Source organism: Enhydra lutris, unplaced genomic scaffold (genome assembly GCF_002288905.1).
Source record: "Enhydra lutris kenyoni isolate GAN:26980312 unplaced genomic scaffold, ASM228890v2 scaffoldscaffold49, whole genome shotgun sequence".
Classification (NCBI taxonomy): domain Eukaryota; kingdom Metazoa; phylum Chordata; class Mammalia; order Carnivora; family Mustelidae; genus Enhydra; species Enhydra lutris.
The window spans coordinates 6843727-6915815 of NW_019154133.1; the positions used below are offsets into that span (position 1 = coordinate 6843727).

The 72089-nt window shown below is 37.3% G+C and overlaps 1 protein-coding gene across 4 annotated transcripts; it reads left to right on the plus strand.

Moving 5' to 3' along the window:
• The first annotated feature begins 11130 nt into the window (after window positions 1–11130).
• On the plus strand, window positions 11131–27971 carry LOC111156806 (peroxisomal biogenesis factor 2). Of its 4 annotated transcripts, XM_022517876.1 has the most exons (3): window positions 11131–11287; window positions 13695–13725; window positions 26123–27971. In XM_022517876.1, exon 3 carries the CDS (start codon window positions 26140–26142, stop codon window positions 27055–27057), a length of 918 nt encoding a protein of 305 aa, XP_022373584.1. In that variant the 5' UTR covers window positions 11131–11287; window positions 13695–13725; window positions 26123–26139; the 3' UTR covers window positions 27058–27971. The 4 variants fall into 4 exon arrangements, with proteins under 4 accessions (XP_022373584.1, XP_022373585.1, XP_022373586.1 ...); XM_022517877.1 differs by lacking the exon at window positions 13695–13725; XM_022517878.1 differs by lacking the exons at window positions 11131–11287; window positions 13695–13725 and adding an exon at window positions 18447–18961.
• Window positions 27972–72089: the final 44118 nt, after the last annotated feature.

Genomic DNA, 72089 nt, shown 5'->3' on the forward strand with positions numbered 1-72089 from the left:
ATCTTTAATTTGACAAAGTACTCACAAAAAATATTTTATTAAAGAAACCAAAGCATGCCTTTTCCCTTTTAGGTTAATCCCATTCTCCTGCAAAATGTCCTGGGCATTTGATTCTTTTATTGTCATTCACGTGTTCATTTCTTAGTGCTTTTCTCCTCTCCTAGTATATAAGCACTTTCACATAAGTGTTTATATCCTTCCATAGTGATTTAGTGTCATACAAGCAGTAAAAATCTCATTTCATTGACTGTCATTGGATTAGTTAAACTTAGTAAGATTTTATAACAAAGATAATTTTTAAATGATAGAATTTGAAAGGAATATAGAAATCAGAGATTTTATACTATCTTTCTATAATAATGGCTAAAAAGAACACTTTGAAGTAATTAAACCTCCATAAGTTGAATATTATAAAACAAAACACTTAGAGATGGTATAGCAATTTCAGGTCTCACTTGTTTGCCAATTCTCAGTGCTACTTTTCTCCTAAGTTTCTGGAATCAAAATGGATTAAGGCTGTGCCTCTACAACTCTGGATAATGTCAAAGCCTCGCTAAGCACACCACCCTTTGACATTCACTCACCTCAGGATCTGGGTCTAATCCAAAGTATCTATAGGCAAGTGGCAACTTACTCTTAGAATGTTGTAAATTTAGAACTGGAAAGGTTCTCAAAACTTACCCAGTCCATACTCTTCATTTTCACATGCAGTACAAAGGCCCTCAGGAGTTCTGTCATTTTCCCAAGGGCACTCAGCTCAGCAAAGAATGGGAACGCAAGCGATCAAGTCTCCTTAACTCCAGGCCCCTTCTTTTAACCTGACAGCGTTTACCTTATCCAACTTTCAGGGGAATCTATGACCCAGAGATAATCAGGAGAAATGTTTAGTTATTAGATCCTTCTAAAATGAGTTACAGGAGAAACAATGCACTAATTCATAAACTCAAGAGAATCAAGACTTCTGGATGCTTCCCAGGCTGTTTAGAAATCATGTGAAATCCCCCATACACCTATATAAATCTTTATTCTACTTCCTACATTTTGGAGGCACACAGAATATTGACTGCAGACTAGTCCTGAACCTCTGATGTAATGAGCCAACAGCTCTTGTTTGAAACACCTTATCATGGTTTCCAAGGCTTCTTTTCGAAGAAATTCCCTGCCCCGAGGAGTCACTGCAATCCTCCAGGGTTGGGAGCTGGGTTGGGGATGAAGCGATGCATTGAATGTTGAGGTTGCAAAGTTTAATGGTGTCAGGTTGAATAATTGCCATATTTTTTTTTCTTCTCCTCTCTAATTTTCTCTGTTATAGCAGTAAGATATACAGTACAAACGCTTACATACATGTAGAAAAGGGAGAAATTTTATAAGGAAATGACTTCAGGCTTATTCCTCTAGGGCTGCTGCAGAATTTGTCTGCCTGAGAGGTGGAGGGAGTATCCTCCCCTAAATTATGAGATCAAAAATAACAAGAAGAGGAGCCAAATTGGGGTGAGGCTAAGAATTTAGGACTTAGCCTCTCTTATGGATGTAATTATGTTATTGTGGAAAACTTGCAGACATAGAAAAGATAGCTTCAAAAAATACATGGAGAGAGCATAGAGGCCCACATATTTAAGTGTAGAATTGACATGAAACTGCAATCATACAGAATTGTCCTTTAGAATCCTAATCCATTAAAACAAAAAGAAATCTTAGAGGACATGTCAAACAGATGAGAGATTAAGAAACTGAGGTTCGTGACAGTTAACAGACTATCCAAAGGTCACACAACTGTCAGACACAAATCAAAGTCAGGCCTTTCTATATATTTCATATTTGCAATCACCTGCTTAATACTGTTGTGAAACAAAAGTTCAGCCCCAAAATTTAAGAATCAAAATGTAATCTTCTTGAATCTATGGACTGGAGAATTGTGAGACATGTCAAGGACACAGAGAGACTATGGGAAAAGAGAACACATATTTTCCTTTTGTCATTATTTAATGAGCAGTCCATTCCTCCATGGCCACTGCTTTTGGCTAGGTATGAGCTATGGAAACATTTTTCCTGGATTCATCTATTCCCTGGAAAGGAAACTCAATCTGGCTTAAGAGAAAAAGTTTCTCTCCAAGTAATGATAAATTGTCTAAATTGAAAGCTCACACCATAAACAAATTTGAACAGTACAGACATCTCACAAAATTAAATTTCCATCTAGTGAATTTGAATGATGTTTTGAGAAAAAGAAAGGATAATGTTTTCAGCCCTGCTTTATATGACTTTCCTCTGTAGTAGTGTTTTTAAGGTCCACTCCCAGGTAATTGAGAATACAATCATAATGACTTTTTTTATTTCTACATGCCCTACTTTTAGTGAAATACTTAATGTGGTTTGAATGTAACCACTAATAGTATTGTTTTTACAAGGAAATAAAAAGGTTTGCAAATTTTGATATTCATGCTGTTTTAGTTTAAATACAAACTGAACACATCCAAGAAATTTAATCACACAAAATGTTCCATGTGCGTTCCTATTTTTCTTTTGCCTTTCACTGGAACTAAATTTCATATTTTAATACAATCCGTATAATCAGTTTCTCCATATTTTGAACTCACTAGTATATTATCTCTATAATAGTTCTGTTGTATAGTTTAGTTTAAACTAAAATGTAGTTGATTTAAATTACTAGTCAAAAAACTCCAGGATCAACTTTTTATAAAAATTACTCTTAATCTTTTACATAACCAGGCTCCAAATTACCTTTCTAATTTTATCTCTCACTATTCCTCATCCTGCCCCAGCTCTAGACAGAATGAGGTTGTGTTTTCTCATGTCTCATGCTTTTCCACCTGTTTTGCTCATCTAATATATTCCTTCCTCTAACAGCCACAAGCCTAAATCCTACCTAGCCTTCAGGAGTGAGATCAGATGGCTCCCTAGCACTTGAGCATTTCCTAATACTCTGATCAGGATTAACCTCACTGCTGGTAAACTCTTGGAGCTCTTGCTTTCTTCCTGCTACACCCATATCCTTTTCCCTTACAACACAGATCTTGAAGGAACAATTTACAAACAGTTCCTGACTTATGACAGTCCAACTTGTGATTTTTTGACTTTATGATGATGCAAAAGCAATAAACATTCAGTAGAAACTGTACTTTGAATTTTGAATTTGGATCTTTTCCTGGCCTAGCAATAAAAAGTACAATCCTTTCTCATGATGCTGGGCAGTGACAGCAAGCCACAGCTACCAGTCAGCCAAGCAATCGTGACGGTAAAGGGTCAACATGTTTGTGACCATTCTATGCCCACCCAACCATTCTGCTATTCACTTCTAGTACAGTATTCAACAAATTATATGAGATATCCACACTTCATTATAAAATAGGCTTTGTGTTGGATGATTTTGCCCAACTATGAATGTAAATGTTCTGAACACATTTAAGGCAGGCTAGGAGAAACTATGATGTTTGGTAGATTAAGTGTATTAAATGCATCTCTGACTTAGGATAATTTCAACTTACAATGGTTTTATGAGGATAGAACTGTACTGTTTTAAGCTGAGGAAGATCTATATTATGGTGGTTAAGAGTGAAAACTGGAGACTCATACAACCTGGGTTCACATCCTACCAATATGTTGACTAACTGGGGATCTTGGGAATGTCCTTTAACCTCTCCATGCTCTAATCTCATTATTTATAAGATGAGATAATTATATTACCTATCTCATAGAGTTGATGCAATAACTCTAGATGATATACATAGAATGATTTGAAAGGTACCTAACATAACACCTAACCTAGTAGGTACTCAATAAATGTAAGTTACTATCAAATCTAATTTTATTACTATCATCATCATTATTTCACTAACACCTGGAGACCTGCAAAGTTGCCTTATCGTGTCTTTTTTTCCCCTCATCTATAACTAAAACAGTATTAATATCTTAGTATTAGTTATCTATTGATGCATAACAAATTACCCTAATACTTAATGGCTTAAAAATATTTATTGTCTCATGAGTTCTATAGGTCAGGAATCTGAGGGGTGGCTTAGCAGTGTTCTCTGGCTCTGGATCTCTCACAAAGCTGCAATCAAGGTGTTCACTGGGACTGTTCTGATCTCAAGGCTCTATTAGAGAAGGTCCACTTCTAATCTCATGCTCTGGTTGTTGGTTGGATTCAGTTACCCACAAGCTATTGGACCAAGGGCTTTGGTTACTACCTGGCTGTTGGCTGGAGGTTAACCTCAGTTCCTTAAGATGTTGGCCTCTCTATATAGCAACATAACTCATTGTAGCTTGACTCATCAAAACAAGCTAGTAAAAGGGAAACAGAGATAGTATAAGCAAGAGGGGTCACTGTCTTCTGTAACCTAATCCCAGAAATAATATCCTATTGCTATTGTCCTGCTCTGTTTTATTGGGATAGTCCACAGGTCCAGTGCACACCGAAAGGGACAAGATTACACAAGGTCATAGAATATTGGTTATGGGATCATTGAGGATCATCTTTAGGCTGCCTACCACATGTTATAAAGTTATTGTGAAAACTGAATAGGACTGATGTATCTGAAATTCACTGTAGAGTCCTTAGCTCCTAACAGATATTCAACTATATGAGTTTATTCTCTTGTCCTTAATAAAAGTCCTTCAAAACAGACACTGATCAGTGAGCCCTGTAGTACCTTAACACTATGCTAGGCAGATACCATTCTCTCCAACCACCAGAGGAATAAATGATAAATGATACTGACACAATTGTTCACATTTTAGTTAATATTGTTTCCATTTTCAGAAAGCACAACCTATGTACCTTTTAGCCATAATTCATTTAACAGTACAAGTGTACGGTAGGGAGAATAATGGTCCCCTAAAAATGCCCTTATCTGAACCCCACCCCCCAGGACCCATGAATAAATTACATGGCAAATAGGACTTTGCAGATGCAATTAAGAACCTTGAGATGGGACACTGCCCTAGATTATCTATGTGAACCTAATTCTTACCATAGAAATCTTTAAAAACAGGGACCCTTCCCTGTCTGTAGTCAGAGAAAGAGGTGTGACTACAGATTGGTCAGAGATACAACATTGCTGTCTTTGAAGATGGAGAAAAAGGACCATTAGCCAAGGAATGTGGACACCTCCTAGAAGCTGGAAGAGACAAGAAAATGGATTCAAGACAAGAAAATGGATTCTACCCAAGAGTCTCAAGAGAGGAATGCAACTCTGCTGACAACTTGATCTTAGCCTGGTGAGATTAGTGTTGGACTTTTGGTCCACAGAACCATAAGATAATAAATGTATCTTATTTCTAAGCCATAAGTTTGTTAAACCATTTGTTAAACCATGGCAGATCATAGAAAAATAATACAAAGAGAAAATATGTAACTTACTCATGAGAGGAAACATACACAGCACTCTCTAAATGTCTATGAATATACATGTTCATTGTATAATGTAAGATATTAAAAATCACTGAAAGTTAAAAATCTCTAAACATCACAATCACAAAACTCTGGGCTATTTTTTTTTTAATCACTGTGTTATAAAGACATTAGCTATCATTAAAAGCAATGAGAATATAAATTATTGTGTTTTCATGCAGCAAGCACCTCTAGAATATATAGTATGTGGTAGACACTATTATAGATACTTTAGAAACATTAACTCATTTGATCTGTTAACCTTGAGAGATGGTTACTATTGCCATCCCTGTTTTACAAAGAAGATATAGGCTTCATTAGCTTGCCCAAGAGTGCATATGCAGTAAGTGACAGAGCCAGAATTCAAAGCTAGGTACTCTGGCTCCAGAGTCCATGATTTTAACTACCAGTTATGATTCTTCTAAAATCATAACCTTATATACTCCCAGTAAGTTGCTTTATATACTGTTTTAGGCTTAAGCAGAATTTTTTTCAATTGTATGTTTTCTGAGTTATTTTTCCTTTTTATCCATTCAACAATTACTAAGCACCTCCTCTGACTTGGGCAAAGAGGTAAAAAGAAATGAATAAAACAATGAGCCTCCCCTTCAATAAATCAGTTTAAGTAACAGGAGACATCCATGTAAATAGATAATGACAAAATAATATAATAAATTCATTCAGGCAAAAACCATCTCTCTTTTAGGAGCATGGTGGGGAGCAAAGGGGGAGGGAGACAAGCAGACTCTGCACTGAATGTGGAGCCCCACACAGGGCTCAATCCCAGGACCCTGAGATCATGACCTGAGCCGAAGCCAAGAGTCACATGCCCAACCTACTGAGCTATTCAGGCTCCCCCCAAACCATCTCTTAATCCCTATCATTGAGTTCATGATTTAGAAGGAAAGACTAGTGCTTAAACAAATAATTGTGATACTTTAAATGCTACAGTAGAAGCACCTAACTGGTGTTTAGAGACTCTAAAGGAATAATGTTTGTAGGAACTGGGGTGTGGGGCAGACACTGAAGGGTTTAAAGAAAGAGAGTAACAGAATAACATGAGTGTAGTACTTTAGAAAGATCACTCTGGTGAGCAGGGAAGAGATTAAAACTGAAGGGAGGTAAGGCTGGAGGCCATGGATTTGTCAGGAAATGATTTAAAGTGCAGAGATGATGAGAGCTTGAAATAAGGCAATGGCAGCAGAGATTATGAGAAGAGAGGGTGGGATTTGGAGTGGTATTAGATGGCATTGTGGCCAGGGGCCCAGGATACGCCATGGGCCTCCCTCAAGGAATAAAAGCAAAAGAACAGTGACAAGTTAGCAATGATGGCTGTGTAAACACCAGGCTGACAGATGGTGAGAGGGAGCATTTGGATTTTGTGTCCTGCTACCCTTCTATGTCATTTGGACATTAACCGGGCAAGTACAATCTGGACGAAATGCTTAACAGTGTACAGTCATATAACACTAGAAAATAACAGTACTAAAAAGATGGAAGTTATACTGGAGTGGGGAGAAATCAGTGCCTGAGAAAGGAGATAGCATTGTGGTATATCCAAAGAAAAAATTCAATTAAAAAATTATTTTTAATTTTATTTTTTAAAATCTTACTTTATGAAGAGACAGAAATTACTAAAGGAAACATTTCTTTTTTACAATTAACTACTGTTTTTAAATGTTGAATTGTCACCAATAATTATAGCTAGCAATAGCTTATTTGTTAAGACACTGTTCTAAGTATTGTACATACATGGCCTCATTTAATATTCAAATGTTATTATTAATTCAGTTTATTGTTAAGTGAGACCCACAGAGATTGAGTAACTTGTTCAGGGTCATCCAGTAACTGGTGAAGGTAGAATTGGAAGCCAGATATTGTGACACCAAATCCTGAACCCCTCACTCTATCACTAACCATGTTTAGTAAATACAGACGTTCAGAAGTAATTTTTACTATGTTGTGGTTCAGAGCACACAGAGGCTCTGGAACCAGACTGCGTAGGCTCAAATCCTCATTTCATCACTTAATAGCCATGAGAAGTTAGGTAAGAGACTTCCCCACTCTGCAACTGTTTTCCTATCTATAAATGGGGATGATATTAGTGCTTGTCTCCTAGGGCATTTCTGATGACTAAATGAATAAATGTAGAAAAAGAGTTTAGAATAGTGCCTAGAACATATTACACATCCAATAAAATTAACCTGTTATTATTAACATTATTTCTATCCTAAAGTATCGAGAATACTTGTAAGAAATGCTGTATATACCACATGGCCCCAATTAAGATCTGCAGTAGACAGAATAATGGCCCCTAAAAATGCCCATGCCCTTATCTCTGGAACCTGTAAATATGCTATCTTACCATGGCAAAAAGAACATGGCAGACATGAGTAAGGTTATGGACCCTGAGATGGAGAGATTATCCACAATTACCTAGGCAGGCCCAAACTAATTAGATTCTTAAGAGACTGCAATTAGAGAGAAAACAACTGAAGAAAAGGTAAGAGAAATCATGAAAGGCTCTCAATCTATCTGTGCTGGCTTTGAAGAGGAAGAGGAAGAGAGAGGGCCAACACCCAAGGAATATAGATGGCTTGTAGAAGTTGGGAACATGCCTTCAGCTGATGAGCTGACATGGAACCAATACTACCACAGTAAGGAACTGAATGCCATCAACCTGAATAAACAAAAAAACCGAATTCTTCCCTATACCCTGTAGAAAGAAACACAGACCTATGGACGCCTTGATTTTGGCCCAGTGAGATCAGAGTTGGAGTTCTGACTACAGAACTGGTGTTGTTTTGAGCTGCTAACTCTGTGGTAATTTGTTACAGCAACAGTAGTAAACTAACATAAGATCTATGTTTAACTTTTTTCTAAAAGACTCAAATATATTGATTTAAGAACTATGTAATATGCTAAAATGGATTTAACTTTTTAAAGTCAGCCATTTTAAACTATGTTAGGGGCATAAATCAATGTCTCCTTTACATTTCTATTATTAAATTCCTTAGAACCTAAAAATTGCTGAAAGGCTAGAAGAAAGTATCATAAATAAGATGCTATTACAATTCTTTTCATCTTTTCCTTTATAGTTAAAGAAATACTCTATTTTTTAAGTTCTCATAATTAATGGATGAATTAATTATACTTTGATTTTTTATTAATATATTTTAAGCCCAAAGCCAAGTCCTAATAAGACTCTTCATTAACACATTGACAGGAATTTATAAATTCTAGGTTTAAACAATTAACATGTTGCATTTACAGAGGTAAAACACTCAAAGGCCAAATACACTATGCCATGGTTATCTACTTTTTCACTGTCTCTGAATTGGTACTCATTAGCTCCAAAAGAGTAAGGGCCATGTCTGGGTGTTCACCTTAGTATCAACACTGCTTAGCAATACTCCTGGGCCCCAGCAGGCTTCTGTTAAATAAAGGAATGAAAAACAAATGTATTTTTAAATTAAGTATAGAAAATTAGAAGTAAGGCTTCCCTGAAATTTCAGTTTACTAGCTCACTGGAAAACTAAAGAGGTATACTATATCAAGACATTAAATGATAAAAATTGGAGCTTATTTTAAACATTTTCAACCAAAATCTTAAATGTTCTACATGTTTTACATTTTTAATCAGATTCATTAAATGTAAGTCAAATATCTTGCTAGCTTAGTACATTTATTATTATTAACAACTATTCTGATGTTTATGTGACATACATAAGGTTCCATGAATTAGAACTTGCTTTCTGAAAATGTCCTCTGTATTACTCTTTTTGGGGTGTTCTCCCACTTCCATCAAAATTAAATAAAGCAAGTGTATCTGCTGGCCTATCTGAAAAGTACAACATGGCTGCCTTCTTTCACAATTACCAAGTGAAAGCCATGGTCTTCTTCAAAAAGATTTTCTTACCCTCCAGAACAGCACCATTCAACACGTGTAATCTGAACCACACATGTAATTTTAAATTTTCAAAAACAGTCCCATATCTACATGTCATCAACATAAAATGAACTAGTTCACATTCTTTCTTTTCCATATTGTATCTGTAGAAATCCAATGTGCATTTTACTTAGACCTCCATTTGGCCTACCCACATTTCAGGTGGCTAGCAACTACTTTATCAGGCAACTGCAGCTCTAGAAAAATCCCCCCTCCCGTGCCTAAGTGAACTACACACCCTATTAACTTGTAGCTGCGAGTCTGTTTCATTTGTACTGTTGGTTCAGGTGCTGGGAAGTTTTGTTTTGTTTTGTTTTGTAACTAATTCGGGAAACCATCAACATCATTCTTCTTAGGACTGCTTTTTCCAAGATCTCCTTAACAGATGGAAGATAACAAAATTGTAGCTAGAAGTATGCTAAATTGTACACCTTTGATGTAAAAACGAATTTGAACAGTATTATGATTCATTAATAAATGTTCTTTTATCCCTAATGTTTCATAATCTGGCTAAGAGAACATGAACTCTGTTCCACAGAAAAATTATTTAAAAAAAAGAACTTAAAAAGCTGTCTTGCAATCCTGTTTCTACAGGACACGCTCTGAAACATGTAACAGTCCAGCTGCTGTAGGACTGTGCTCCTGGGGAAAAGAGAGCGGAGTGAGGCAGTAACTAAAACGTTCTTTTTTTTTTTTTTTAATTTTATTTATTTATTTGACAGACAGAGATCACAAGTAGGCAGAGAGGCAGGCTGAGACAGAGAGGGGAAGCAAGCTCCCCACCGAGCAGAGAGCCCAATGTGGGGCTCGATCCCAGGACCTTGAAATCACGACCTGAGCCGAAGGCAGAAGCTTTAACCCACTGAGCCACCGAGGTGCCCCAAAACGTTCTTAAGACCTACTACGTGCAAAAAGGTTTACCTAACCTCTCTTCAAAGCTTAGAGCGAACCCTCCAGCTAAGACACTACTGTCCATACTACCGAATCAGGAGGCAGTGGCAGTTCACGGAGCTACATATAATTGCCTGGTGAACGCTCAAAAAATACGTTCCCTCAGGCGCCAGTCCTAGAAATTCAGACTTAGTTACCCAGGGGTGGGCGATCTGGCTGTCCGTGTTCTACGTGTTCCCGGGTCATTCTGACCGGCCCTGCTGCGCCCAGCTGCTCACTCCCCCACGGTGCGAGCGCGTCCAGGGCCTCTCGGGCCCAGGCTGTGGAGCCGGACGGCTAACTGGACTAGGCTACCCTCCTTCCTAAACCTGCAGAAGTCAGCAAGCTACCCACCCACGCCACGCACGCGCAGCAAAAAGGCCCCTACCCCGAAGCTGCACCCCGCCTCCCCCGAAGGCTCCTCTCCCCAAAAGGCCATCCCGCTGTGAGCCCTCCACCCTGGGCGAGCCAGGAGCCCAGGAGCTGCCGAGGCGCCCCACTGCCACTCGGCGGCGCTTGTCCGGCGGCACACCGCGCTGTCCGAGGACAGAGAAAATCCTGCCCTCAGAGAGCCCCGGCTTCCCCGCGGCCTCTTGACACCGAGGCCTCTTCACGCGCGGCCCCGACCCAGGGCTGACGGGTTCGCGACTGTCCTGCCAATCAGATACGGCTTCCTCAGAGTGGCCAGCCCACCAATCACCGCGCGCCTGTGTCTTGTTCGGCTCTTCGGCTCTTCGGCCTTTCGGCCCCTCGGCCCTTCGGTTCTTCCGCGCTCGCTGTTGCTGGGCCGTCCGGGGCCTTCCGCCGCGGTCGGAAGCTTAGTTCTCCTTGGTTTAATTTCCCCTTTTTTCTCAGACACTTCCGGGTCCTGCGTCGCTCCGGAAGCCCGCGAGTTCCGGAAGCCTGAGTAATCCAGGTTCTGCTAGGAGAAGCCAAGCTTCCCAGAAAATGTCTCAGAGAAAGTTACGTGGAACGGGGGCGTTTCGCAGACTCCTAAGGTCAGTGTCTGCCCGAGAGAGCCGGAGTGCAAACCTGCGGTCTTCCCTACAGCTGGGAGGGCGTGGAGTTTCGCAACGTTGTCGCTGTCGCACTTAGCTTGAGTTTGCTTGTTTATTGGCTTCCTGCTTTCCTGGAAGAAGCAAAATGAAAGTCTGATTTGGGAAAGGCAGTGAAGTAGGCCCGAGTTCCTAAAAATAGTCTTAGAATGGCACCATTAAAAGAAAAAAAAAAAAAAAAAAACAGCTAGACTTGAGTTCCTTTGCCTTCCACGAGGTGACTTTCTGAAACACTTCAAAATCTTCTCCGCGCCCTTGTCCGGGGTGAGATTTGCTTTTTAAGAGTGGCTTTAAAAAATTACGCAGTGTCCTAACTACGTAATATCGGATGGCTCATACTTAAAGTGTTATATTTGGTACAAAAATTGAGGTCAAAGCTTAAGTTTCTATGGAAAGTCTGTGAACTTAGCAGCTGTTTTAATTTTCTTCGGGAAGAAGAGCTGTGGAGAATGGTCTTACATAATTGCTTGCTGTTTGTTATATTCAACAGTGATTTTTGATAACTGAGAGTGTGTAAATAATTGACATTTTTCTTCTGGTGCTTTCAGTTAAAAGACATTGTTTCTTTCTTTTCTTAGGTCCCATTTTCCAAAAATACCACAGTTAGTGAAAGGGCTTTTCCCGAGACCAAGTAGTTGAATGTCCACATCTAATATATTCTGGTATTCTGCGATGCCCCTTCAGAATTTTTTACCTTAACAATTTCAGTCAGTTACAGGAAGTTTGAGACTTTATCGACACCACAGTTTGCAGTCTAAACATCTTCCCCTAATGTGTTTTCGTTAGTTAAACCTGAACAAAATAAACCTGGGATGGTCGACTTCTTTTTTTTTCTTTTTTTTTTTTCACTTTATCTTCTCTCGGATCTGCCCATATTCTCAAATACATGTATCCAGAACTATTAGAGTTCAGTGATTTGAATCAGAGGGGACTGAAAAGAAGAAAGATAATGGAATTATTTAAAAAGTATAAAACAAAAGGAAAAAACCAAACAACAAAAAAACAAAAAAAACCTTTTAAAAAGTACATATATGCTTATTTATTTATTTATTTTATTATTATTTGTTATGTATTTTTTTTCCTAAAAAAAAAAAAAAAAAGATAAAGAAAATGGAAGTAACAGGACATAGTAGAAAGAATACTAAACTAATAAAGAGAATAGAGTGCTAGTCCTGACTCTGGTTTCCTTTGACCAGCCCTACCTCATGGCCTTATTCTCTTCATTTTTAGGGGTTGGGGTAGCATCCAATCTGTGGTTTTAAATCTGTTCTGAAGAAGAATTCCTATATAAATTTCCTGGAGCCACACAGGGGAGAGACAAACCAAGCAGACAATGGTTTTTTAGAAGAACAGCCCTTGTATGTGTTCTGTTTGAAACAGTGTTTCTGTTAAGAAATTTAAATTCATATCTTAGACTAGGTGATCTGGGTTTACTTCTAGCATTATGATTCTGTTTCAAATTACTCATTTGTATCCAATGTGTATTCATTTGATTAGTAACTTTTTTTAATAGTAAAAGATACATTCTTCATTAATTTATTACTAAAAGTCACAAACAGGTCTGTATCGCCTAATTTGTTTAACAAATACAAACTTCAAATTTAATTTTTTGTGATCATAATCATATTTCTTTATTTTTCTCTATTCCTTCTTCCCTGGTATTTTAGCCATAAATTTTTTTGCTTAATTTTGAAGCTTATAATAATCTTTGCAATAGGAAGGGCAGATATTTTTCATTTTACATATTCTGTGCCTGAATCTTAAAGATGTTAACAGCCTTGCCCAACATTGCATAGCTAGTAAATTTGCATTTTAAGTCTCAGCCCCATGTTTTCCTCATAGCATCAGGTAATTTTAAAGTTTCTTTCTCTCTTGCACTTCACTGTGCTCAGGTTCCTGTGGCATACGGAAAATGTATGCCATATGCACAATCTTTATTTCTGAACGAAAGTTCTGCTCTGAATCACTTGCTCCTTTTTTTTCCTCCCTTGATTATCTTGGGCAACTCAAAACAAATTGGATGTCCCCTTTACCTCCTTCCTGTGAAATGACAGCAGTTTCTAAACATTCCATGTTCCTCTTCAGTTCCTTTGGTATGTGGAAGAAATCTCTGGAGAAAAGCTCTGTACTGCTCCATTTGCCCCGTGTAATCCTGACACTGCAAATGCCAGTACTGTTATTTCTCTACATGGAAGTGGAAGCAGGGAAGACGATGTCTAGCACCCTCTGTCCTTCCCATTGTGCAATGTTAATCAACTTCTTTTCAATCTTTTACCATCTATACAATCAAAATGTCCTTTTCTATATTGCATTTTATTCTACTTAATATGTTTTCTTTTTTTTTTTTCAGACCTTTCCTTTCTTAACTGCCTGTGAATAAGGTGAGATGAAATTTCATCCATGCTGTCTTGTCTTCTTACTATTAAGACAAAAAACCCAAGAGCTATAGAGTAATTCCATTTTGATTCTGCATAACTGTTCCCTTCTGGTGTTAAATGAATTGGCATTTCCTCTATCTTGCATATAGTATGTGTTCATAACAATTAAATGAATGTTCACGCCGCATTTTTTCACCCACATACTCCCTTTGTTCATATTGGGCATTCAGGCTCTTTGAATGGTTTTCTGACCACATGTGTAGAGTCAGGGAGAGAGAATGTACACTAGATGCATCCCAGGCAACATGGGCAACTTTACCACAGTCCTTTGCTTTATTTTCCCATTTACAGTCCTGGAAGCTTGACTGGCATTCTGGTCTTTTGAATGATCTTGAGGGAAAAAAATTTGCTTTGAGCTCTGTGGGATTGAATTTGTTCCAGGTTTACCACATATTCTTACTACTTATTAACTTCTTTTGTGTGTTCCACAGTTTCTCTACTGTTTACCGGAAATTTACTGATTGTCAGTCCAACCTTAAACAGGTTGTTAATCTCCTCACATCTAACTTTTGTCTTCTAAAATGGACATGATAGTATTTACTGTGTTATGAGGATTAAATGAGATAAAGAGTGTGAAGAAAACATAATGCCTCACATACAATGATGTATTACATGGTACTTCCTTCTTTCCCATTGCTAATACCTCTGTTCCTTTGTGGATATTTCCATGTTGTCTGTCTGTCTCTGTCTCTCTCTTTCTCTCTTTCTCTCTCTCTCTTTTTTTTTTAAGATTTATTTATTTGTCAGAGACAGACAGAAAGCGCATAAGCAAGGGGAGCAGCAGGCAGAGGAAGAAGCAGGCTCTCTCCTGAGCAAGATGCTTATGAGAGACTCAGATCCCAGAGTCCTGGGATCATGGCTTGAGCTGAAGGCGTAGGCTTAACCAACTGAGCTACCCAGGTGTCCCTCCATGTTGTCTTGAATGCCATAAAATATGCAATTAAACATGTGTGCCAGTAATTTGCAAGTTATTTAAAATTCTCTTCTTAGGTTCTAGAGCGCTTTTCTAAATTTATGGAGTACTTAAAGATCTAGTTGCTTCATGTATTTCTTGTGGCTCTTGTTTGTTCATTCTTCGAGTGTCATTTTTGCTGTAGTTCATGTCTATCTCTTAGTGTTTAGACTTTTAAAATAGCCCCACTTGCATGTCCTGTGGTGTCCTTCTAAAGTACTCTGCTCATCTTTTAGGCCCATCACACCTTGTCAGTCAAGGACACTAGTTCGGAGCATGGCTCTGTCACTTCTAGTTGTGTGATTTATACAAGTCAGCTAATCTCTCTGTGCTTTAGTTTCCTTGTTTTAAAATGTAAATGATAAAAGAACCTCTTTCATAATACTGGTAAGGATCAAATGCTTTAATATTTAATTTTGCAAAGGATACTTAGGTATGAGAGTCCCTTGTTAGCACTTGATAACTGGTAAGCGGTATAAATGTACTTCAGCCATAAACTCATAAATTGGTGGGTATTGTCTTCCAGATGCTTTGCTATTTTTTTTCTATGATTGTGTCTCTGTCTCTCATGTTCTATTCTAATTTCTCCAGTTTCTCTAGCCTTTTTCACACTCAGCATTATCATTTCTGTAGTTGGAAATGCCTGTTCTTTTTTCTTCCTCTTCCAAGGTTTCCTAAAATAGTTCTTATAAGGATTCTAGATAGGTAGACTTTTCACAGTTGATTTTTTGAAATTTATTTTTATATCTTTTAACTGCTAGAAAGGATAGTGTGATAAAATGACTTGTCCAGAGTCACACAGCCTGTTGGTGAACCTGGTCTAAGATTCAGAACCAGTTTAACTCTCTTTCCCCGTATTCACTCAAACATCTGCTTTTTATTTTCACAACATGCTTTTTCTCTTAAAGACTCAGAAGTATCAACTTTCTAAAAGAGAAGATTATGAGTGCCATGCTTTTCTCTTAAAAATGTATTTGTAAAGCTAGGCCAAGGTATTGAAAATTCTGTTTTAAGGTTTAAAAAAACCAGAGGGAAACATTGATGTTAGTTTTAGATACTTGAATAAGTGTCTTAAATAAGTAAATGAAATAGGGGGGTACTCAGTTGTTTAAGACTAATTATAATCTTGATGATGGTAGTATTTGATTTGAGTTCCCTTTTTTTTTTTTCAAATTAAAAAATATATCTATATTTCCCATCTGCTAGGACAAGTTACTTACCTTTGTTCGTCTTTTTGAGCAATTTATGAGATTTTGAAGTTTATCCTAAAACATTTTATTGTGTACTCACTACCAGTCCCAAAAAGAAAATTCCTATTTGGATTTTGATGAGGATTACATTAAGTATATAGCTAGAAGTCTAGTGTCTACAATAGAACTTTAAAATTTCAACATATCTTGTCCATATCCAAAAGAGCACAATTTGGATTTATAACATTTGATATCTATAAATTATTGAAACTTGGTTTATATTTGATGAAAGAGTAGAACAAAAGAGTAGTGACAAGTCATTTAGCAAGCCTGTGGCAGAAGTGGGATTTGAACTTCTGGTTGTTGATTTTTAGGCCTATTCACAGTGCCAGAGGTCACAGTGTCCTAATGGGTCTCAGTCATAGCTTTTTCTCTTTTGCTTATGTTTGAAATGTGTTCTGGGAATCAGTGTCCTGTTAAATCCCTCTTTGATGCATGTCCCATTTATTAGTATTGATTTCAATACAATGGACAGTAAATCTATCTGACTACACAAAGGAAATAAAAAGGGTGTAGGTTCAAAGCTTAAGATCTTCAGTTATAGAACTTTATCCACATAACCTCATAATATGAAACATAAGTTTAAAAATCTTTTCAAACCTAAAAGGAAAAAAATTAGTATATTGTCTCTAATATATATATTAGTATATATATCCATTTTGATTACTTGAACTCTCAGGATAGTGTGGCAGCAACATTGTCATACTAAAAATTAGTTAATTATTGTGGATCTGAAAAAGGATGGCTTGGCAGTGGGTGTATACATAGGTTTGGTACCTTAGAGAATACTTGGGAATCACATGTTTCTGCTGACAAAGTTTACAGGACTGTAAATTTAAATGTAGAGTTTTTGTAGGCAGCATGCATTGACAGATATGCCTAATGGTAATACATCTAGTACTGAGAGTCTCAGAACAGGTCAATAATAATGTGTATATTGATAGCAGCAATGTAGGAGATGTTACTTGGTATTATAGCTAAAAATCCATGTTATCCCCTTAATCATAATTACATTAATATTGACAGGCCCTTGACAATACTCACATTATTATTGATAGATTTCTGTCAATAACATGTTTTAAATAAAATACATTCATTCATAATTTGTACTATACTCAGTATAAGCTCTGAAATAGATTCTGAAAATTCTTCCTTCTTTAGTGTTAGTGATTCAGTTGTTTGTTTTGGTTTTGGAATGTGATATAGATGACAAAGTTTTTATTTGGGGTCATGGAAAGCATAAAAGGGAAGGATAAGGGCACCTGGGTGATTCAGTCGTTAAATGTCCGCCTTCGGCTCAGGTCATAATCCCAGGGTCCTGGGATAGAGCCCTACATCGGGCTCCCTGCTCTGCAGGAAGCCTGCTTCTCCTTCTCCCACTGCCCCTGCTTGTGTTCCCTCTCTTGCTGTGTCTCTCTGTCTCTCTCTGTCAAATAAATAAAATCGTAAAAAAAAAAAAAAAAGATGAGCTATTTAAAAATAGGTTTATATATTACTGCTCTTAATAAATTTCAGGGTTTTTTTTTTTTCTGAAAGAAAAGCTGTATGACATGTCTAGTGATAAAACATCAGCAGGAGACCTTTTTAATAGTTCTTAGTGCTAGATCATTTTGTTTTAAACATATTTATGGGACAAGTTAATCAGACTAACCCTATAGATGCTATAATTTGCCTTGACTATCTTTTTCCATATCCTTAACATAGTAGTATCCTTCACTAAACACATATTGTGTAATGCCAATTATACTTTTAATTAATTATTTTTATGAGTCTCTTCGCATGACTATAAATGTTTCCCTCTGTGTTGGCCCTTTAGAATCTTAAATTAGTGCAATTTGGGAAATAGGGATTGGGAAGGGAAAGGGTTATAGAATTGTGTATTAAAAGAATGAGATTTCATGGCAGAGTAGGAAAAGGTATTGCCTGTTTTTTGACATTCTGGAAAAATCAATTTGAATTAAATCTGATGGTGTTCATTTCAATTCTGAACAATCCCAGCTTTAAAGAAAAAGATTAGTTTGTATTTTTTTTTTTTTAACTATTCAAGTTGGAGCCTACTTTTGCAAAACTAGATACTAATCTACAAGAACCTATAATATGGGGATCACTAAACCTTACTTAAACTAAATTCCTGAAGGTAAGTAGAAATAGACTGGCTTAATGTTGGGTGTGGATGGCAATCAGTGTAACAGAATCAGGAAAGTACTGGTTTACCAAAAAAAAAAAAAAAAAAAAAAATTGGGGATTTTTGATCCAAAAATGTGAAGGCGCCATAATCTTTTTGATTTTGATTAGTTCTTAATGAATTAGGTCATTACTTTAACTCTTTCAGAAAGTTATTAGCACCTTCGTTAAGGGCCTTGCATTGTAGTACATACCCTCTCACTGGTCTTCGGGAGCTTTAGCATTTGTTTTCTTCAGTCTTCTTGAACTCTGCTCTCAATAGATTAATCTTTTAAAAATATATCTCATTATGTCTCTTATCCTTAGTGATTGTTCATGCCTGTGAAATCATTCCGGTTTCCCTACAGTGGGCTTTTTGCAGTGGGTTAACTCTTCAGCCAGCCTCTCCTGCCGGCCTGTTTCGCTCAGTAATGACAGATGACTTTGAGTCTTTGCTTCCAGGTAACACAGGCACAGCCACAGTGAATGAAGGTTAAATCACTAAGGAGACAGATCCTTTTGGAACTCATCCCAGTATCTCCCAGATAAACCATGGCCAGGTTTCATGGCTTGCACATATCTGGGGTTTGCACAGCCTGTTCTTGTGTCTTAAATGTTATTTTTTTTCTTTTCTGCCAGGGGAGTTTTGTGATCCTTCATGGTGTCTTCACATTTCAAGATTCATTCTTTGTTTTGGCTAGTCCTGATTATAGTAACATTTTATTTCTTTAAAAAAGCTTGAATAAAAGGAAGTGAACTGAGAGTTAAGTTTTTGGCTTGAATCCCTGGTACCTAGGAGATGGCCTGGCATTTGGTAAGCACTCAAAAAATATTAGTTAAATTGAGCCATTTGTCAGAGAATTAGTGTTCACTAAAACCACTCCTTATATTATATTGAAAATAACTTTGTAACTTCAAGGCATTTATGATATTTTTCTGTGCTTTACACCTATTATGGGCAAATATTGTTGTACAGCAGTGGAGGGAAAAGGTTTCCATGATCAGACTGATTGAACTTCTAGTTATTTCTATTTTATAAGTTTCTTCTACTGCTGGGCCCTGCCCATCTCTGAAGCCAGTATTCTAGAATGAATGTATCTGCCTGAAAAGAAGAAAAAGGAAAGGAAGAGGAATGGAGTGTCACATGTTAGTGATGAACCACAATTGGATGCCTGTCTGGACTGCCTGTACCATGCCCTACTTCAGCAAAGCACCCTAGAGTCAGATATTATCAGTGTGCATTCCTGAAGTTTTTTTGCTTCCTGATAATAGTCATTACCATATCGATGAGGGTTAAATAACCAAGGGAGCAGGTCATGCTGAAACCGACCCCCATGCTCGCAGAATTCCCCCTCCATAATCTCCTTTCAGATAAGATACAGGAATGTGATGTGTTCCACTGAACCATGTCTCTGCCCCTTCCCACCTAGTCCGCCTCCATGTGCACGCATAATAGTGACATCGTGTTCACTGTTTACTACCACAATTATACCTTAATTTTGTAGTTAGTATTTCCTGAGGGGAAAAAAAAAGTTCTTTCACCACAGATTGAGGCATTAATATAAGTAATAATGAAAATTTCAGTCTTTTGAAATAAATTTGCCAAAATCAACTTGGACTCCTTTTCTTCTTATGCCCATCCCTAGCCAAAGCAGCAATAATATAGTAATAATGATACTTTCCAGTTTCTAGACCACTTTCATAACATTACCTGGTTTAATGTCAACAACTTTGTGTGTGTGGTAGCTGTTCTTTCCAACTTTTTGAAGAATCTGAGGGTAGGGGTGCCTAGGTGGCACAGTTGGCTAAGTATTGGACTCTAGGTTTCAGCTCAGGTTATAATCTCAGGGTCGTGAGATCAAGCCCCACATCAGGTTCCGTGCTGGGCACCACACTCAGCATAGCGTCTGCTTGAGATTTTCTCTTCCTCCTCCCTCCCCCATGCCTCTCCCTAAAATTAAGAAAAAAAGAATCTGAGGTAATGACTTTTTCTAAGATCACATAACAAGTAAGTAACAAAGCTGGAACTTGAGCTCAGATCTGATTGATTTTAAATATACTTTTTTCTACTGTCAAGTTGCCTAAATATGAATGTAGAGCAAGGGAGGAGTATTCCACTTTGACTATGGTGTGTAATGGACAGTGTCTGTTCTATGTTTACAACTGAAAGAAGTCACAAAAATGACTAAAATGTTGGAAAATAAAACCTGAAACAAAAAAATAGAGAAATTACTCATCTGGAAAGGCAAAGGCTGAAGAACAGTTTAATGATAGTCTTTTGGTCCATTAAAGAGTCTTACGCAGGGAGGAGATCGAGCCCAGCTGTTGTTAATCTACACTGAGGCCAGGCCTAAGGAGAAAAAGAGGAAAGGAAAAAAAAATGTTAAACTGTAACAGAAGGAATAAGAAAGAATTTTTTTATAATAAAGATCATTAAATATTGGATTGGTTAGAGTGTGTTAAGTCTCCTTTTCTGGCAGCCATTAAAAATTCCTATCTTTGCTAAATAATAAGTATGATTCCTCCAGAAATGAAGTATTTGAAATGGATGATTCTTCTGAGACATCACTCCCTCAGACCAGTTTTTCCCTAAATATGAGTAAGAAACCTGAGGAAGAGAAGGCTTCCCTCACCATCCAGTTCATCCAGATGCTCTCATATAGTATTCAGTCAGTATACCAGTTAACTGCCAAACTTCTCATTCTGTTGCACATAGATTCAACAAACATTTATTGAGCAACTACTATGAGTCCATCCTTGGGTTTATTCTACAATTGTAAACAAATCCATCAGCCATAATGCAGAACTGATTATGACTCTAGTATTTAAAGATACATGACTCGGCATAACTGGTTCTCTAACACAAGCCTTGTATTTTAACTGATACTCACTCTAGCCAGTCCAGTTCTTGGGATGTGAGAGAGGTGAGAGGAGGGATCTGATAGTGCTGAACTTCTCTCCGTGTCCAGTATAGTCAGAGCCTTTCAAGGGTAATTTGACAATAATTGAGAACTTCCTTTGCTGACCACAGAATATGAAATCTGGGAAAGATAACAGAGTTGTAGACACCGTGACAGTAGAGGAGTCATGTGCTATATTCCCACACACCATGAATGATTGTAGAATTTTGCATGAGTGAAACTGAGCTAGAAATCATTCTCTTTTTAGGTGTCAGGTGCTTTGAGAAGTAAGTGTAAGATAAGGCACTTTCCCTTACCTAGCTTACAGATAAACTAGGGAAAGAAGATGTACTGACATGACTGAAATCACAGGATGGTTGAGGGCTCAAGTGAGTGGCACAGACAGTTGCTGTCAAAGGTGGTGATAATAGGAGTTGGAGAGAGTTAATAAAGGTTTCACAGAGAATGTTGAAATAAAGTTGGAATGTGAAGGGCAGAGAGTTGTGGGCAGTGGGAAGAGTTGGCAGGGAAGGTGAGTGTTTTGGATACATGGGAAAAGGCCCAGAGTTAGGACTAAGGGGTGGCACAGACTTGGGCTAGGTTGTATCTGAGAAGTTTGTACTTTATCCCAGAGGTAATAATGAGGTAATAGAGATGATTTGGTAAATGTATGCAAAAATTTGTGGATTTTGGTTTGCTTCTGGGGTTAAAAAAAAAAAAAAAGTTGTTTCCCTCAATTACATAATGCCTATAAACTAGAGAAAATATTTGTAAACTGCAGGAAAAGTGAGAATAATAATATTTATTGAAGCTTTTTGCATGGATTTTGGAATTCTTTTTCTGTTGAGATAGTTTCAAAATGTTATATATTGTCTTTGAGAACCTGTGATACCATACTCCTCTGTTAGTACCCTAGTTTCTGTTTACTTGCCTGCTTCCCTTACTAGACCTTGGTTAGGGTCCTTAAGTGAGAGCCAAGATGTTTTGTTTATCTTTGCATCCCAAGCACCCAGCAGTGGAATTCATGGAGTAGTCTCTAATCTCACAGGATCTACTTAACCGAAGAAAGGGGGAGCCAGAGTCAGTGTAAGATTTGTAATAGCCCCTGTGGATATAGGGATGAGAACTAAACAGAAATAAGTGTGAGGGCTGGCAGGCAGCATGCAGCTGTATGGATGGTAGATATGCCAGAAAAATTAACGAACTTCACTTTGAAGTGGCTAGCCCATTCATTCTCAACATCCCCAGGAAGCTTGTTAGAAATGCAGATTCTTGGCTCCCATTCCAGGCTTACTGATTCAGAAACTCTGGCTCTGAGACACTACAGTCTTAAGAAATCTAAGTGATCATGATAAATGCTCAGGTTTGCAAACCAGTAGCCAAGAAGGACAGGACTGATGGTGAAGACTGTGGCATAGAAGGATTGAAAGCCCAAAGATGTATGTGATGCCAGTGAATAAAACTGTTGAACAGCCATGCTAGCTGGAACAGGAAAACTGTGAGAATAAGATTATATTATTACAAAGAAAGCAGAGCGTGTTTTAGGTGGGCAGGATCTACTGCTCCTGCTTAGTTTACTGACTTCCTGATCTTAGCGTTTAAGTAGATCAAGTAGATTTAAAGTCGATTAGTCCTACCAGAGGGACACCCCCCCCCCAAAATCTCCACCCAAATTTTCTCTCCTGTCTCCACACAACTGCCTACCGAGCTTTAGCTGTCTCATAGGAGCCTCAGATCTCTAACACTACTGTGGTTATTACCTCTCCCTTGAAACCTGTATCACTGCATGTGTTTCCTATTTCAGAGAGCTGGACTACCACCACGCAGTTACTCAAGTCAGTTTATTCTTGGCTTATTTCTCATGAAACCATGTCACTTCTAACTCCTCATGGCTTTAAAGATACCTATTTTTTTCCATCCCTACTAATACCCTTATAATTTAGAACTTTCTCATTGATAATCTTTAATAATCACATAATATTATATAACACATAACAGTCATCTTAACTTAATAATCACATAACAGTCATCTTAACTGGTCTCTCTGCCTCGAGTCTTTTCAGCTTCAAATCCATTTTGAATGTGGCCAGAACAAGCTGTCTAAAAATTTGATTAGTTCTTTTCTTAAACTATCCAGTGGCTCCCCATTACCATTTTGATAAAATACAGTCTCCACAATTTGGCTTTTACTATTGGTCTCCTGTCTTCCTTTCCAGCCCTTTGTCCTTGCACCTTCAGTCCTTGTCACCTGCTCTCTCTCTGCTTGGTATTACATTCCTTTACCTTTCTTTACCAGACTGACACTGCTGATCCTTCAGGTAGTTGTCGAGATATTATCTCTTTGAAGCTTTCTCTGACCTTCTGAGGTCTAATGACAAAAATAATGCCCTGAATTTCCCCTTGCATATCACTCCTAACACCTTACTGTAATTGCCTGTTTATTATTTTATATAACACATTCTTACCCACCCCTCACCTCACTGCATTGTAGTCTCCACAAGGGGTTGAGACTGTGTCATTTTTACTATTATATCAGTAACTGGCAAACAGCAGATGTACGACAAATGTGTTGAAATAGGTAATAATCGATAGTCCAGATACGATAATTTGAAATAATTTTAAAGGCTACTGGGTAGGAATTTGTGTTTTCTATCCTTCACCTACTCCTTCTTTATCTTGTTCATCTAGTCTGTGTAGTGTGCATTATGTGCACTGGGTGCTGTGCTGGTTGCTAAAATTCAGCTGTAACAAGACTCAGTCTTTGCAACAGGGTTTATCCTCTAGTGGAGGAAGTAGACAATTTAAAAAGTAGCCTGTGTACAGTACATAGAGGCCAAGAAAATGGAAGAATGGAGTGCTAAGGGAACAGCTAGAAGAGGCAGCCAACTCAATTTTGGAGAGTCAGAAGGAAGTGATGCCTAAGCCCCTATTAAAAATTTAGTACTTAAAAACTGAAAACTGAATTTTTCAATAAAACACAGGAACGTACTGTTCCAGAAAGAGGGAACAGACCATAAATGTTCACTAGGGAACAAGAAAAGGGGGCACCTTATGACTGGAGGTCAACAGGTTAGGAAGGAAAGCAAGCTGGGATAGTTCGGGAGGCTTGTGTTTGAAAACTGCAGTATGGGAAATGCACTGAAAAAGGCAGAAGGTGGGATAGACCAATTAGATGTAATCCAACAGAGAGATGAGCGCTGCTGAATTTAGGAAGAGGCCTGCAGGGGATAGGGTAGTGAATGGATTAGAAAAATATTTGGGGCAAAGAGCAAAACCTTGGGGATTGATGAGATTTGTAGAGAGAAGAAAGGGACCTCGGTTCTAACCCCCGTCTTCTTTTCCTATAGCTCCCGGCTAGTACGAGGCAAGGATTTCACAGAACTTGTGGCAAAAATCCACCCCCCATACCTCTAAACTGTGAAATTTTGAGGGACTGCAGGAAAGGGAAAAAGGGTGAGATCACTCTAGAAGGCAGATGATGTTTATGGGAGAGAAGCATTCCTGTTAAGTATCTAGATTGAGAAGAAAGCAGCAATAAACCCCTATTATTCAGTAGGCCCTTTTGTTTCCTATACTTGAACTTGTTAGGTATGTAGTCTTCTGCCACTAAGTCATCTAAGATCCATGAATAATTTAAAAACATCCTCTGCATAAATAAATAGATAGATAAAAACATCCTCTGTAAAACCTTTTAATTATCAGAAAACAAAAACCTCCTTAATTGTCAAATACATTCCCAGTTTCAAGAGGTGCAACTTTATTTTAGGATGTACCTTTCAGTCCTTTAACTTCTAACAAATTACATTTAATATCTTTTTAGTAAAAATCATAAATAGAATTTGAAAGAACTTAGAGATCATTTTATCTCTGGCCTTGAGTTTTGTAAGTGAAAAAAATAAAGCAGAACTAGGTGAAATAACTTGTCCAAGATCACAATGGCCACACTGTCGGTGACAATGAACTTGAGTGGGATACATGCCTCCCTCTATAACTTAGTGTTAAATTAGTGCACTGGGCCTTTTGAAGGCCCAGAAATCGTGCATGATCTAGATCAAGCTCCATGTGTTCAGGGCTGATTTTAGAAACTAAGCTGAAACAGATTTCTTGTCATAGTTTGAATTTACTAGTTTTTTAATAATAAGTAAAATACCTAAACTGGTCTGTACACTCCTTGATGATAGCAGCCAGAGTGTTTTAATCATTGTGGCTTGTACATAATAGGCATTTAATAAATGTGTTTTGAATGAGTCAGTCATACCTAGCTAACCATTAATCAGTTTTTCTATTTCATTTTAAAAGATTTTTGTCCCCTTAGTACCTCTATGATTCCTTAGTTAATTTATGAAATGGTCTTTGTATATATTTTTACATCATGTTTTTCTTAGAACACTGTATGGTGTGTATCTTCTTAATATCTGAATAACAGCATTTCTGCACTCATGTTGTTTTGTGCTAGTATCCATTTTCTGCCATAGTGTGATAGCGTAATAAACACTGTTCGTTTAATTTTTTCTCTTAACTTTATAGATATAAAACATGTTTCAGAAAGATTAAATGACTTGTTAAAAAATATGTATACCTTTGGAATCAGTAGAAGTGCCAGCAATTAACCTGAGGTCTTGACTTACCATCCGTTAGAATGTTCCATAGAGTTCTCTGTATTTATTAAGTTCATGTATTTCTCCATTAGTCATGTTATTATTTAGGTTCATCACTGTTAGTATCAGGATTTTATTATCTCCCTGCTAAAATGACCAAGGAGGATTACTTGGAAATATTTGTGGGAAAAGGGTACAACTTGCGCTAACCTGTTATTCCTTTGATGAGGAGGGTCCAAAAAGGGGGAGGGGGAGAAGAAGAAGAAGAGCAAAGAAAAGAAGGGAGGGAGGGAGGAGCGGGGGAAGAAAGAGGAGGCTCCATGTAAGAGGTGGTTGTTCGCCACTGCTTGACACCTACTGCCAGCTCCATCTTCAGTGGCCCCGGTCATTTGTGTATTACCGTTTTAGATGCGTAGGTTGAGGAGATGGTACAAGCTTGCAAATGTTTGATGTTCCCTAACTGTACTTTACCCCTAGAAACCCTCCAAGAAGACATGGCTTCCAGAGAAGAGAACACGAAAAGGACGAACAGAGTGCTGAGAATAAGTCAGTTGGATGCGCTTGAACTGAACAAGGCCCTGGAGCAGCTAGTTTGGTCCCAGTTTTCTCAGTGCTTTCATGGATTTAAGCCAGGGCTGTTAGCCCGCTTTGAACCAGAGGTGAAAGCATTACTGTGGCTTTTCTTGTGGCGATTCACCATCTATTCTAAAAATGCCACTGTGGGACAATCCATTTTGAATATTCAGTATAAAAATGATTTTTCCCCAAAGCTGAGGTACCAGCCACCAAGTAAGAATCAGAAGCTGTGGTATGCTGTGTGTACAATTGGCGGGACGTGGCTGGAAGAGCGCTGCTATGACCTGTTTCGAAACCGTCATTTGGCATCATTTGGGAAAGCCAGGCAGTGTATGAATATCATGGTTGGACTTTTTAAATTAGGTGGGCTCATCAATTTCCTGATTTTCCTTCAGAGGGGCAAGTTTGCAACTTTGACAGAACGTCTCCTGGGCATTCGTTCTGTATTTTGCAAGCCCCAAAACATACGTGAAGTTGGCTTTGAGTATATGAATAGGGAACTTCTCTGGCATGGTTTTGCTGAGTTTCTGATTTTTCTCTTACCACTTATTAATATCCAGAAATTGAAAGCTAAATTGTCTTCATGGTGTATTCCTCTTACTGGTGCTTCTAATAGTGACAATACGTTATCCACCAGTGGCAAACAGTGTTCTCTGTGTGGAGAGTGGCCCACCATGCCTCACACCATAGGATGTGAGCATATCTTCTGTTACTACTGTGTTAAAAGTAGTTTCTTATTTGACGTGTACTTTACTTGTCCTAAGTGTGGCACAGAGGTACACAGTGTGCAGCCACTAAAATCAGGAATTGAGATGTCAGAAGTGAATGCTCTTTAGAAACTAAGATTGTTTCCTCTGAGGAAAACTGTATTATGTTCAAATCCTTAATATTAGTCATCCTAAGCATACTGTTTAGGAGGGAGTGTGCTTCTCAGCCACTGTCTTCTATTCCTTTCCAAGTTCGAAATTCTAATCACTAGAAACCACATGATTCTGTATATATTATGCAAACAATAATGTATTACTTTTCTTTAAATCATTGCATTCAGTTTTTAATGTTGAGAATAATGGACAGTGTTTGTCAGACTACTAAAAGCACTCTCTCATTTTGCTACTTCCTAGAAAGAGGTTAGATTCTAAAATGATTTCGGAGACTTGGGATGAGTGTGTATTTTTCAAAGATGGCATTATAACGTCATAATCTGACAATGATAAGACCCTGTTGTTTTGAGACTTAAGATCTAGTGCCCCAGTTGTAATTTTAAGCTACTCTCTAAAACCTGTTTTTAAAGGGTTCAGTTGGCTTCCTTCTCAGGCAAAATAATGGCCACCAGGAGCTCCCGACTGATGTTTTGCCGGCTTTCTGATTCCCTGGGAATAAGAGCTTCTTGCGTAATAGTTCTGGCTAAATCCAGGACCTCATTGTCATTGGTCTGTCTGGGATTACACATTTGTGAGCCAGGACAGAAAAGTACTAATCTTGATTACTAGATGTGTACCTCGTGGACCCATAGTAGGAGAGAGGCAGTTCCCCACAGGAAAGTCAGGTGCCATTGTAAGAATAGTGGATGGTGGGCCCGTAGAAACAAAGATCCCTACTAGAGTCCACATTTGCCTTCTTCTTATCAGAAGTTTGTATGTATTCTTTAATTTTGCCAGTGATCTAAGTTGATGAGAACATAAGTAACTGAGTGGTTGACTTGGATTAAAGATTTAAAAGGATTAAATAAATAAATATTTTGTTACACCAATAATTTTGTTGTGGTGTTATTTTGATAAAGTGCTCTCTGAGTAAATACCCATATTGTTATTTTAACATGAAAATAGTACTTTACATATATGTTAACTAATAGAGTTGTCAATATTCTGGGGGTTTTATGTTTTCCCAGACACTAATGGCACTTTAGTACCATATATTTTTTTTAATTTTTAATTTTATTTAACCTCTACCCCCTCACTAAGTGACTATCCATAGGAGGCCAGGGAGTATGACTGTTGTGCTCATCACTGGACACCAGAACCTACCACTCTTGGTGCCAGTGTACCAATAGAGACATTTTGTTAGCTGAGCAACTAAATCTACTATCACAGATTAGGTTCTGCTGAAGTACATGTTGCAAGGGACTTGAAGTACTTGGGCCTGGATTGGATCAAAGTAGTCAGGCCTTTTTACTTATACCTCTCAGCCACTCCCCCAGCTGGGCAACACATCCATCCCTGGAGGAGCTGGGTGACCAGCCTAATGTCAACCACATCTAATACTGTCTCTCCATTATTTTTCTTTATGGTTTTCCATTTTTGTTATTCTTGCTTGTAAGCATACAAACACACTAATGGCAGGAAGTACTCAACTTAAAATCATTCGGTTTATGACTGATTTCTGTACTCTTAAGTGCTGCCTCAGGGAACTCCAACTCACTGCAGAGACCTAGGCCTACTGGCTAAGTTGCTCCAACAGTCCCAGACCCCGTTGGTTCCTTGCCTCCTTGTACATTGCCAGGAGACTTGCTCTAATACTGGTTCTTCTATTCCTACTCCCCAGTGGTCTCAGGGCTCAAGGTTCTATAACTGGGTCATATTTGGCTATGTGATACATTTCTGCTTTAGCCTCAAGAACCTAACCATCGCCTATGAGCTTCTCCCCTTGGGAAAATAAAAACTTTTACACGTTGTTTTTTCTCTCCCTTTCTCTCCTGCGTAACTTGTTCTCCAATCAGATTTGCTACTTGTGTATATAATGTATCCAGTTGCTTCAGTGATCATATCTGATTAGCTGTTAATCAGCTCTTAATCTGTTAGCTTTGACTAACCCAAGGCATGTCCTGCTCCCTTACTTCAGAACTCAGTGGGTTTTGGGTAAGTTTATTTAACTCCTCTAAGATTCAATTTGGTCAACCTATGAAGTGGGCATTCAGTAATATCTATCTCTTAGGACTGTAATGAGAATTAAATAAATCATTCTCTCAAAAATTACTTATTAAGTCCCTACAGGCATTCTTCTCTAGGCAGAGATGTACTTATAAATAAAAACCCCTTTTTACATTTGTGGAGGAATAATACACAATAAACACATGTGTAAGATAATTTCAGAAGTTGGAAGTACTCTGAAGAAAAAAAGAAAACAGGCTGAGGGAATGGAGAGTGACAAGGGATGCTGTTGAACTTTGCAAAGAGATCTGAATGAACTGAGGGGGAAAGCCAAGCACAGGAGAGTGCCAGGATAAGGAAATGGCAGGTACCCAAGCTCTGAGACAAGAGTCCATTCCTGGTTAAGCAACAGTAAGAAATAGAGTGACAAGAGAAAGGTGAGGTAAGGGACACAGGGTCAGGCCAGGCAGGCCATGGTAAAAAAACAAAACAAAAACTATCTGGATTTATTCCAAGTATGAGGAAGCAAAGAAGTTCCAAGTTCCTATTTTTAAAGGGTCCCTGTGGGTGCCTGGGTGGCTCAATGGGTTAAAGCCTCTGCCTTTGGCTCAGGTCATGATCCCAGGGTCCTGGGATCGAGCCTCGCATTGGGCTTTCTGCTCAGCAGGGAGCCTGCTTCCTCCTCTCTCTCTGCCTGCCTCTCTTCCTACTTGTGATCTTTGCCTGTCAAATAAATAAAATTTTAAATAAATAAATAAAAATGATCTTGGATCATCAATAAGGGTACCTTATATTCTGTATAATTTGGTTAAGAAGGCAGGAACATTAGTATGGTTATAGTTGAGGAAGCCTTCATGTTGGCATTTACAGGCAAAAACTTGATTCACTTAGAACATTTGCTTTTAACAAAGAGCTGGTTTTCCTAATAGTACTTAATAAGTGAAGTGTTACCTGAATTAAGGAAAGATATTTTCAGCAACAGAACAATTCCAAACAGACTTTTTAGCCAAAACAATTGTCCATATTATCTATAGAACTGCTGCTCCATGTTTCTTTCCAGCTAAAGCTAGTATGTAGAACATATTTATATTCATCACAAGTAAGTTGACAAGTATTTCACTTGTACGTCTGGGGTTTTTATTCCTTCAAAGAGTATGTAAATCACGAAACAAGACAGGCTGTGCCTTTCTGTTCCTAAGTTGTCACTTACTATCTCTTGATATTTTCAAGACAAAGCTTATGGTTTTAAAATGTCATTTTTCTTAAAAGTAAGCATCATTATCATGTTGTCCAAAGGCCTTCCTTGAGCAGTACCTTGAGTTGTTTTCTGCCAATAAGAACAATTCAAACAAGACTAATCCAAGTCACTCCTGAGGCCAGAAAATCCAAAAGTATGGTATTCAGTAGGTAGTTCACTTTCTTTCTGTTTGGCAGTAGAGTAACTTGTCCTCACTAACAGATTGAACCCACCCTGTGCTGAAATCCCAGAGCCAATAAAACCTAAATCTACTAAGATAAGTAAAGCTGATTTTAAAATCAGATGGGTGTGGACATGTTTATATTCCATTGACCTTAAGAATTTATCTCAAGGAAATTATAAGAATTTGAAAATAGATTTACTGAAATGATTTTCACTATAGCTCTGTTCACAAGATGTGAAATGACACAAATGCTCAATAATAGGAAACTAAAATAGTATAGCTATTTAATTGACTTAATGTCATATAAATACCATGAAAAAATTGTGCAAAAATACATACGAATAATTTCAATTACATGGGAAAGTGTTCACAATATAATATGAAAGAAGTTGGATATTAAATATATGATCTCAACAGATGCATATATATCTTGAAATGAGACAGACACTTATGAGATGAGCAGGCACATACATGTAATAAATATCTCTGGGTTAGTCATCTATTCAACTTTAATTTTTACATTTTTCTGTATTTCCCAAATTTTCTACATTGAGCATGTAATACTTTTTCATTACATTAAAACCAGTTATTGCTTTAAAATCTCATGGCCAATTTTTTTTACAGTTCATTTCAAAGGTAAAATATCTGCATAGCTAGTAAACAAGTTAAAAATGTAAATTTAAGAGATGTATGATTCTAAAAAATCCTAGAGTATCCATTTTTTGCATGACAGTAAAGTCCTGCCTTTCTGACCAACCACAACTGTTGAAAGAGTCTGAATTATTTTGGATATTTTAAATTAAATATTAACTTCGACTCCATATAATACAAACACTTTAACCACTTAGAAATATGTAGGCAACAAAAAGGTAAAAAGTGCCTACTCCCTTTTCCAAAAGTATTTGATGTTTATAAATAAATGTATGGTATTTTTAAATAAGTGTAGTTTACTTACTTTAAAATATCTAGAACCCATACACCGGATCAAAACAGTTGACATGGGGGTGCCTGGGTGGCTCAGTGGGTTAGGGCCGCTGCCTTCGGCTCGGGTCATGAGCCCAGGATCCTGGGATCGAGCCCCGCATCGAGCTCTCTGCTCAGCAGGGAGCCTGCTTCCCTTCCTCTCTCTCTCTGCCTGCCTCTCTGCCTACTTGTGATCTCTGTCTGTCAAATAAATAAATAAAAATTAAAAAAAAAAAAAACAGTTGACATGTATATTTTATATTATCAGTTTGCCTAAGCCTGTAGGATGCCTGTATTTCCTCAACTAAGAATCAAGACCCAGGATCTGACCCAGGATTCTGTATTCCTTCCAGACATGGACACAAAAATGCTGATATTTCTGAGGTATTTTTATGGTTTGGTTTACTAGTAAGGCATATTACAAACTTGAAATTCAGCTGAGACTTTATCTAAATAGTCAAAATTCTGTATAAGTGAACCAGAGACTTTACTGTTCTGAGAGGTGTCCAGGATGGTTCCCTACTAATCATAGCTCACTAAGAATTCTCTCTCCTAATAGTATCCTCTCCTAATAGCCTCTATTCTTTTAAATCCACATCAATTTGTAAATGTACCTTTTTAGTCAACAAAAATTATAAAATGCTACAGTATGGTCAGTTGCTTTAAAAATGCTTTGCTAGGGCGCCTGGGTGGCTCAGAGGGTTAAGCCTCTGCCTTCAGCTCAGGTCATGATCCCAGGGTCCTGGGATGGAGCCCCACATCGGGCTCTCTGCTCAGCGGGGAGCCTTCTTCCCCTCTCTCTCTGCCTGCCTCTCTGCCTGCTTGTGATCTCTCTCCCTCTGTCAAATAAATAAAATCTTAAAAATAAATAAATAAATAAATAAATAAATAAATAAATAAATAAATAAATAAATGCTTTGCTCCCGGGGCACCTGGGTGGCTCAGTGGGTTAAAGCCTCTGCCTTTGGCTCAGGTCATGATCCCAGGATCCTGGGATTGAGCCCAGCATGGGGCTCTCTGCTCAGCAGGGAGCCTACTTCCCTTCCACTCTCTCTGCCTGCTTCTCTGCCTACATGTGATCTCCATCTGTCAAATAAATAAAATTTTTAAATAAATAAATAAATAAAAATGCTTTGCTCCTGATCAAATACAAAAGAGCAAATATATTCTTTGAAAGCAAGCCCCTTCTCTAACTTACTAAAATATTCCTCAGTTTCAACTAGATAACTCTCTGAAACAGCAAAATAGACCGTGGGCTCAAAGAGGACAGAGGTTATACATATCTCTCTCTGTCTCTCTCTCTCTCATGTCACTACACCCAAAAAGTGTGACCAGCACAATACAGTTGCTTAGGAAGTGTTTGAAGAAGGCAAGAGAGTTTGGGGGTTTGATCATGAAGCCCCTCACAAATACTGAGCACAGCAACTGATAGTATTATTGTGGAGAAATTTGTACAAGCACTTCTTTAATAGTGGTGAGAGGACAGCACCCCCAGTTTGTCTTTTGTAGTGTATCTTAGGAGTGCCATTTTTAATTTAAAATGTTCTGTGGCATTCTTGCTTTGAGGGAAAACACAGTTGGAATTCAGGAGCACAATAAGAGAATTAATAACTTTTCATTGAAAATACATGCAATTTTGGAGCTGTCAATTTCAGCTATGTCTCTTTAAATACTTTTTCTTCTAGAATCCAACTGGGTAGATGAGATTTTTTTTAATTCCATTATAGAAGTAATAGCCCTGTTTTGGTGTTCTGTAAGCAGATAATATTCTGCTAGTGACTGTCTTTGCAGTAATGCATTGCTCTGAATTCTGAATTCTATTATTTTACATCTACAGCAGCTTAAAGTGTATTTTTTATAAACAGCAAACTTCACCTCATAAAAATTCATTACATAAGGGCATAAACAAGTGCTTTTCCTTCTAGTCATTGGCAGTAAGTGATTCATCAGTTTTCCAGAGAAAACCAATTTCATTGCAGATGTTCTGTAATTTCCAATCTCCTGAATTGTGGAACCATATCACACAATCCCAATGCAAGGGATGTAAAGAATTTTTTTTTTAAGGTCTATGCTTGGTCTCTTTAATAGGATCGAATATCATTTGCTGTCTCATCAGTTTTATTTTTAAAAATTAAGTAATCAGTCCCCTATTCTTTCCTTTCTTGCCTATGTTGATTCCACAAATTGATGGATAACTGGTGGAAGACTCAAAACCCCAAAATAACTTGATGTCTGAAAACAGTAACATTCTTTTCCCAAAGTCAAATCAGAAATATTGTGAGGAACAAAAATTTTCCGAAGTCTAAACCCTTCTTTTCTCAATGTTTATTTTTATTCTTTCAAGTCCATAGTGAATGAGAAATGAACATAAGGGTATGGAAACCTGAGGATATGTCCATCTTCCTATTAACAGTGCAACCCCTGAGAGATATCCTTGGGAAAATTACTTCCACCAAGACTTGCTTGAGTTTAGTTTGGTTCAGTGTTTCAAAGTTGACAAATGAGAAATGAGCATTCGAGTATAAAACAGGGTTAAGAGAAAAGAAATGCCTATAGATTAAGTGATGGTCTAAGACCATGTATGACAGACGTGGATGGAACTAGAGGGTATCATGCTTAGCGAAATAAGTCAATCGGAGAAAGACAACTATCATATGATCTCCCTGATATGAGGGAGAGGGGATGCAACATGGGGGGTTAAGGGGGTAGGAGAAGATTAAATGAAACAAGATGGGATTGGGAGGGAGACAAACCATAAATGACTCTTAATCTCACAAAACAAACTGAGGGTTGATGGGGGGAGGGGGGTTGGGAGAGGGGAGTGGGGTTATGGACATTGGGGAGGGTATGTGCTATGGTGAGTGCTGTGAAGTGTGTAAACCTGGCAATTCACAGACCTGTACCCCTGGGGATAAAAATATATGTTTAAAAAATAATTAATTAATTAATTTAAAAAAAAAAGAATCACCAAGAGTCAACCACTCCATACAGTTTTAGTATTAAGCTGATCCTCATGTTACTGAAATTATTTCCAAAACTGTAATTCAGGAGGGCTGAAATATATTGATCATTTTCTATTAAACATAATCTTTAATTCAAAAAAAAAAAAAAAGACCATGTATGACAAAAATTTCTCAGAAATACCGATAAGGAAAAGGTTAAATATTTTCCAAAAGCCTTAGAAAATTAAAGTCCATAAAGCACCTCAATCTTTAAATTGAGAGGTTGAATCAAAAGCATGATCACTAAATTTACTAACAATACCGAGGTGTAAGGTCTTGCAAGGGCAAAGTGACAGATTTTCAAAACCAGCAATTAGATTCTGAAGCTGATCCTTATTTACCTCCCTGCCTTTCCACTGCAGCTCTGGTTACCTACGTACTTCCTTAATGAGTTAGGTAAGGAAAGCCCATGGACTTGTCTCGGCAGGGCCATTTTTCTACAAAGGCCTCTGAGTGTGTTTTGAGAAGCATGAATATCTGCCCATGAGTCTGCCGTGGTCCCAAGAATCCCATCGTCAGTGGAGAGCAGTGTGTTGTGAGTGACGAGCATTATCTCTAAAAAGTAAATTACATGGAATGTGCTGCCACCTCCCATAGGTTCCTTTTGTTTGTTTGTTTGTTTGTTTGTTTAAGATTTTTATTTATTTATCTGACAGAGACAGAGCACACAAGTTAGGGGGAGCAACAGGCAGAGGGAGAGGGAGAATCGGGCTCCCCACTGAGTAGAGAGCCCACTACGGGACTGGATCCTAGGATCCTAGAATCATGACCTGAACCCTAAATGAAAGACAGCCACTCAACTGACTGAGCCTCCTGGGGCCCTCATGGGTTTCCTTCTGGCACCAGGCAGAGACTAGGGGCAGCCAGAGAAAGGGGAAGTTGGCCCCTATACATGTAACCATAAGCTATGGAGCCACCAATTAAAACCTATTCTATCTCCTCATTCCCTGAACTCCCCCATTATTGCACATTTCATCTTTTCACTCACTATTCAAGGACTTTTTAAATTGACTTTTCCTTTATACAAACTGAAATTTAAAGTGATAGGAATGATTAACATACTTTCCCCCTCCATTCAATCCAGAAAAATTATTATTGAACACTTACTTCAGTATGTTGAGCACTAGGAATCCAAAGATAAATAAGAGATCAGAGTCTACCAAAGAAGAAGATGATGAGAGTAACTAAAGAAAGTGCCTGGAGAGCCTTGAGATGTGATTAATTTATTCCATAGGGACCTGTGCAAGGCCTCCCAGGGAAGATGACATTTGGATTCAGTCTTGAATAGTAACACAGGACATGTTCAGGTGAATCAAAAGAAGGGGACTGAAATGAAAAACAAAACAAAACACTCTTGAGATTGAACACATAAATCCTTAAATCCAAGTTCAGATGAATAGTTCAGATTCAATAGATAATTATTAAGGATCTATGGAGTGCCTGACACTGCTAGGAAAACACTGGATGGAAAGGCAGATAAAACAGAAGACATGTTTTCTGCCCATAAAAAGCTCACAGGTTTACTGAGAACTAGTTATCACTGTGGAAAACAAGGTCTGGTCAGAGCAAGGGTTTGTACGTGAACAAGGTTCGTAACATTTCTACAAGAAAGCACACATTGGTCATCTCCAATGAAGAACCACGTTTTCCAGCAGGAAGATTAAGGATGCCTGGGAAGACACAGGTATCAAAATAGGAAAGAAGATCGGTGAAAGGAGACGGACTGAGTAGCAAATGAGGTCTGACTGAAACAACCCTAAAATCCTTAGCTCTGCTCAGCGGCGGGTACTCTTCTGGAATTTTTTATTCAGTGAGAAAGTGTTCTATAAGTCACACTTCACAAAAGAAGCAACTAAGTTATTTGTCCAAGGTTACTGTGCAAGTGTGAGAACTAAGATCTTTCTGACTCAAAATCCACCTTTTTCTACAATATCAAACTGCCTTTCAGTTTTATTTCACAATTGGTCTCAGAGGCTCATTGTACAACTGGCTCGCCCATACCTTCTGTGTTACATCAGTCTCAACAAAAGTCAGGAATGCATCAGAAAGAAAGAAAAAATATTACTCAGATGGAACCACCCCTTAGAGTGTTGGCCATAATAGAGCAGACACTGGTTAGAATGTCCTATTGGAATAACTGTACTGTAGTTGAGAAATAGACAAGATACAGCTTATTCTCAAGATACTTGGATACTTGAGAGGAAAAATGTATGTCATGAATTTCTTTTTACCCAAGAAATGGAAATGATGATTCTGGAGGGGGAGGGGATATTACTCATTTCTCAGAACTCAACACTGTGCCTGATCTGTGGTGGTGTTCCATAGCTATTTGAATACATGAATACATGTCAAAGCAAAGGTAAGGCAGAGATGCTCATTTTCACCTACATATTTTCAAAGTTATTTTCTGGTGGTGCTGTTTTTAATAATCATACCAAATATTACTGGGAGTATAGAGAAATGAGCATCTTATATTACTAGAGGATTATGAAATTTTTGGAGAACGGATTGGTTATATGTATCAGAAACTTCAAAATATGCATCATTTTTCATAAGAAATTTTAATTCTGTAATCTCTTGCTACTGATATATTGGAAGACTTTTTTACCAGGATGTTTTTTCCTATTTACTACAGTAAAAATTGGTTAACAACCAAAAATCTCCAATAGGAAATAGGTCAAAGAAGTCATGCTGTAAAAATAATAATAATAATAATAATAACATGATAAGATTTTCATTATATATCCTGAAGTAAAAATTGAAAATGTTATAAGCAGAATATGCAATATCATTATATTTTCCTTTAAAAAATTATGTGTATATATTTATTTCTATATATCCACAACAAAAGATTAGAGGAACTTACAGCAAAATGTTGGTAATAGCCATCTCTAGGAAATTTGGGTAATTTCTATTTCCTTCTATGGGATTTTCTGTATTTTCCATATTTTCGACAACAAATATATATTTCTTTTATAAAAAAATGCATAAAAATATAAAAGCAAGCAAAAAAATGAGAAAAATATTTTTGAATTATATGAAAGATACAAGGTAAATGTCTTTAGCCCTCTTTATTTCCCCAAAACCCAAAAGAGTAAAAAGATAAAAAAGACAGTTCTCAGAAAAAGAAATAATAAGGGCAAATAAACTTTTTTTTTAAGATTTTTTATTTTATTTTGTCAGAGAGAGAGAGCACAGGCAGAGTGGCAGGCAGAGGCAGAGGGAGAAGCAGACTCCCCGCCGAGCAAGGAGCCCAATGTTGGACTCGATCCCAGGACGCTGAGATCACGATCCGAGCTGAAGGTAGCTGCTTACCCAACTGAGCCACCCAGGTGTCCCAGGGCAAATACACTTTTAAACTGTGTTGTATTTGGCCAGCAATCAAGGAGATGCTAGTTAGAATAACAACATACTATAAGAGTGTGAATATTCATTATTGATGAATGCCCAGTAATGATATATGTTTGAGGAAAGCTATTTGCCAATATGAATGAAGATCATTAAATAACTCATAGCTTTTTACCCAAGAATTCCACTTCTCTCTATCCATCATGGGAAAGCAGTCGAAAATAGGGACAATGATTTATATACAAATATGTACATCAAAGGTTATGTGTACTTCTAGGATTCATATATATATATATATATATATATATACATGTTAGAGGAGTTTATGGAATCAACTTTAGGGGAATGCATGTTGAATCACTTGAGATGTTTTGACTGAGGCACAAAAAGGAGGGAGAGGATTTATGCCCTGGGCCAAGACAGCTATGATGGAGAGAATGGCAGTGTCCTGCCTTATGTCCTGTCCACATTAGTCAGGGTTCTCCAGAAAAACAGAACCAATAGTGTGTGTATGTATGTGTGTGTGTGCACGTGCATGCGTATGTGGTGAGAGAGAGAGAGAACTGTTTTATAAGGAATTGGCTTATGTGATTATAGATGCTAGAAAATTCCAGATCTGCAGAGTAGGTCTTGTGGGCTGGAGACCCAGGAGAACCAAAGCCTCAGTTCCAGTCTAAAGGCCAGCAGGCTTGTGAATTCTCTCTTGCTTGGGGTAGGCCGGTCTTTTTGTTCTACTCAGGCCTTCAACTGATCAGATGAGACCCACCCATGTAATGGAGAGCAATCTGCTTTACTCAGAGTCTGCCAATTTAAATGTTAATCTCATCTAAACACCTTCACAGAAGCATCAGGATAATCTTTGACTATATACTGGGTACCCCATGGTGCCAGTTGACACATGGATTTAACAAACACATCCTTGTGATGGAGGGACTGTCAGCAGAAGGTCAAGGAAATGTTGTTAGGAAGATCATCATTAGACATAAGCATAAGCAATGTAGCTCTGAGGCCTAAAGGACAAAATCTGGCCAAAGTGGAGAGAGAGGCTTTTTTCTAGTCATAAAGGAAACACAGCAATGGTCTGATGCAACGCATACTTAAAGAGTCAGCATAATTTTGATACCTCAAGCATTTGCAGCTCTGGGAACCAGCAGACAAGACCCACTCTTCAAGTGGTAATGTGTTACGTGTACATAAATAACTGAGACAATAATACTTTATAATACTAAACCTGATTCTAGACTATATTCATGCCAGATGGCAATAAACTATGAAAGGTTGCCACATAAGGCAGAGTAAATATTATTTTGATTTTCCTTCTGCATGCTGATATAAAGGACTTTTAATTATGTAGCAATGATAGTACCCTAAATTCAGTAATATCTGGTACACCGTAAAGATACATGTTTCTGGTCACTTAAAGCTACTTGAATTGAAATATTATTTTAGGCAGTTAGCTTGTTACATCAAGCTAACAATAATGACTGGTTTTTTAAAAAGGCATTTGGTGGTTGCTCTTGCTGCTACTGCCATTTTCAACTTGAATGCCTGTCACATGGTAGGCAGCCTATAATTGACTATTGATGAATGGGTTTCCCATAAATCAAATGAGAATTCACTTTTTGAATGATACAGTATTTGAGTTTCCATGAGTTCATGGGTACCACTGACCTTCTGAATATTTATTTTCCATTATTTCCTACAATTCTGATCATATGGTTATCATTAAAGATAGGTATTGGCATCCCTGGATTTTCCGAAGTTCACCTTATCCTGGTTGCAGTTGCTTTTAGGAAAGACCTACATTAATACCTGTTTTTACTAAGCTAAATAAATCCAAAGATAATTTTTGCTATTATGAGAAAAAGGTGAATAGCAAAAATAGCATCAGCATTTGTTTTGAAGCAAACCCTCATGGAGGCATTGGCTCCCCAAGCGAGAGTTGGCACTGCAAGCTCTTCCCTGGGAACTACATGCCACATCTCAGCATCAAGCCAAGCATAGCTTTGAAGTGTGTCTGTGAGCATCTGTGCTTTATCTTGATTTATTTTGTGCATTTGTTAGCAAGATATGTCATAGGGTATCAGAAAAGCCTAAGAGAGGTTATTTTTTGGGTCTGGGAATGCTCAAAAAATTTTTTTTCCATAGAAATTAATGGTAGCTACATCTTCATTTTATGGCTTATGAAAGATTTCATGGGAATGTTCTACTTGCAGATAGTGTGGGACAACCTGTATCATCTTATGTAATTGCTAAACACAGTATTTGCTAAAATAAAAACATTAACTCCCAGACACTCTAATCTGTTAGAATTTGTTTCTAGTCTCCAATGAGGGCTAATTAGTTGGAAGATAGAATATGTTCCAAGATGAGCAGCAACTCCTGAACCAGGAAGCCAGATTTTTATCTTCTTGACCTTCTATTTATCCTTTGAAAAGGCAGAAGTCACATTAGCTGTGTAACTTAACCTGCAGGCTCAGGTTCCTCTTCATCTTTCTTAGTGAGCTGTTTTCCTTTCTCCATATTGTTTCCACTTTCTCTGTTGCAGAAGTCTTTGAAAAGAAACTTGATTTTTATCAACTTACATTCTTTTTCAAAGAAAATTCATTTTCTTAAAATTAGATGGATTAATTAATCTAACATTAAATAAAAATAAGATCTTTGATCTTTATTATCCTTACGTTCTTGCTTCAGTTAAATAAAGTTTATACATGTACACTTATTTATAGTAGGTCCATGTAGCCAGGGCACAGTAAACAGACCAGGTTGGACCACATGTTGTTGACAAAATCCAAAGGCAGAAAAACAAGCAGTGGTGAATCAAGAAAGTTTATTTCAGTGGGGCCAACACCAGGGAATTAGTGGACAAGCATCTCAAAGACAGTCTCCAAAGTGCTAAAAATACTTGCAGGTTTACACAAGGGAAATATAGGGCAAAGGTAGGTAAGGGTTTTGAAGGTCAAATGCATCAGTGTCGTGGAGTCAATCACGTGTGGGTTCTTGCTGGCTCAGGGTAGTCCTTATTGCTTGAGGGGGTAGTTTCTATTCCCTTTTGGGGTGCTTTGCCTCCTGGGTCTTCCAGAACCAAGAGACAGTGGGAAAGAAAAACCCATCTAGAAAGTTTGAGGTCAAAATGGAGGCAGCTGCAAGTCCTCATTCAACATAACAATACCTCCATTTTGAGATAAAATAGATGTCTGAGATATAAAGTATATCAGAGATATAAAGTTCATCAAAGCAATGGAATTCAGAAACACACACAAAAAAACATCCAGTTATTTACATTAGATAATCTGGGGAAGACAGACAAATAATGTAGCCAAAGTTAAATCAGGATTGCATCAACTACAACTTCTGCTAGAATAATCAATCCATCAGGTAGAACTTTGAGGTCAAAGCAGATCTGGTACCTTTAGCTGAGTCATAGTCAATTGTAGCAAATATTACATATTTATGCAAATATTAAAAATTAAGTGTGAGGTAGGGGGCTGTTATATTTTTTTCCCCTAATCCTTTTATTTGAGGAAATGTTCCTCTTACAAGAACCATACCAAGTTCTGCCTTCCCAATTCCAGTCACAGATTTACTGGCCATAACACTCATTTGGCAAGTAATCGTCAAATCACAGGCTTGAAAGAATTTTCAAAGAATTCCTCTATGAAAGGTTTATCAAGCAGACATCCAGACTCCATTTTGTTACTACCAAAAATTGAGTTCACTGTCTCCTGAAAAAGTCAGTCATTCTTTTGGGTAGCTTTATTTACTTAAAAAGTTTACCTACTATTTCAAAATAGTTGCTTGCTGGTCCGAATTCTGCTCTGTAAAGTCATTAGAAAAAGTCTGATTTTCCTTCCCCCAAGAAGTCCATTATCTACTTAAAGTGGAAATAAAACCTGATTCCCTTCCTTCTCTCTTATCTAGTCAAATGCCTCCAGGCTTATCTACCCTCCCTCCGGCACCAACACCCACATACCCACACTGCAAAGGGAGGCTGGGTTAGATGGGTAAATGGGGGCCAAAGTTCAGGCCACACTGCCAGTGCTAAATGATGACTTCCAACATGGGGCTGTAGCCTCCCATAGAAGAAGGGGGTACCTTTTATAATTTTTACAAAGGCGTCCCCTGTCGGGCCCACCTGCCAAGCTTTCCACCTGCAGAATTTCATTATCTAGAGACGTCAACTTCTTAGTGAGACACAGATGTTATATAGTTGGGGGTTCTGTGTTCCTTACATGACATGACATCAAATCTCCCTTCTGTGGGAGGTTTTTCTATTGCTAAATTTTTCTATTGCTATCACTATATCTATAGCACTAGCTTCTTCAAGATGGATTTTTCTTAATCTATTTTCTCTTCTTAAAAGCGATATAGATGCACAATCAGTTGTACTTTAACATCATCTTTACTATTCCATAATTTAGCTCTTCAATAGCTTTTGTCTAATTACTGCATTGAAGTTGAATTCTTTGACCTGCTTTTCAAAGACCATCATAAATCAGGTCTAACTTGAAAATTAACTCAACAAGTTCAAAACTGAACTGATTATCACTATCCCCAAGCCTACTTCTTTGCTATGTTCTTTTCATTGTATCACCATTTATGCAGTCACCAGGAAAGGAAACTTGGGATCTTGTCTTGATTTCTGCCCTCCTCCACTCTCACATTCACTTGGTTCCTTAGCCTGGGGGATTCTACTTTTGCCTTCTTACCAAATCCTTTACCCGCTAGCTCCATTTCTACATCCCAGCCTGAGTTTAGATTATTAATCTCTGACTTCCTTACCTCCAGTCATCCAATCCATCTTTTCCAATGAGGACTATGTCCAAACTTCAAATTCACCAAGCCTCTACCCTGCTTTCAAGCCTCTGATGGTTTTTCTTTTATGTAAAAGGAAAAATAGTTAATTTGGCACTGCATTCAAGGGTCCTTGATTCTGTCCCCCATTTGCTCTCCACAGTGGAAAGAACATCGATTACCATGGTTGCACACTTCTGACGATTCCCGCTTCTTTATATCTGGTGCTTCCTTCTTCCCAAACACCAGCAGCCATCAGGGCTATAGCAGCCTGATTATCTGTGTTTCTACTGCATGCCAGTTACCAGCAGCCTCATACAATAATCACACTGAATAATCAAATTAGGAACTAGGCATAGGGATTAATTTATTGTGATGAGAATAAGTCCCCTCACAATGACACTTCAAACTTTACTATGATTTCTGCTATTATTCTGCCCTTAGGTGTCTGGTTTAGATGTATCACTTCTACTCTTAGAAGACTTTGCCTTTTTGTAAATAACAATGTCATATTTGAATATCAGTTATTTGTACCTTTGCTTATTATCTCACATTTCGTGGCTTTTGTATACTTTCACACAGTTTTCTTTCATTTCTCTTCCTGTTCTGCAAGTCCACAGAATATGAAATCTTTGTGTAAAAGCAAGACCACATGCTTTTAACTATGTTGGTGAAAATATTTACTAATCATTTTTCCCCCAAACTAGGGGACATCAGAGGATTTTAACCTGTGAAGAAGTTTAGTCAGAATCTGTTTTAAATTTGCTCCTAATATGTTGTGTTGAAATATTGAGATAGCTTAATGAAAAAAAAATGTTAAATAAAAGTTATCAGCGGAAAGCTTACTTGGCTCCTTGTCATCAAACCTTTCTGACAGTTCAACTAGAGACAGGGTAGACCAAAAAAAAAAAAAAAAAATCTCTTTAGGGCTCAAAATAAGTTGAAACCCACATACGGGAGAGTGGGTTGAGTCAGATCTAAACCTAGGATATACTAGGATATTAATACTTACTACATTCTTCAGAAGGGATGGAGATCCGCTGTCTCTAAGCCCAATACTCTCTTGTTTGACCAACATATTAGTTAAAAATGAACAATCAGAAACAATCAAAAGGAGGTGAAGATGTTACACTGACAACATTCTTCTCTTTGAGAGCGGTTTCAAAGTTTCAGGAATCAGTTCCTTGGTTGAGGGTACCATGAACACAGGGAGAAAAGGTTTGGCTACACAGGGACAGATGTCTAGAGAGTGAACAACTTTTCTTAGAGAGAACTTTATCCTGAAGGAGTCAAGCCTCAAGGAGGAAAAGCAGCTGGACTGATAATAACTCCTGGGGATAGGCCACAGCCAGACTGCTCCAGGAAGCTGGAAATAAGAAGTGAAAGCCTGGGAATCCTAGCTTGAAGAAGACCATTCATGAAAATGGAACAGTCTGAGCCATCACAGATCAAGAAGAAAAACAACAGCAATAACAAAAACCCAATCATTTCAAAATTGGTATCTCATTTTCTTTGTCCTTTCTATGGAGTATCTCATTAATATTTATGATGGTTTAATAGTATTTGCCTCATTTTGAAAAACACAATTCTCTAGAGTTGGTTTCCATTGTTACCAATCGATGAAAAGTCTGGGGTAGGCTTTTAGCTACCTAGAAAGACAATGGAACCACCCAATTGTGATTCTCTGAGCCATCACCCCAGAGTCTAAATCTTTAAGCTTGTGATTCAATCATTTTAATGCAAGCATCCCATTACCTTGTCTGAATTTTTTAAATGGGTGTTTTTCAAACTATGGATCAGGACCCATTAGGGGGTCATTAAATCAGTTTAATAGCTTGGGACCCATATTTTTGAAAACTAAAATCAAATAGAATTAAACAGAACAGAAAACAACTTTCCTCACACATGGAAAGGGCAATGTATGAGTCAGGATAAGATAACCTGTACTGATATCTAAGTGGCTTTAATACAATAGACTTCCCTATGCTTACACAAAGCCAGTTCAGATTAAATGAGGCTCCTGGATCTTACAGCTTCAGAATAGGCAGCATGTAGTCTCCAAGTCAGGTGTGACCTCTAGCAGCAAAGATACAAGGTATATTGAAAATGTACAAGGTATATTTAAAAGCTAAGCCTGCCAAGTGTTTTGCATCACATCTGCCTACACTTCATGGCCCAGCCCTACACTTCACCGGCCAGTCTAACTTAAGGAAGGCAGCACAGTGCTGTCCTCTTACGCACATAAGAGAAGTTGGAAATGAAATGTATATCCCAGCACTCTGTTTACACCCACTCTTCACTGAGTTCAACATTTGTGAGCTTCTGTGGAATACGTAACTTAGATATTTTAACAAACACATCACCTTTTCTGGAATATTAAGCAGCAATTTAATTTTCTCTTTCTGGAAAGAAGATACTTTCTGTCACCATTGGACCAAAAACACATACTTGTTTTAATGTACTTGGGTTTTCCTGTCAAGTTAATTAAACTGGCATTGAGCATCTGCCAGAGAACCAGACCCCACGGAAGAATCAAAGATGCATGAGACAGTACTTCTCATTTCTCCATCATCTGTTTCTATATCGGCATCATTTCTTCTGCCATGTGCTCCCACTGAGCTACACCGCAAGGCCTCAGATAACCATACTTAGAGACTTGTCTTTTGCCCTAAAAAAGAAAAAGGAAATATGCAACAGTTTCTAGTCTGAGAAAAATTGTCATCTTATTATGAAGGATTTTCTTCTGGTGAAGAATTCCTGGTTGTCTAGAGTACTTGTCTGGGCTTTGTATTCTTTTTGATCAGCCTCAGAACAGGTGGACTATGTACCCTGTAGCCGTTGTCCCTTAGTCTTCACAGTCTCCATACCTGTTTCTAACTAGGTGCTTGCTATCGACTGAACTGACTCACCCCCCACCCTCCAATTCATACTTGAAGCCCTAATCCCCAATGTGATTGTATTTAAAGATAGGAATTTTAGGAAGCAATTAAGGTTAAGTGAGCTCATAAGGGTGGGGTCCCGATTGGGTAAGACTGGTAACCTTCTACAAAATGGAAGGGACACCAGGGAGCTCTCTTAGTGCACATGCCAGCCGACACAAAGGGAAAGACCAGGTGACCTCACAGGGGTAAGGCAGCAGTCTTCAAGCCAGGAAGAGAGCTCTCACCAGAACCTAACAGTGCCAGCACCCTTGTCTAGGATCTCCAGCCTCCAGAACTACAAAAAAATACTCATTTGTGTTGCTTAAGCCATCGACACTATGGTGACCACTCAAATGGACTAAGATAGGTGCTGACCTTGGATAATCAATAATGGTACATAAGTAGTAAGAGTCTCATTCTCTGTGCAATTTCCCCCCACCTATCCAAGCTGAATTCTTTCCTCCCATCTTTCTGTTGCTAGAGGACCTTGCATATGCACTGCCTACATCACACTCTATTGTTAGTAATTGTGTACACTATCTCATCTACTAAAATGTAATATTGTTAGTAATTGTGTACACTATCTCATCTACTAAAACATAAGTTCCTGGGAACGAGAGATCAGTCCAAAGATAACGCCAAACGGTGGGTAAACATGAAATAACCATAAGAGGCAAACATTATTAATCCCATTTTGCAAACAAGAAAACAAATACCCTGAGGTCTTGTTGTAAGCAATCAGTGGAACTAAGATTTGAACCAATGTATGTCAATCTCCAAGGCACATTTTCTTTTAATATTAAGTTACAGCCCTCCTCTCATCCCTTTCCCTCTATTTTGCCAACCTCTTGGACTTGGTTCAAGAACACCAGCTCTGCCTTCACCACTGAATCATCTCTTCATTACTCACTTTCTTGCTTTTCCACCATTTCTGCCCCTTAAATCCTCGGCTTTCTATGTCCTAGGTCCTTAACCCATTGTCATCTATCTATATTATTGGAGTTGACACCTTGATTAAAACAATGCAATTTGATAATATTGAGTGACTCTCTATTTAATTATTTAACAATGCTTTCCTAATGGGATAGTTAAAATAGCATAGCTAATGAATCAATTTAATTAGATATAAACAGATTTGCTCTGTTTTCCTTTTAAAATTAATCTGATTCTCTTTTTCATCATATTTATTACTACAAAATAACAAATGAAATCTTTTTTTAAATCACTTAAATCCACTGGGTTTATGCTATCAGGCACAAAAATGTTTGCTATCACAAATCTTTAATTACTTTTCCCACTCATACTAGGCCCTCCCAAGTAATATATAATATGACTTTATTAAACTATTGCAAAACAAAGAAGAGCAAAACATCAGACAACTTAAAAGCCTGATCGTCATCATATTTTGATGATTCAGGCAGAGCAGTATAAATAGATTAATAAAATTAAGAATGATTTATATTTGTTCCCTGGTGCAATTAGCTTCACTAAAGAAAGAATGATGCCATTCTCAGGCTAAAAGAAGACCTTTTGTAGCTGAAGTTTTAAATATGCCGCTTTAAAACATGTGCTTTATTTAAATTTGATTGACTATCCTCAAAGCGTAAGACCTTAAAATATTTATGAGTCATTTTTGGTTGAATGCAATCCACAACAAGCCATATTGGCTATAAGAGTACATTAAAAATACTAGTAATAACCCATAATATTATTTCCAAGATAAATCTTTTCCTGATCAGTGATAATGTTGCCTCATTCTTTGAGTTACCATCTTTATTTATTAAAAGATCTCCAAGTTTCAGCTCAAAGATGTTCTCACACCAGGGTTCCAAATAAGTTAATAGCCTGTTTTAAGAACTGTCAGAACTAGACAGTAAAAATTGAAGCCACATTTCAATTAAGTTTGCTCAAGTCTAGCATTAGGTTTTTCCAGACTCTCAGATCAGCGGTTTCACAGAGGGGGAAAAAAAAGAGACCCCCAAATTTCCAAACTTCCCTATCAAATATATTCACTGTATTTCAGTATGCCAAAAGAAGATTCCATGGCATAAGATAGACTCCTAAAGCAATATAATATAAAATGGATAATAGCCTAGTCCATTGATTCTAGTGTTTAAAAAAAAAAAAAAAAAAAAAAGAATGAGTATAAAGGGACTGGCATTGTTATTGACTTCTGTTTATTTTTATAAGGGTTGTTAGTCCCAGGCCAGTTGCCCCTTAATTGCTCAGCAAGGTCTTGGGTGGCTTTTTGCTCAACTTGTGTGTTCCCATGGAATGCAATCTAATTGCAAATATTGGCTATCCATGAATCATGTAAATCTCATTCTACGAAAAGCCACAGGTAAGCTTCTCCTACCAGGAATACACTCATCCCAATGACCTGTTACTCTAGATTATTCACACTGCTGCCCTTATTCAGTCATTCAGTGTGTATCTTTTGCTTGTCTACCAGATAGCTGCTGTATTTAACATGGGGAAAACAAAGCGAGAAGAAACAGTTCTCACTCTCAACAAGCTTACAGGATGGCAAACAGTTGTGCAATGTGTCAGGACTTACTGTGCTTTAATCCTTACAACAACTGCCTTGTAGGGTAGGTGTCACCATCCTCATTTACAGATGGGGACAAGAGCAAAAATAAAGGGTAAATATTAAGTCCAAGGTCACAGAGCAAATCTGTTACAGAACTTGTGTTCATACCTATAGTAGTTTTATCTAGTCCCCAAACCCATGGGCCTTTAATTATTGCTCTCTGCTTTCCTTTATCTGTTTAAATGTACAGTTGACATTTAAAAATGAATTAATTTTGTTTGTAAGTTTTCCTGAAACCATCCTTATTTGTTATTCTTAAAAACTGACACTTCACTATCTAGTAGGCTCAAAATTTACTACATTTGATCTCATCTCTTTTACAAAAATAGTACTATTTTAAAACATTTTAGGCACTCAAATACCATACAGGGTCTCGTGCCATAAATACGTTTTTACTCCCCACACATGGCAAAGAGAATAGGACCATAGGGAGCAGCCCCAAATGAGCCCCATTCTTCAGGCTGGTCATGGGGGGTAAAACAGCTGAGATTGAATGAGTGTGGTCATGAAGAAGCATGTCCTGAAGAAGAGCCAAAAAGGACTCACAGTCATTCTAGAATCTGAGGAGTGATTTTTAACACGCCAGGAAGAAGTGAGTCAATAAGGAAGAATGTAAATCAAAAGGGTACAAGTGAAAGGAAAAACACAGTCACTTTTATGTAAATCAAAAGATTTGCTTTTGCCAAAAGGAAATTCTGGGAAAGATCTCTCCTGCACATCAGCAAAACACAGGCAAGTTCTCATTTGTTTTCATCCCTCTGTCAGGAACAATTTTCCCAGACCAGTGGGGCATGTAGGACTAGAATGGAAATGGATGGATTGAAATTTATCTTTGCTGTGAAATCACAAAAGGTACAAAGAGACATTTTTGGTTTCCTCCTTCCTTTTTCTTGTGAAATTTTCAAGACTGCCATATGAGCTGGACTAAACTCTGAGCTAAGACAAAGTCTTTTCTAGTGCATTTCAACATTTAAATAGTAGACTGGAAGCCAAGAAATCAATCATTTTTTTTCATGGAACACTACATCAAAAACTAATGGTGTACTATATGGTGACTAACATAACATAATTAAAGAAAAGGAATCAATTTTTATTTTGTTAATCTTCAAAATTGTTAAAACAATGGAAATTAGTCCCATTTTATTTTTACAAATAAAAGGTTGTCTTCATAAAAAAATAATGGTTTGTGGTGGGGTTTGATAGTAATAATAAAAATAAGTAAGATATTAAACTAAACTTTGATAGTATTAATAGATCATAAAATTTTTTTAGAACTAATTGTCAAACTGACATTTCACATTTGACATATTACTTAATTTCTATTTTAACACATATCATTTGAGATCTTTTACCCCACCCAAGTAACTTTATAAAAGAGTGTAGGGCACTTAAAAAGTAAATTATCCACAAAATTTTTGGAAATCTGAGAAGTCTTTTATCAATAGCCTCCTATATTTTCAATGTTTTTTCTAAAATGCCCATTCTTCTGTCAGCAAATTATTTAAAGTCTCAATTTATTCCTATAATAGCCCCTGTGTTTGTTTTTTATTGCTGTTGTAACAAATGACCACAAACTTAGTGGCTCAGATGACATACATTTATTACTCACAGTTCTGTAGGTCAGAAGTCCAGCATGGGTCTCCCTGGGGCGACATGAAGTGCTGGCAATCTGTGTTCTTATCTTGAGACTCTAGGGAGAATCTGTGTTTTGCTCGTGTGGATATGGACAAAATTCAGTGTTGTACAGTTTGCAAGACTGAGATCTTTGCTTCCTTGCTAGCTTTGGCTGAGAGGTACTGTAGCAGTCTTTGCACATGACCCCTTCCTTCCCAGAAACAGCAACAGGTGTCGGATTCTCCCATGCCGTCATCTGCGACCACAACTGGAAAATGTTTCACATTCAAGGCCTCATGATTAGATCAGCTCCATCGAGATAATGCAAGATAATTTCCCTATTTTATGATCCTTAAACTTAATCACATCTGCAAAGTCCTTTTTTGCCTTGTAAGGTAATATATGCACAGGCTCTGGTGATTGGGATGTGAGCACTTTGGCGGGGGCGGGGAGGGGGGACACTGTTCTGCCTGCCATAGCTTGTCCACTGTAAAGGAAAACTGGATTCCTTCAGAATATCCAGCTTTTCCAGTAATTCTCAAATTAAGATGGTTCATTGCCCCAAATTTATAATATTTCAGAGCCAGGAAATACAGTAAAAATCCATCCTTTTTTGTTGCCAATTAGTCTTTGCTTGCCCAGAATCATTTAATTTTTCCTCCCTATTTTTTGTATGTTTCTATTCCTATTCTTACCATGATGATTTTACTTAACTTCAGGATGTTCCTCTTCAAGCTTGGAATTTCTGAAACCAGTAGACCACTGGCCCAATACTCAGATATCACAGTTCCTGGACCAAATCCAACTCATTTTACCCCTATTCAGTTTTATCACAGCCACGCCTTCTTACCTACAATTTTTAGGATCTTTTAGTCTTAAATATTAAATTCTAAATTCTTTCCCTCTGACCCTTACTGTTGAGCTTTCCATTGCCAATCCTGCACTACTACCAAGTCTTCTCTGTAATTCCATCCAGGTCTTCCAGTTCAAACTTCTCTCTACTCTCATTTTCATCTATATCAGACTCATTAATTATCATCAGACAAACCTCATTCATTAACTTATTGAGCAAGTATTTATTTAAAACCTGTTCTCAGGGTACCTGGGTAGGTCAGGTGGTTAAGTGTCCGACTCTTGATCTTACCCCCAGTCTTGATCTCAGGGTCGTGAGTTCAAGCCCTGTGTTGGGCTCCATGCTGGGCATGGAACCTACTTCAAAATTTAAAAATAATAAAAAAATAAAGTTAAATAAAATAAAAAGTAAAGATCTATTCTCTGCTAGGCATTGTGCTGGTCGAGGCAGATTTTACAGAGACATTTCAGTTTTTCCTGATCTGTTTGCAACTGGTTTTGCTCTCCTTCCTACTCATCCCGACCCTCATGAAAACTTTCAACTGTTTATTCACAAGTATTCAAAATTTTCTTGACTACTTGACTTTGTACTAATGCCACTGTACAGTTTCCAAAATAAAGTTTCCGTTCTTTCCTAAGTCATTAATTAGGCAAAACAACAAATATTAGGTGGTCAAATAAACATGGAAAAACACTAAAAATCTACTTTCTCTTATTGAATTCCCTGACTTTCTGAATGAGGTTGTCAAAAAGTGACATCACCAAACCTGATTTATTTGATGACCAGGACATACGTCAGCCTTCGCTAGACCAATACTGCTCATTAATTAATTTAATTAGTTAACTTATTACTCTTTTTATATTAATTATTTAATATTTTCCTGCTTTTCTTAAGCCATCCATATATCCTTATTTATAACCCCTACTGTACATCACAGAAAAAAATGAAGATTTACCACGTACAAATTCTCTTAATTTCTATCACTTCTCTCCAAACTTACTTATAATGGCAGGCCTTACTTTCTAGGCTAACTCTGCCACTCACTTTAACTCACTTTATGAACACTGCCACTTCCCTAGTGTCTTGATACTTGCTCCATCAATTATCTACCTTTTCCTGCATCTTCCATGTCTTCTACACCATTGGCTACAAGTCTGATTGTCTCCTATTCTAATAAAAACTTTTCCATTAGTTTCTTTTATTCCCTTCACTACTAAATATTTCATGGAATATGCATTACTTATGAAATTCACTTTTCTCTATCTCATTTCTTTCTTAATCCCTTAAGATCTTATGACTGCCCATAAAATATCATTGCCACAATTATTTAAAAGGTCATTTAGAATCTATTGGTCACTTTTTAGTTCTCATCCAGCTTGACCTCTCTATAAAAAGATGCTATTAATAATCCTGCTATATTTGCAACTCTCCCTTGGCTTTCGTGATGGTGTTGGACCTTTCTGGTTGTGTGTGTGATCAGCATTCTGCATTTATGACTGCTTTTGTGAAGTCCTTCACTGATTCCTTTCTTTCTGTCTGTCCCACATCCAATCCTCCATAATGACTTCTCAGTCTGTTCTTGGTCCAAAGGAGACTTCTTCCATATAAACAGTGTCCATGAATTCCTCTGTGCTGATTACTCTGGTGTCTCTATCTCCAGTCCTGATATCTTAACAGATGCCCAATGTTGAATGTTTAAGCAAGCCTTCTCTCAATCTTTGCAGGGCTTGGCTCAAGAGTACTAAGGGAAGTTGGCATATCATCTTTCTAAATATGTTAAAATTATAAACCCATCTAACAAACTTCTAAAAATATATATAGTTGATTCTTCTATTCTGACCAGTATTCCTCCATAAAAACATGGAAGGCCAGTTCAAATTTAAGCCTCTTATGTTTCTGGGAATTCCTCTCCAGAATAATAGAAGGGGACAACTATTCCAGACTTGTTTCCTCTCCTTTTCTTTTTCACCTTCTGGCCTTATCCAGTACCACATAAGGCCTCATGTATAGGCATGAGGACCCCCATGCCTCAGGTAAAGGGTGCAACCATATCCTTGCAACCTTTGATCATCTCTTGAGCCTAAGGGAGATACGTCAGAGGATGAACCCAATGAGGAAGACTGCATCAATCCCAGAAGTGGGTTTGGGGCCATTTGATCATGATATGAAAAGTTCTCAGGAACCCGGAGTAGATCTATTCATGGGCAGTGGACTTCAGGGCACATACCTCTTGGACCTGTGAGGTCCTCACCAAACTGTCCAAACCAGACACCTCTCAATTGTGAGTCCCAGGGCAAGGACTCCTTTGCCAGGATCTAAGGACAAGACTGCAATTATTACCTGCCAATCATCTCTAAGAATGCTATACTGATGTTTCCAATTTTCATTTTTTTTCCCAGTCTGAGCCTGTTTCACCAGGAATATTCTTTCTAATCCTGGTTCTCCCCACTATGTTTCTATATACGTATCTAATCTACTTACTCACACCAGGTCAGAGAAGTCAAAATCATCTCCAACCTCATCACATCCCTCTCCCCTCATTTATATGGCCACCCACAATATTGCTTGAGTCTCTGAGATGCATTTAGCTCTTTACATCTTTCCAAGTTCACTTCCATTGCCCTAGCTGGGACATTCATTTTCTTTCCCAAGTAGCCTCTCAACTAGTTTTTCTCTTTGTGATCTCTTGATTCTCTAGTCCATTCTTATAATTCAACTCATCTTTCAACAAGTCCGATAATGACACATTCCCTCCTCCAAATCTTCATTGGTTTCTCACTTCCAACCAAACATATTTTTAGCATATCATCATATGCTCTTTACATAATGCCTCAAAGATTCCTACTCTGGCCATACTGGCTAACTTATGATGCCAACATCTAAATACTTTTATACTCTTTTTAAGACTTTTCTTCCCTTAGCTTAGAAGAACTTTCCCCAGCTTCTCAGTCTACTAGGTTCACTCAAAAGCTATCACTTCAATAAACCTATCCTGGTCCTACTTTCAGAATTAAATCAGCTCTCCCTCTACTTAATTCATCTTGATCATTCTCTACTCATTCAATCATCTTTTCCTCCATTCCTCCATTCCTCCATCCAGGAAGTCATTCAACAAATGTTTATTGAAAACCTACAATGAACCAAGCACTCTGCTTTGCCCTGTGAGAATTTCTCTTCTCAGGGAGCCCAGGATAGTGGAAAAGACAGGTATTAATCAGATAATGACCTCAAAATATAAGGAAAAAGTGGCATGAACTAAGAAAACAGCTCTGTGAGAGAGGAGAGCTCTCACTCTGTAAGAGAGTGAGAATGCTTAACTGATTTTTCATGGACAGTTGGGATGAACTTGGCTGAAGAATCGACAGGCAAACAGATCTGAAAAACTACTAGGACTTAACTGTATGAAGAGGAAAGAAACATCACAGGTAGAGGAGCTGAGAATGCAAAAATCTTCATGGCAGAATTGATGATGGCCTATTTAAGTGAGAGAATCTGTTGTGATAGTGAGTGTCCATCCAGATTTTGTCATAATTCTAAGAAATGGAAAACTTCTGATGAGTGTTATGCAAGGAGGTGACACAGTTTTGTAAAGAACTTTCTGATGGTAATATGGAAAGTTATCTGAGGATGACAGAACTGGATGCAGACTAAACATTCATAAAACTATGAAGTTTGGGACGCCTGGGTGGCTCAGTTGGTTGGACGACTGCCTTCGGCTCGGGTCATGATCCCGGGGTCCCGGGATTGAGTCCCACATCGGGCTCCCAGCTCCATGGGGAGTCTGCTTCTCCCTCTGACCTTCTCCTCTCTCATGCTCTCTCTCACTGTCTCTCTCTCAAATAAATAAATAAAATCTTAAAAAAAAAAAACTATGAAGTTTATGTAGTTCAGGTGAGAATTCATGGCTAGGGTTGTGGTAGTGATAAAGAGAAGTGTATATATTTGAGAAATACTGAGATCATGAAATCATCTACACTTAGAGATGGTTTGATTTGGAGGGTGAGAGAAAGGAAGACGTCAATGCTTTGGGATTATGCCCAATGAGAGGTAGCACCACTCACCAAGGCAGAACACTGTAAGATCAGGTCTAGGGGAGAAGATACTTTCAGTTTGGGGAAACTTTTGTTTAAGGTACACTTAAGACCAGGGGGAACTCTGTGTTGGATGTAAATTTGAGGTTCATTGGCCTAAAAATTTAATTTCTTAGAAAATATATAGTATTAGAGGGGGTGAGAGCCAAGGACCCATCCTTGAGGAACATCACCACATAAGGTGTGAGTTTTTGTGTGCAGGGGAAGGGGTTGGCATGGAGGGGGATGCAACTGCAAAGAAGTCTGGGAATTTTTTCTGCTTTGATTTATATTTACTTATGTTCTGTCTGTCTCCCCCACTGAAAGTTCCTTGAAGATAGAGAGGATATCTTATTTATAGTCTCTCCCCACTGTGTCTAGGAATACCATTAATGATATGATGCTTGAATTGAATGTTGTTGACATTTTGACACCGATATTTTCTTCTTGTGTAAAACACTAAAACACTTTTAAATATGGAATCATTTGTATTCATTTAATGTTTTAAATGTAATTCAAAGTTTTCAAAACTTTTTAGGCTGTGGTTTAGGATAATTGCTTTCAAAGAAAAGTTGCACTTTCATCCTACTCATAAGAGAATGAAGAGAAGGTCATTGCATTATCTTTCTCTTCGTTTTGCTCATAAGCAAAAAGCAGTCTTCTGTACTGATTTTTAATGTGGCTGTCCCCAAAACTTGAAACTGTCATAAAGTAAAAACATAAAATCTAAAATTTTAATTTTCCAGAAGTCATAAACTTCATTCTAGGTCAATTCCATTGCAAAATAACTCTGAAAGGTGATCTTTTTTTAAAACACTTTCAACGACAAAATGCTTTTGAGCTTAAATAGGTTAGTTTATATACCTTCCATTACATCATCTTTTCAGATACATAAAAATTTTCTAACTCTGGGGTCACACCTGTGTGTCAAGCCAAATCTAGAGAAATACACTTTGAAATTGATGCTATCTGCTTAAAATAGTCTCTTGTCACCTTGATCTCCTTTCATAATTTTCATACACTGATCTTAATACTCGGTTTTCTTCTCTATTTCTAACTATTTCTTATCTAACTCCTTCCTCCAAAAGCAAAATTATATGCAAAGAATATGCTATTTGAGATCTCTAAGGCAGAATGACATGAGTAATATTTTGCAAAATATTCTGTTGATGCTAAAGATTGAGAGTGACGTTATATATAGTTTTTTTGTGTGTGTTGAGCTAAAACTTTTCCTCTCCTTGATAATTCTTGATCAGATTTATGTAAGAATGTAAATAGTGTGTATTCACTTTCAAGGTGAACAGTTCCCTGTCCCCAAAGCAGATCACTGACAAATGAAGCTAACGTTTATTACTTCATCCCTAGAAGAAATTGATAATCACCTATATCTAGTGAGTAAGTGCCTATTTACCAAAACAATAAGCTTGCAAAAATTTCATCTCCAAGAATCTGTTCTATCCGATCTTAATCCCATTTGTGTGCTCTTAGTATATTTTCAGTTCACTAAATGTGTGGCACCTCCATTTTAATGTTCTAGTGAGGGACTCAGTATATGAGTATGAGAATACCTTTGAATTATAAAAAGTCTTTAAAAAGAGGGGGAAATCAAGAAGCTACCCTAGTTATATTACCTGTGGCATATATGCTGAAGAAAAAGGAAGACAGATATTTAGTGGTTAGTGAGTACTGACCTTAAATTACTGGCTCACAAATTAGACAATAATTAGAGACTTCACTGATATTTTGTTTATATTTCACTTTGTAAGACTTTAATAGCTCATTGGTTTTTCCTACATGAAGTAGTAAACATCTTGACAACCATGTTATTATTCCAAGCTGTTCTGGTCTAGAAAGGACTAGTCCTGCTCTTCCAGATCATCTCTGACAAGTACAAGCTTTCAGGAGATGAAGGGAGACTAAGGGAAAACTTGAGCAAAGCAAAAGATAAATTATTGACCAAGATATATAATTATAAATACTAATAAAATAGTACTTCCCATAATACATGTGTATAAGTCTTGGGCTTTCCAAGGCAGCAAAGCAATTGCTGGATTCAAATGTTTTCCACATTTTACCAGATATTTTATCTTAGGCAAATCATTTCACCCTTTTGCCTCAGTTCCCCCACCTGCAAATTGATGATAAAAGTATTTCTGGGAGCACCAGGGTGGCTCAGTGGGTTAAGCCTCTGCCTTCGGCTCAGGTCATATTCTCAGGGTCCTGGGATCGAGCCCCACATCTGGCTCTCTGCTCAGCAGGGAGCCTGCTTCCCCCTCTCTCTCTGCCTGCCTCTCTGCCTACTTGTGATCTCTGTCTGTCACATAAATAAATAAAAACTTTAAAAAAGAAAGAGTGTTTCTGATAATTTATGACAAAATCTATGATTGTTTCAAGGATTAAAGCAAGAAAAAAGTGTAAATGGCTGGCAAAATGCATATCATTAGTATTCAAAAAAGTTAACTATTAGTAAACAGGGAATTGAAACAAAGAGTTAAACTTTATAATAAGGAATTTACAAGTTGTACCTAAAACCAAATGACAGAAAAGGACCAAAAATTAAAGCATAGTCAAAGATATTGCTAACTAAGGTGTTAAACCAAAAAGAGCCAACATAAATAATCAACAATATAGAAATCGAGATAAATAATAGGAAGTAAGACAAAGGGGAACTGTAATCTGATTTTTCCTTTAAAAAAGCAAATGAGGCTATTATGTTGAGAATAGATCTTGGTGAGAACAGGATAATAGAGGAAAGTATATTTCTCTCTCATTTAAAAAAATTCAGAGGTAAGCATTCCAAAGCCAGTCTGAAGGTCTCCTAAGACATTAAAGACCCATGTTCCTTCTTCTATCCTTCTTTACATTCCTTTGAACATGGATTCCAGTCTCAAAATCATAAGGTGGCTATGAGATGTCTGGCCATTAAATTCACAATTCCAGCAGGAGGAAGTAGGGAAGGCAAAGTCAACAGTTAACTTCCTTAAAAAGCCTATCTGAAAGCCCCACCCACCACCTTTCATTTACCTTTCTTGTTACCCAGGTTTAGGGACATGGTCACATCTAACTACAAAGGAGAGAGAAGAAGGTGGTTTTTAGACAAAACATATTGCTGCCCAAGTTAATAACAGGATTTCATTATTTAGTTAAAAATGTGAGCCAAAATCCTCTGCTCCAAATCTTAAGCCACATAGAAATATTTTTGAAGGGAAACATACTCTTAGCAATACAAGTAGAAATAAAAGAGAAAACAAAAAAAAAGTAAAATTTATAAATTCAAAAGCTTTTTTTTTTAATCAAAGAAAAAACATCTGATGAGGTTCATCAGAGAGAGAAAATGAATGAGATTGTGAGGGAAAAGATTAAAAAATTATGAACAAGGAAGTATGATATAACCAAAGTTATTGGGCAGATTTTTTAAGTATATGGAAATGTCATAAATAAAATTAAATAATAATTTTGAAAATATTGAGAAATTTTTGATATCTATGGAAAATATAAATCCCAAAATTGAGTCAAGAAAATAAAAAGAAGAAAAAGTCTAAATAGATCAATAAACATGATATTTAAAACCCTGTAAAAGAATTTTCTTCAAAGGCATGTGATTTACTCTTTTATAATTAAATTATTCAAAACTTCCAAAAAAGAAAAAGGTAAATTCCATTCTTTTTAAATGTCCCATAGAGTAATAGGCAAAATTTTTAACTTAATATAAGTAGAATTGTAATAGTGAAATTACCCTATTAACAAAACCTAATAAAAGATAGTGTCAAAAAATAAAACTATCTCTCTTTTGAAAATAGATGGAAATCCTAAATGAAGTGATAGCAAAAAAACCAAACCATTTCCAAATATAGGAAAAAGAGAGTTTAACTGTAACTTAATATTAGGAATCAATATAATTTATTTCCTAATAGGTCAAAGGAACAAAATCAAAGATCATTTTGATAGACGATTTAAAGGCAATTGAGAAATTTAATATATATTCATATTGCCAAAAAAATCTTAGCAAAAGTGAATAGAGGAATAGTTTCCTAACTTGATATAAACATCTGTGTCATCTTAATAACTGTCATCATGCTTAATGTTGGAATAGAAAGTAATTCCATTTAGAGTTAAGAATAAGGCAAAGGTACTCAATTCACTGTTAGTATTTAACATCTTTCTGGAAATGCTAAGTAATGCAATCAGAAAATGAAATGAGGTCTTACAATTCTGGAAAGAGAGGAACAATTTTTTTTAATCTTAAAATGATATGATTTATCCACATGGAAAAAAAAGCCAAGAGAATTACCTGAAAAACCATTAGAACTAGCAAGAGATTTCATTAAATTGGTCACATAATGAACTCAATAGTTTTCTTACATACTAACTATAATCTAAGTTCCATGGCAAAAAAACAAAACATAACAAACAAACAAACAAACAAAAAAAGTCTTCTTTCACCACTGAAATTCAGTTCCTAATAAGTTAAAATATGACAGAAAATAAAGCCTATATCAAACAATAAGCAAGATCTAAGTTTTCCAGGAATAAACTTTCCTTTATGTAGAAAACAATAAGATATTTACATCTATCTTTCTGTATCTTATATCATTGTAGTGTATTTCTAGGTGTCAACACTTCATCAATGTACATACTTTATAGCAAAATGCCAAGATAATTCTTTCACAGTGTATTGACCTATAGCTAAAATGTAATCTACATAAAACAAAATACACCATTTCAGTCATCATTTTGATGACTTTAGGTGAAAAGAGGAGTAATAAGCCACCACCACAATCTAACTTTGGAACTTTCCAACGTTCCTCCATGACCTCTTCCAGTCAACCTTTCCTCTTCACAGCTTCTTTCACTTGCTACAATTTATTCTTTCCTAGAATTTCATGTAAATAGAATGGTGTAGAATGTAATCTTTTGTGTTTAGCTCCTTTTGCTTAATATAATGATTCTGAAATGTATCCACATTGTTGCATTTATCAGTAGTTTATTCCTTTTTACTCCTAATAGTATCCCAATAGTGTCCCAAATAGACAACAGTTTATTTATTCATTTCCTAGCTTACAGGCATTTGGGTTATTTTAATTTGGGGCTATTGTGAATAATGCTGTTGTGAATATTAGTAGATAAATCTTTGTATAGACTTTCTGTTTAACATTTTTTAAAAGATTTTATTTACTTATTTGTTTGGGAGACAGCACATTAGCCCAGAGAGGGTCAAAGGAAGAGGGAGAAGCAGACTCCCCACTGAGCAGGGAGCCTGATGATCCTAGGACCCTGGCATCATGATCTGACCTGAGGGCAGATGCTTAACTGACAGCCACCCAGGTGCCCCTCTGTTTAACTTTTATAAGAAACTACCTAATTGTTTTCCAGACTGTCTCTGATTTTGAAGTTCCACCAGTAATATATGAGACTTCCATTTTTCTCCCTCCTTATTAAGTCTTTTTAATTTTAGCTTTTCTAGAGTTGTGCTATGTAATTTGAGATTTAATTTGCATTTCCCTAACAGTCAAAGATGCTGAACACCTTGTTATGTATTTACTGATTATTTATGTCTTTTTAAAAATACTCATTTTTTTGTTATTCTTTTGTCTTTTAAATATTGAATTATAAGAGTTCTTTAGGAATTCTGGATACAAATTTTTGGCCAGATATGTGTTTTGCAAATGTTTTTCTCTGTCTGTGGCTTGTCTTTTCATCTCTTTAATTGCATCTTTTGATGAGCAAAAGTCAAATTTTGATGTCTAACTTACCATGTTTTTCTTCCATGATTGTGAGTATCCTGTCTAAAGACTTTGTCTTATATTCTCATCCAGCGTATGTCTTCTAGCTCTTATGTTTTTAGATCTTATGTGTAGTTCTATAATTCATTTTGAATTAATATTTGTGTAACATGTAAAATAAGAATCAAGTTTTTATTTTTAATATTTAAACTTCACTAAGTTATTCTAAAAGTCATCTGGAACAAGAAGCATATGAGAAGAGGCAGTAGCATTGTGAAGAAGAGCAATAAGGGGAATATGCTCTTTCTGGAATGGAAGGCAGTATGCAGCTACAGTCCATTAAGTCATAGGATAGCACAACAGTACAAAGCCCAGAACAGAACCAAATACATGTAACAATGTAAAATATGATAAAGGTGGCAATTCAAATGGAATAGCCACAGTTATATTCAATAAGCAATATTGAAACAGCTGGGTTACTGTTGAGGAAAAAAAAAGAAACACACAACATTGTGTGATAAATTTCAAATAAAAATAAAATTCCAAGTACAGAATCATATCATCTTGAGGGCAAGGAATGCCTGTTTAATCTAAGCATTTATTCAGTCAACAAATATTTGTCAAACAACTTTCATGTTCCCAGGCAGGGCTTTACACATCTTTGCAGACACTGGGGGCTCAGCATGGGTGAACAAGACAATGTTCCTGTTGTCTCTTTGGAGATTTAACATTCTGTAGTGGGGAAACTAAAAATAAACATAATATGCAAACACATAAACAAACAGTCAAATGATATAATACCAAAGAAAATCCACTGACAGTTTATATGATTGGCATCCACAAAACCAAGAAAGAACAGAGTTTTGATTCAAAAAAGTTTTGTCTGACTCCAGATATTACAAATTTAAGTATAAATATTTGTTATGAATCATATGCCCTAAACAGAAATAACAATTATCTCTGGGTATATAAATATTTCTTCTTGGCATATATATATGCTTTCATTCCTCCCCCCATGATGCATATATTGCTTGTGTTTAAAAAAGTGAATAAATAAACATATGATACTTACATTGTATTTTGCCAGACTCTTACTAAATATTTTGCAGATGATAATTCATTTAATCCTTATATGATAATCCTCATTCCACAGATCAGAAACTGAGGCACAAAGAGTTGAAATAACTTGTTCAAAGTCACGCAAGAACTTCTGAAAGACTGACAGCTTCTAGAGAATGCATGTGGAATGTCTAGGTCAAGAGGGTAAGCCATTTAATTGCTCCTTCCACTTGTGTTGATTCTACCTGTTGAATTACTGAAAACTTCATCTCATTTTCTCTTACTTGTTCTAGGTCAGTGAGTCTCGATGGTGGCACATTGAGATCACACATGCACTGAAATCACCTGGAGAACTTGAAAACCAGGTAGGGCCGGTCTTTAGAGATTCTGATTTAATTAGAGCAGTCTAGGCATCAAACTTTTAGAATCTCCTGTATAATTCTCATGAGTAGCTGGGTTTGAAAACTAGTGTCTTACGTGAACAAAAGGGAAGCATTCTACTCCCTAAATGTTCTTTTAATTTGATTAAATCTCTTTATTATTTATCACTTTATTTTATTTGATTGAATACTTTGATCAACTTCCAATTTTTGAAAGTAGGTATTTGTAAGTGTATATGGATGTGCAGATGGAAAACTTTATTCAACAAATGCTTGTATAAGATCAAAATCACATTTGTATACAAACGTTTGTTGAATAAAACTTTCCATTTGCACATCCATATATACATATAAATACCTACTTTCAAAAGTTCAAAGTTGATCAAAGTATTCAAATATCTTTTGGCATTTGTGCCAAATTTAAAATTTGATTTAGTGTAAAGTTCATGGAAAAAAGAAATTTAAGCTGAAGTGTAGTTGACACATGGTGTTACATTAGTTTCAGGCAGACAACGTAATGATTCAACAACCCAATCTATTATGCTGTGCTTACCACAAGTGTAGCTACTATCTGGAAAACTTACTTGAGAGAACAAATTCTCATTCTTTTTTTTTTTAATTTTTATTTATTTATTTGACAGTCAGAGATCACAAGTAGGCAGAGAGGCAGGCAGAGAGAGAGAGGAGGAAGCAGCCTCCCTGCAGAGCAGAGAGCCCGATGTGGGGCTCGATCCCAGGACACTGGGATCATGACCTGAGCAGAAGGCAGAGGCTTTAACCCACTGAGCTACTCAGGAGCCCCCAGATTCTCACTCTTTGATGGGGTTCTTGTTTTATCATGAAGATCTCCTGAAGTTAGAAATCGTTTTCACCTGAAATAAGTTCAATTGGAATATCTATATTTTTAGCCTACTATGCTATAGCATATGTTTTCTTGATGCTGTTATATACAATTTTAACACCCTCTTCTACATTAGTATTGATGGAATTGGGCACAAAGAGATGTAATTTCACAAAATGAAGACCAGAGGAAATTATCAGGCAACCCAAAATACTTTTGCCCAATAATTTAGATGTTCTAAGTAGAAGTTCTATGAGAGCTTGGAACATTTACATAATTATTTGTTTTCTCCTTCACTTTGTTTTTATTACATTGGTACATAAGCATTTTAAATTTTTATCTTAAGATATATTATCTGTGAGAAATGTGAATTAATCATGCAACACTTTTCCTTTTGTATCCAGACAATTATTTAACATCTTTGTTTCATTTTTTATACCTGGGACATTCCATATAGTCATACAATGCTAATGATGTTGTGACCAAATACACTGATAATCTTTTCCCAGTATTGAGATCTCATAACTCTGAGGTCTACATTTTTTTTTCAGATATCATGTTTTTACTTTAAAATGTATTTGAGTGATCTGAAATTTGTTCTTTTTCAAATAATATTTATAAATGATTTTTTCAAAGATTTATTTATTTGAAAGAGAGAGAGAGAAAGCCCGGAGGTGAGGCAGAGGGAGCAAGAGAGAGAGAATCTCAAGCAGACGCCCTGCTGAGGTTGGAGTCCAGCACGGAGTCTGGCATAGGCTCAATATCATGACCCATGATCATGACCAAAATCAAGAGTTGGACACTTAACCGACGAGCCAGCCAGGAACCCCTATTTACAAATGATTTTTTTTAACTAAATTATCTAAGTTCTTTAAAATACATCCCAATTTTAGGGTAAATCTTATGAATGTGTAAGTCCTAGAAATTTCGATCTTGAATTGGAGCCCTGTATGGGTAAGAAATAAGGAATAGGAAGAAAAAATATTCAGCATGTGAAGAGACTTATTAGCCAAACTGTCTTCTCTTTTAAAGGAGATTCTAAATTTTAAGCACTTTGAGTTGGGTTCTAGAACTGTTCTATTTTTATTCATAGACAGAAAACAGGCCTGAACCAGGGATTAGGAAAGCTTACAGGTTATTAGGAAAGTCCTTTTTAGGAAAACTATAGCTATTAGTCTGCTTCTGAGAAAGTTGGGTTTCATTCAAAGAATCTCTTAATTATCTCTCCTATTGCTGAAACTGCAGCTAACATATAGAAAAGAGTTCTTCCCTTTAATGAACTCCCAAATGCTGTGGCATTTATTAAGGAAATATTTAAGTAGAGCCATCGTTCAAAGGATATTTTATTCTTTCCTTACTACCACTGCCCCTGCCTCAGCTTATTAGATTCCTAGTGGGAGGTTATAAGAAATCCGTGAGAATTTATTGTATTCTCTGTCTGGCCTTATTCTTTACTTAACTTTGTACTTAACTGGTACAAAAATATAAGTAGGTTCAGACCCTAGAGGGTGCTGACTAAGAAAACTCTTGAAAAAGATACAAGTTACTCAGCCTCAGTAAGGTTCTGTTTGCTTAGTCCTTTCACTTAATCATTAACATAAGGAAATTAAAGCTCATGAATATTCATTTATTTTCAGTGAGTATTGATAGAGTGTCCAATATAAGCACAGCTTGGTATTCCATTCTAGAATATAAAGTTGAGTAATAGAGTCTTGGATCCTGGCCACATATACTTATAGTCTATTTAGAGGGAAAGATAAATATGTGTTTATTGATTGTAATAAGCACCAAACTAGAAAGAACACACCTGATGAACACTCATCCAGGCCTGGGAGACAAGCACGCTTCCAGGAGGAAGTGTGCAAATCTGCCTTTACTGGGGAGACTGGTTGAACATGATTTTCATCATATGAATCATTGCAGAGGGAATTGCAAAGTGTTTACATTCTTATGTAGCTGGACCTTAAGAATCTGTGGAGGGGTGAAAGAAAATGAGAGATAAATAACATCTCTTTGGGGATACTATTAGAATAAAATAACACATTAAATTAATCCAGGTCTGAATAAAATTTGCAAAAGAAATATTGAGCAAGGAAGTTAAAAATATTGGTAAGAAAGTGGTGGACATGGAGTCCGACCTAGATTCTTGAACCACAGGTAAAACCTTTGGTCTTAGATAAATCTCCTTCCAGTCTGAAATAAATCTGACTACTGTGCTAGCCCCCAAAGTAGTCCTACTTACTTGTTTTTCTCTGCCTTGTGATGCCAGCCTGGTTCAGTGTCCTGTGAGATGACTCAAGACCCTACATCCTATTGTATCGGTACCTGAACTTGGAGTAACTATCATTGGGACTTTATAAAAGGAGCAAAAAAGGAGTTGAATTTAATATAAGGAGGCAAAATTAAATACAAATAAAGTATAATGGCATCTAATTTAGTTCAAGTAATAATTTCATATTCTTCCCTAAGCAATAAAACTTCTTACCCAGGTAAGCTAGAAAAAGAGAAAGATCTCCTCCTGGGTAGTCTATGTTTCTTGCCTCTTTTTGTCTTTCAATTTGGCTGAAACTCTTGTATGTGTTCCACACTCTTCTCCTACATGAGTCTAGGAGCTGCTTGTACGGGGCACTTATTAGTATCTCTAGGTTTTCTAAGACTTAATTTGAAATCTTCCAGATTACTTTTCATTACTGAGACATGGTCTTGTTTTTGTTTTTGCAGTTCCCTCTGCAAAATTCCTGCCACTGCTTATTATTGATAACTCTCTTTGCTTCAGATTTACCTCTGTTTTCCCATCCAAACACTTTTTAGTCATTGGCTGTTACTTTTATGTTACTCTCCTGATGTGGAAATCTACAAATTTTAAATTCCATTTTTATTTTCGTGAAAATAAAACTGATTAAAACTTAAAACTGATTCCGCACAAGATGTTCAATCCATCGAGAAATAGTTACGGTGTGCCAGTGGATTTCCAAACACTGTGCTAAGCACAACAGAAAATATGATGAACGGGATCAAATCTTTGCTTTCAGGGAGGGTAGAGTCATGTGCACAGAAACATGGGTGTAATGATGCTTTTATGTAACATAATCCAACGTCCTATTCAGCCTCAAAAGCTCAAATATTTTATTATTTGGCCACTTGATGCTAAATGTCACATAGGACAGTAGATACCCTGTATTTATCTCAGAGCATTCCATCGCCTTATTGCAGTTTATATTTCCCCTGTCTATGTTTTTCCCCACCCATTTTACGTATCTCTATTACAATCTTGGCACAATTAACTTTTTAAGTGAAATTTATTGAATTTCTTGAGAAAAATTCCCAACCATGTACAGACATGTAACTACCACCTCAATCAAGACAAATTTTCCATCACCTCCAGAAGTTCCTTTCGGTCCCTTCCTACTCAAATCTCTCCTGTACTCCCATCCTGCAACTGAACTGATTAATCTCCTTTTAGTTTTGTGTTTTACAGAATGTCATGTAAATATAACCATACAGTATCTGGCTTTTAGTGTCTGGCCTCTTTAATTTACAAAATGCTTTTGTGGGCCCAGTTGGTTAACTGTCTGCCTTCGGCTCAGGTCATGATCCCAGGGCCCTGGGATCCAACCCCATGTGGGGCTCTCTGCTCAGCGGGGAGGCTGCTTCTCCCTTTCCTTCTGCTGCCCCACCCCCTTGTGCTCTCTCTCTCTCAAATAAAATAAAAATCTTTTAAAAAATAAAAAAAAGAAACTGCTTTTGTATTTCATCAATGTATCAGTACTTTCCCCACTTTCTATTGTTGAATAGTATTCCAGTGTACAAACATGACAAATTTCATTGTCCATTAACAAGGTAATAAGCATTTGGGTTGTTCACTGGGATTGTCTATTGAAGGTACTTTCCTTTATTTTTTCTTGTCTCACAGCACTGGTTAGGACTTCCCGTATAAAGTTGAATAGATCCTTATTCTCAGTCTTCAAGGGAAAGTGTTCAGTCCCTTGCATTCAGTGTAATGATAGTCACTTCAGATTGGCTCTTCCTTTCACTTGTTCCTCAGGAATCATCTCCATGTAGAATATCTCACAGAAGTGGTAACATTTGACATTGGATGGTTCCTTTCCTCCAGTTTGATGCATAGAATACACTCCTCAGCTTCTGCAATCCTGTGCCATACCACAGGCTGCTCGCTGCTATGGATACCTCATATTTGTCAGGAAATTCTCTTGGACTTCTTTTAAAACAACCTTTGAGGATGCCTGGGTGACTCAGTTGGTTAAGTATCTGCCATTGGCTTAGGTCATGATCCAAGGGTCCTGAAATCAAGTCCCACATTGGGCTCCCCACTCTGCCAGGAGTCCTGCTTCACCCTCTCCCTCTGCTTCTTGTGTGCTTTCTCTCTCTCTCTCTCTCTCTGTCTCTGTGTGTGTGTGTCAAATAAATAAAGTCTTTAAAAATAAAAAGTTACCAAACTTTACACTTTAAACATGTTCAGTTTGTTGTATGTCCATTATACCTCCATCAATCTAGTAAAAGGAGAGTGATACTTGGTACAGATGAGGCAAGGTGCTGCTGTGTTGCACATTGCTAAACTGTTTGCTTAGATATAACTGGAAAAAAGAGGGAAAAAAGCGATCCTAAAAGATGTGAGGCACACCTGAGAGATATAATGATCATAAAACAAAGAAACCCAAACAGTAATGTAGACAGAAAATACAAAGAGTAGTAAAAGCTTGCAATTATTTTCACCAGATTTAGCGCTATAATACATATATTACACACATAAACATTTTAGTAACACTTTCTTGTAATAAATCCAATGGTAGGTAATATTGTTAACTCCATCATAAAGATGAAGAAACAGAGACTCAGAGAGTATTAGCTTGTATATAAGTCAGGGTTGTATAGAGAAACAGAACCAATCAGAACTGATTCACATGATTATGGGGGCTGACTTGTCTCTAGATATTTAGGGTGAGTTGGCAAGCTGGAGACCTGGGAGATACCAGGGTGTTGTTCTAGTCTAACAGGCAGAAGGCTTGAGACCCCAGAAGAACTGATGTTTCTTAGAATGCAAAGTCAGGAAAAAGCTGATGCCCCTGTTCAAAGGCAGTCAGGCAGGAGGAATTTTTTCTTACTTACAGGAGAGTCAGGCTTTTTGTTCTGTTCAGGCCTTTACCTGATTAGATGAGGCCCACCCACATAGGGAAGGGAAATCAGCTTTACACAGTTTGTCCTCTCAAATGTTAATCTCATCCACAAACCTCATGGGCACAACCAGAATGATGTTTGACCAACACGCTGTGATCTAGTCAATTTGACACATAAAAGTAACTGTCACAACTGGTAAAGGTTAAAATATTTATAAAAGAAGTAATTTTGAGAAATATCTGTAAAGTTTAACTATGGACAGATACAGAGAGTAGCTCAAAGGGATGAGTAGAGAAAGCCCTAACATTAAGAAAGAATTTTTATTTAGAGAGTAAATGGTGGTACATTTATATATGTTGATAGATCATCCAGACGAAAGATAAAACAATTACGTTCAGAGGAAATAATACAACTGCAAGAGTGCAGTCTTGGGAAGGTGAGTCATTGAATTGATTCCATGATGAGCTAACAGGCTGAGACCTGGCATTAGAATTGCGTTCAAAGTGCATTTAAGGTAAGGACTATCATATACTTCCAACCTCTTCTATATCACTCTCTTTTCCCATGTTAAAAATCTGAATTATTGTAGGTAGCCTGTTTTTTCATTGCTCTGGATCCTTGCTCTTCCTGTAACTTCGCATAAGAGCATCCCTCACATGGCTCCCACAGACTGAACTCTGTCCACCTCGCTCTTCAAACCCAGTTCCAATGTCCTGCAGCTTCCTCTGTGCACCTTCCTCCAACTTCTTGAGATCAAGTCTGCTACTCCCATCCTTTGTACTCTGAAAACACTTCACGTGACCCTTTACAGCTCTAATCACATTACACGGAAATGTTATTTCTTTATCTGCTTCTTCTATTGGACAGCTGCGTCCTTGAAGATTGGGCAAATATTTTCTCTTCTAATCTCTTATCAAACCCACTGCCCACTGTAGTGTTTGTTCTCAAAATATGTATCAATGAGTGAAAACATAGATAAAATGTAACTGGCTCAGCTGAATCTCAGAACAAATTTACATGTAGGAAGAACTTCCAACATTTGATAACCACTTAGTAGGGGAACTGCCATACCATTTCAAAACGTGCTGCTGCAAGCACATGAGAATAGAGTGCAGAATGCCCAGGGCCAATAAGACAATGCCCCTAGCATCAAGACCAGCACCGCCAGCATTGCCTGATCGCTCCTGCAAGTGTACGGACACTTGCTCTGTCTTCCGGTATCAGATGACCTCTTGAGATGGCATGAGTATCCCTAGGCTATTAGCAATTCTGTTGAGGGAGGTTGGATGGTTTTCCAATGAGCTATGTAGAAAGATGAAATGGACAAAGGCTAAAGGACCAGCCTGAGACTAAAGAAAGAGCACATATATGAGCTCTCTCCTCTGACCCCATTTGTGTGTTTGGAACATAACCCTCTTTACTTTAGCAAAGCAGCTAATAGTTTAAACACTTTACAGTAACAAAGCAGAGAATATCAACAATGTTTTTCCCCAGTAATAGGCCTTTTCCATGGGTGTCAACTCCCTGTTGCAATTTTTCTCAACAATGAGAGAGAACTACTGATATATATATATATATATATATATATATATATCCTCTTAGTTCTAAAGTTGATCCTAGTATGCCATGCTCAACATGAGCCTTAGACATCCTGTTAAAGATTTATAGCCAATTTTGAACTTGCCACTGAAGCTGTCTGCTTCCCATCCTATTTCTCTGGGCTAGCAAGCCTGTAAATAGTTCACATGCACGTTTAATTTTTCAATCTATTTCCTTATCAAATTCTTGGACTTGGAGCCTTCTCCAAAGGCTGAAGTAATCAGAATTGGACTTAGGCAATGGGAAATGATGCTTACTTAGCACAGGTGTTCCTCTCCCATCTCCTTATTCCCTCCCTTTGTCACCAGATTTTCTGCAGTGAAGAGTCCCTGACTTCTCAGAAATGGGCTGCTCTGCCATTATGGGGGTCTGTTTAGCAACTTTTCTGTGATGACCTACAGGGATCCTGAGTTCATTTCATTTCTGTTGTAGTCAAAACCATCTTTGTATATGCCTATATTTAATGGTTTTCTCTTGGGACTCAAGTAACTCATATTTTATGTGAGGTAACTTAATTTTATGATGTGTCTGGTATAAATAGTTTTTTTTTGTTGGTTGTTGTTTTTGTTTTGTTTTGTTTTTGTTTTTGTTTTGTTTTGTTTTGTTTTGTTTTGTTTTTTCTTCTCTACTCCTCTAAGACAATGACAGTTTGATTTTCCACTTATGGTAATGTTAATGTGATTTCCTAGAATTTAAGTAAATCATTTCTGTCTGTTTTTTTTTAAATATTTTATTTATTTATTTGAGAAAGAGAGAGAGAGAGAGAGAATGCACATGAAAGAGAGAGAGAGCATGAGGAGGGGCCAGAGGGAGGGGGAGAAGCAGACTCCCTGCTGAGCAGGGACCCACCCCCACCCCCAATGTGGGACTCGATCCCAGGACCCTGGGATCATGACCTGGCCAAAGGAGCTGCTTAAGTGACTGTGCCACCCAGGAGCCCTCATTTCTGTCTGTTTGTAACAATAATCTCATTTGCCGAGCATCAGATTGAGTGCAGTGTTTAATACTGACCCAGCACCACTAACATCAGGGAGAGCTTTGTCTGGGTAACCAGTCACAGACAAAGGGGGGAGCAAGAAATGTTCATGATGGTGTCTCATCTTTGTCACACTTGCAGTTGATAAACTGCCTCCCATTTAGCCTCAGAAATGTTGTAAAACTGCCTTTGCATCCGGGTGTAATGGAGCATATTAGATTTCCATTCTAAGTTCTATGAATTTCATCTTAGTAAAGGTCCTCAAACCATATGAGTTTGAAAGTCACAAAAAGAAATACCTAAAAGCTTCCATTTCTTGTCATTAACAATACCCATAAACTCCTTCCCACTGTCGGTATTGCTATCAATCAGAGAAATTAGTGCTAAGAAAAACGCCGTGCTCAAAAAAGCGGACCGCGCTCGGAAGAGTTCATTCCAGTTCCATTGTTCTTAGGTACCATGCTGCTCTAGCATAATAGCAATGAAGTTCCATTTCTGACATCGTGCATTTTAACTAGAGTATTTTGGCATTCTGTTTTACTTGTTACACTCCTGTCTAAGGGAGAGAAGAAATGGATCCTTTCTATTTTGCACAAGAATGAATGTTGTTCTTTAGAAGTCACTTTAAAAAGAGTTCATCAAATTTGATTTTATAGAATCATATATACCTACAAAAAAAAAAAAAAAGAAAAGCCCAGAAATACATGACCTATGTTAACTTGTAGTTTTTATTTCAACTCTTTCCAGCCAAGATCAATCCATCTTCTTCCACTGATCCTGTATGATACTTTTACCAAATCTCTTTGGGTATTCCTATAAAAATCAGTCTGGGCACAAAGGAATTTCTGAATCCTGATTAAAAATATTTATGCTCCCTTAATGCAAATACTGGAATATCATCAGAACACTCGTGATACTCTGCACTCTACAATCTTCTTTTCATCTATTCTGATAGTGCCACGTTAGAATTTACTCAGTGCCTGGGTGAGCTAGGGACTCACATGAAAGCTCACTAGCTGAGTTTCAAGCTAAATAAAACAGAGGTGAGGATCTTGGGAGTAAAAGGTTGAAAGGAAACCAGGGACATTAGTTAGAGAATGTTTAAACATGGGCATTTCCTTACAACTATGCTCCCAAAACCTTAGAACTCAGTTACGATAATGCTCAGTGCTTGACCCCAGAGAAATTTTCCTGTCCTCTAGACCCTGGGAATCAAGCAGTTTCTCATAGTGTGCCTTGTTCATGCTTCTGTTCCCTGTTAATTATCATTTCCCCAAAGATGCCCCCACCGGATTGTAAATTACTCAAAGGTAGGGTCCCTTAGGTTCACTTTTGCATCTCTTGGGTTTAGTATGATGACTGGCATACATCAGAAACCAGTACATATGTGGTGAATGAATAGATGGATGGATGAATGAATGATTAAATGAGCAAACACCCTGGCCAGGTCAATAAGTGGCTCGTGTTCATCCCAACCTTCAATGCTGTACTGAGAAATCTTTTGATTCTAACTGTGAAAAAAGCTTAATAAAGTGTATTGCAGCTTCACACTTAAATAACACCCAGGACAACAAAAACCAAACAGAGCCTGTGTGCTACGAAGGATAGTTCTCCTTCAAGGGCTTGGGCAGACACAACCTCACCAAAGGGTGCATAGCATGCTGAAGTGAATAAAGTCTGGATCTCTGCCCTGATACAGCTCCTTGGTCAT

Bases quoted from the DNA above. Each gene is read 5' to 3' on its own strand.
- LOC111156806 (XM_022517875.1), top strand. From the start codon at position 26,071: ATGGTACAAGCTTGCAAATGTTTGATGTTCCCTAACTGTACTTTACCC.